This window comes from Salarias fasciatus, chromosome 4 (assembly GCF_902148845.1).
Source record: "Salarias fasciatus chromosome 4, fSalaFa1.1, whole genome shotgun sequence".
Lineage (NCBI taxonomy): Eukaryota > Metazoa > Chordata > Actinopteri > Blenniiformes > Blenniidae > Salarias > Salarias fasciatus.
In genome coordinates this window covers 1,460,444-1,530,232 of record NC_043748.1, presented here as the reverse complement: position 1 = coordinate 1,530,232, position 69,789 = coordinate 1,460,444, and the positions used below count along the sequence as shown (strand labels likewise).

The following is a 69,789-nucleotide window of genomic DNA, read 5'->3' as shown; positions in this document are numbered from 1 at the left end:
TCAGCACCCCTGTCATGGAAGAGGCAAACTCAAGCACTGAACTAGTGGTGGAACAAACATCAGCAGTAGAATCCACTCAGACTCCCCGACCTGCAGTCGAGCAGAGACTCCCAGGCTGCAAATTGAGGGTAAAGTGGCCAGGGGCTGCAGAAAAGAAGCTGTGGGAAACGGTGAGTAGTGATTTGATAGGATCCCTCAAACAACTCCAAGGCACGGTGGAGAAGAAGCTGGAGAATATGGGAAACATCATTTATCAATATGGAGCAGAACGCTTTGGAGTACTACAGCCAAAAGTTGTTAAACAGGCTCCCACTCCACCAGTCTCCAGGAGGCAACAAGAGATCAAGCGCCTCGTTCAAGAACTGAGACATCTTAGGAAAGTTTGGAAGAAGGCTTTGGATGAGGAAAAAGAGGGCATAACCACCCTCCAAGCAGATCTCAAAACACGTCTGGTGTCCCTCTGCAGGGCAGAGATCTTACGGATCCAAAGGAGGAAGAAAGAACAAACAAGAACATGGTTCTACAAAGAGCCCTTCAAATTCGTAAAGACTGTCTTCACTAAGGAGAAAAGTGGAGTTCTAAAAACAACAAAGAACGATCTGGAGGAGCACCTGAGAGCAACCCACTCTGACCCAAGTCGCCATGAACACCTTGCCTTTCCTCCAGACATCCCACCAATTGACTCCCCAGAGCATCAGTTTGAGACCGGTCCTCCAACGTGGAAGAAGGTGGAGAAGTTTGTCCATCGAGCAAGAACAGCTTCAGCCCCTTGGCCAAATGGAGTCCCATACAAGGTGTACAAGAACGCACCAGACGTCTGTAGGTTTCTCTGGAGTCTCATGAGGACGGTATGGCAGAAGAGGTCCATTCCCAAAACATGGCGTAGGGCAGGCGGGATCCTTATCCCGAAGGAGAAAGACGCAGTGAACATCAGTCAATTCTGCCCAATTGCCTTGCTTAATGTGGAGGGTAAGATGTTCTTCAGAGTCACTGCGCAAAGGATGGCTGAGTACCTGCGCAGAAATGAGTACGTGGATACATCCGTTCAGAAGGCAGGAATATCGGGATTCTCTGGGTGCCTAAAACATCCCAGCATGATCTGGCACCAGATCCAATTGGCTAAACGGGAGAAAAGGGACCTCCATGCAATCTTCTTGGATCTTGAAAATGCCTTCGGCTCTGTGCCTCATGAGCTACTCTGGACTTCCTTCAAATTCTTTAACATCCCGGACACCATCATAACCCTGGTCAAAGACTACTTTCAGAACCTACAGTTTTGATTCTCTACGCCTGAATTTACCACCTCGTGGCAACACCTGGAAGTAGGCATCATGGCCGGATGTATCGTATCTCCTTTGGCGTTCACCATGGCAATGGAGGTCATCATCCGAGCCTCAAAATGGGTTGTAGGAGGACAGAGACTTGGCTGGTGCCGCCGCCTCAACCCCCTCAGAGCCTACATAGATGATATCACCACCTTGAAGGGAGTGCTTGCAGACCTGCGGTTCTTCATCGGAGATGATCCAATCCCCACTGTATCTGAGCAACCAATCAAAAGCCTGGGAAGGCACTATGACGCAAGCCTGAAAGATAAGAACCAGGTGAAGCAACTGTGCAACGACATCAATGCAGGCCTACTGGCAATTGACAATACCTAACTGCCTGGGAAATTAAAGTCCTCCACTCGTCCTGACTCCTCCACATCGAGAGGAGCCAACTGAAGTGGCTCGGGCACCTCTTTAGGATGTCTCCTGGACGCCCGGGGGCGGTGTTCAGGGCATGTCCCACCGGAGGAGACCCCAGGGAAAACCTAGGACACGTTGGAGAGACTATGTCTCTCGGCTGGCCTGGGAATGCGTTGGGATCCTCCCAGAAGAGCTGAAGGAAGTGTCTGGGGACAGGAAAGTCTGGGCATCTCTGCTTAGACTGCTCCCCCCGCAACCCGGTCCCGGATAAGCGGTGGAAAATGGATGGAAGGAATCTTAAATAGCCTTCAACAATAAAGGAAGATTAAAGTGTTCCGTTTCGTCATGTTTTAGTGAGGGTTAAAGGGTTAAAAGCCCTCCTCTGGCAACATAAAGAAGGATGAAGCTTGCTTTCTACACAGCAGCTCACATTGTATCTGTGTGACTGTCATTAACATTTTAATTTGTACCTGAACAAAAGCCAGAAAAATTAAAATAAAAACAGTGATAAACTGTTCCATGGCCAAACCTCAGGCTAAGGAACGTGACCATATATTTTTGTCATGATTGAAAAAAATGTTTTCAGAGACAAAGCTTCATTTTTTTGTGAAAGTTCCTAATTATGTTCGTGTTGAATAAGTAAACAGGACAGTTTTTAATTTCCATCAGACTACTTGATTGCCTTGCAATATTACCAAGGTGCAATCAAGTCACCAGAAATGTGTCTTCTTGATTTACAATATGTCATAATTCAACAACAAATTGAATCAACTAAGAGACTATCGGTGCGGTTGTGAATGTGGAGGTGGGAAAGTGTGTCTGCTCCTATATGTTTGGGATATGAGCTCATACTCATGTTCAGAAGCTGGCTTGTCTTTGTCTGTCTGTCTGCTTGCTGCTGACAGTGTGTTGTAATCTCTCCACAGTGGAATTCATTACCCAAAGATGAGCAGAATAAATATTACCTGCAGGCCAAACTGGAGGCAAAGCTCCACAAAGAACAGCACCCAGGATGGTCCACCACCACCATCGAAAACTATGAACTCTGTGATCACGTACAACTCACAAATGTTCACGACATGAGTAAAATTGAAAAAAGTTTTGTTTTTAATCAAGTTGATTAATAATGCATTTTCTGTTTATAGTGGAAAAGCAAAGCATAAAAAAGCTACCAGAGCTGAAGGTAAGACAAGCTTTCTATGAATCACTGTTTAAAAGTGACTAACTGGATCAGATTGTTCAATGTTTATAAAGAAATCAGTGAAAGCCTTTTTTTCACAATCGGATGTGTTCTCCACAACAGGCATCAAGTCAAATGCAAAACAATAATTCTTATTAACTTAGTGCTTAATACATTTTAAGAAAGTTGTGTTTTCCCCACTGCGGAATCACAGCAGCCTGTGACCTTTCAAAATCAACCAATTCAGTTTTTTTCATTTCAACCTATTGTTTTATTGTCTACTTTTACATTGTAATTTGTATTCTACATATTTTTCAGTGGTGGGCAACGCTCATGGTCTGATAGTTTGGATATTTCAGAGTAGAGTTACTTGTTTTCCACAGTATGAACAGTAGCAGAGGCCACCGCCGAGGTTTCAGTGTCAGCTACTCTAAAGCTTCAAATGAACAGTTAGAAGGGCTTCCAAATATCTTCACTGAAATGTTAACTTGCAGTCATAAGAATAATTTAAGTTTGTCAAAAGAGTGTCAGAAGAACCCAAACTGTCACTAACTGAATCACATTTACTTTTACTTGACCTCTTTTTGATAAATGCTTTTTTTTCTTCCATTAAATGAGACTCGTCTGAAGTGATTAAGACCAGCCCTGAGGATGCAGCCTTCCAACCTGACACAACTGATTTTGCATTTTATTATCCTACAACATTAGATTTTGCCCAGCCCGTATTTGAGCTCATGACCTTGCAAGGCAAGAGCACAGCCCTCAATAGAAAATACCTGAATTGTTTCTAAAATGTAACAAAAGACTTGAATTCATGGATTTATGTCCCTATAAGTAAAACAAAGTGAACGTTCCATCTTTGTAGAAACATTAAGTCAAATTTAATATCAATCCTTGTTAGCCTCAGTCTGTCCCAAAACCTGGGAGGACACATCTAACTTATCTTTTAAATGTCAGGTCTTTGGCAGGGAACGTTAATCACAGCCATTCAGACACAGTGAAAATGTCCCGGTGTGCAGGGATTGGTACAGTTCAGTTCTTTAATCTGCAACAGAACATGGGAGCACATTTTAGCCCTGACATGCACACGCTTTCGCTCCAGCTACATTGAGCAATGTGCATTCCCAGGACCCCACAAGACCCCTGCAGGTGCTTTAGCTGCCCCCAAAAGTGCCCGTTTGCTTGAGCCCATCCAGTAAAGCACACAGCCCATTCCTCTGCAGAGCTCTCACTGAGGAACCTTAACTGAAAATCACCATAGCATTGCTGTGGCTCTCACAGAAGGAAGTGCTAGAAACTTTTGAACATCCTGAACAATTTTGGATTTTATGATAATAACAAGAGACATATAATGATTCGGACCAAAGTTTTGTTAACAATCAAAAAGTCAACCTGGAGAAATGCAGAAACTGTTTCACAGTTAAAATCCACAACATGCTCTGCTCTCAACATAAAAAAAAAAAACAAACATTGTATAACTCCAAATGTTTTGCAGAGAGTTACTAATTCTGCCAGATTTTGAAAACAATAATGAAACCACTTTTAAAAGAACACCTAACCTGGGCGCTACAGCAGTAAGTAAGTATATATCCATATTAAATCTTCCATTTCGGGGGAAAAAAATCATTGAAAGGGTTGTTTTTAAATCGATTCAAAGCTTAACGATGCTAAAAAAACAAGCTTTTTAATGAATTTCACTCAAGATTTCTACCACAGCAATGCACAGAGACGTCAAATATTAAAGTTTTAAACAATATACATCTAAATAAATGTGTCTTCTACTTTGTCTCAGTTGGTAATTATAAGTCTAACTGAGCGAAGATCACATGTGGGGTTCCTCAAGGCTCCATTCTCAGACCACTTTTATTCAGTATCTACGTGCTATCTTTTTGCTCCACACTGAGCAAGTGAGATCCCATGCAAGTGATTCCCTCTTAATGGAACTTTAACACGCATGTTCAATTATTAAATTGAATATTATAATACTGAATATATGACTGACAAACAGGAAACACTACATTAATCTAAAACATTCAAATGTTGCTGTGAGATAATATGAGACGAGACACCAGAATTATTGTCCGTTACTCAAAAAAGTAAAGAGTTAGCGTTACTCGTTACTTTTGAAAAAAGTAGTGCCTTACACTACTTGATTACTCCATGGAAATAGTAAAGAAGTTACACTACTCGTTACTGCATAGTGCTCCGCGGAGCTGTGCTCCGGTATATCCTTCGGCGGAGCACTGCGCATGCGCAGGTCTGTGTGTATCAAAACATTATTTTAACTTATTGAAAAGAAAACACTTTAAAATGTTTTATAACCATTCATATTTACTTCACGTGCTAATACGCCGTCCCCTGGACCACTGGAAGGAGGATTTTGTCCACTTTCGTAGTCCGGCTCTGATGATGCTAACAGCTGGGAACCAGAGACACAGGTATGAGCTTGTCTAACTTTGTCAATTTGTTTAGGGAAAGGGCGTGGGTCCCTAATCTTCGGAGTGTTCCTTTAAAAGGGGCATTTACAGTAAGAGGGAGTGCAGTGTTGTCAGTGGGGCACAGATTTATATAAGGCAACCAATTTTACTTTGACGGTTCTATCAGCCCTGACCCGGAAGAGATAGCGAGCAGCTGCTTGTATGGCCACCGTTCCATCTACTGGTTGTAATAAAAAAAACTCCACTTAAATAATATTTTGGTTGCTCTATTTGCAGTCATTGTAAAAGTAACGATCATAGCGTTTCATTTGTAACGCTAGTTTAACTACCAGTCTAGAAGGAGTAGTGCCGTTACACTACTCGTTCCCATCAAAAGTAATTTAACTACTTGTAATGTTCGTTACTTGTCGTTACATACCCAGCTCTGCGAGACACCAATCAAATTTGATTAGTAACTGTAGATAGCATTTCTACATCTGTAAAAGAATAATAAAACGCAATAGATGGATGTCAGTAGTCTACTTCCATTGAAAAGTTGCCTTTGAATGATTAGGGCTCTATCTTCATCATGTCACATGACACCAATTGATTTGCACCAATCCAGTTCCTTCTTTCTGTACACAAACTGTATGCTCTGCATCTGAGGGGGAAAACTAAGATGAAAGGAGAGAATTATAGTAATGGAACTGCACCTCATATTACTGTCTGTAACGGTAATGGTGTTGTAATGCTGGAGAAAGTAATTAGATTACTCATTACTGTAAAGCCGTTTGTAACGCCGTTTATTTTAACACTGTTTCTCTGGAAAGGTCAATTTGACCTAGATATGCAAATGAGCATAAATGCAAATTAATGATGATGTCATTTAGAACTTCACTGACAGCAGTTTGCAACAATGTATCAGTTTAAAGCAACATTGTTTTATTTTCTTCACAAAACACAATTAAGTGCATCTATTTAATTCAATTATTAAGCATTCAATGTAAAGTGTCATTCTTTCACATTATGCACTTTAAATTATTATGTCAATGTATAACACAACTGTATAAATAAAGCTGACACAATATAGCAATAAGCTTTACTTATGCAGTGCTCAGCAGTTCCACAGGAGCAAGCATAAGCAACTGTGGAAATTAACTACAGGAGACAGTGAGAGGACACATACTAGAAAAGAGACACTGGTTAACCAAGTGCGAACTAAAGCTATGGATGATGGTGCTGATGCCACACTGCCTGAGAAGTTTGCCAAAAGTTTTAGGTAGAGACGAAGGAAAAGGAACATAATTGCATCTTGTGCATATTGTATCTCCGACCTTTCGCATAGAAACTGAGAACATGGATTTTCACCAGAATGAAATGAATTTCTTGCAGAAAGATAAGGTTTTCACAATGACACAATAAAATCCATCCATCTTCTTCACCACTTTAATCCTGCGCAGTACATCTTCAAATACACGGAACTGATCTTGCTAAAGTTGGAGGGGAAAATGCACAGCTTGCCAAATGTTCTGTCTTCCCCAACAAAGTGTTAAAATTAGGTATTTTTAAGAGAAATATAGAAAATTCCATTTACCTTCAACACGTTCTAAGTTGGAAAAGTTAATCAATACATTTTCTCCCCTCTCTTCTGTATTTACGTCAGTGCGCCCTCCGGTGGACAGCAGGAGGAACTGCAGCGGAAGCCAGTCTGACCTTTCATAATAACAGAGATGTTGTTTCTCACATTCTCATGTGTTTTTCATTGTGATTTGATTCAAACTCATTCAGACTGATTTATCTTGCTCATGGGTCAAATTAGAGAGTTTTTTTCACACTGTTACTTTTCATTATCAGTGGATCTGTTTGTTTAATTTCACTTGTGTTCTTTAAAAGTTTGAATTGTTTATATATATATATATATATATATATATATATTTTTTTTTTTTTTTTTTTTTTTTTTTTTTTGTTCACTTTTCATTGTTTTACCAAACATTTCTTCGTTGATGGTTAGGGTTCGGGTGAAATTTTTGGGTTAGGGTTAGGTAAAAGTGGCTTGATGAGACTGCGTTGATTTATTTTTTAGCGATATTAATAAAATTGAATTGAATAGGAACAAACGTCTATATTGAAACAAGGAAAACAAGCTGATCCAGCTGATCAGCAAGAGAAAAAACAAGCACATAACAAGGAGACGGCCAGGGGACAGACAGGTTTGACCTTTGCTTTCCATCGTCCTGTCTGTTTTTTACAGCACACATGTTCCACCTGTGCTCTTTATAAGCTCAACAGATGATCAACCACAAACAGTAAAGTAGCTCCAGCCGCCAAGAGAGAAGAGCGACTGGAGTGTGTGACACCCGAGTTCATCCGATGGGGCTGTGCTCGTCTCCAGCTATCTGCTCTTTGCTGCCATTAACTGTGAATGAGAAGAATGCTGTTTTTCATTGTTTTTGTCTGAACACCCGGCCTCCGGTCGGGTGCGTCCCTCGGCAGCAGCATAAAACAGCAGGCGTTGCGACTGCAGGACGCCCGCTGTCAGCTTCCTTATTAATCTGTGCATTGGACAGCAGCGAACTGCCCCTCCTCCTGTTTTTAACAAGCCATCGTAATGTTGTCCACGCACAGGGGATGGTTTAAATCTGCCTCCCGCCGAGTTAAAAGCAGCAACGGTCAGAAAGAAGAATACAAGCAAAGTCCATATTTTCTGACACTTTCGGTTTCTGAATATAAGTCAAAGCAAAACCAGAGATGAAAGACATTTGTCATTTTTTTTTCTGCATTAGGCATCAGTTTTAGAATAGAAATGAAAAAAGTGTCAATGTCCTTTTGAAACCAAGCCTCTGTTTTAGCTTTCTGCTTGAAAAGCAGAAATGATATTCTCATAATCTGTGACATTTCTGGTTTAATTTGTTGTATAGATTGTGTGTGTAGCATAAAGTGGCAGCCCAGCAACACTCGAAATGCAGAATGAGGCTTGATGAAATTATCGTCCATGGATTCTGGCGTTAGGTTGGTGTTGGAGTTGTGTGTGGAGCTGGGAAAAATGAATTATATTTTCATGTAGCGAATGTTCTACTGTTAAAGTCCATTTTAATTTACCTGATCTCAGTGCATTGCTTTGTGCTTTTTGGTGGCAGAGTCCTCTAATCTGTCACCCAGGTCGGGAGGCAGTTGTATATTTTGGCTCAAGCCTGCAGGTGCCCGGCGCTACATATCTAATTATCATGACAGCAAAATGAATCGGCCCTCGCAGCAGCATAAAGTTAGATTATGGTCCAGACTCGAGTCTCTCTCAGATCTCATTATTCAGGCCGAGGCGCTTGTGGTCCGCCTCCTGCCACAGATCCTGACCCTTCCACAAACAGCTAATCAGAGTTTAGACACGTGCACAATACTGACTGATTTCCCCTGAGGAAAACACACATTACCTTTGAGAATATGATATGCACAATCCTATTTGCGGAAAGGAGAAGTCATTACTGTCTCACGTCCCCACGAAAGCCTCTTGTGTAACAACTTGAAGCCAGAGGTGCTATTTTATTCATCTGAGTCACGGGGGCGAGCGCGGCGCGGCGATGATGGGAGCTCAGAGCGGCTCCTCGCTCGTAACGTACGCACACGCACCCATATCCATCACCTAAACAAGCGCACGTGCTGCGGTACTATATGTCAGCAGAGGGAATAAATAAGTGCACATCTTTAACTGTCCTTCAAACATGACTGTGTCTGTGTGGATCCGTGCGTCCACGCAGGAGCGCCGAGCAGAGCGTGGGCCGCGGTCTGCGCCGACAGAGGCCGGCGTGGAGCGCTGCGTCTGAACTCTTCCCCACTCCAGCGTGGGAGTGGGCGAGGAGCAAGGGTGACGCAAGCTCAGGCAGAGGCAAATTCTCATTTCCCTGCTTCAAAAAGCCGGCAGCTCGGCGGCGCTCGGCGTCCTGGCAGCCGAGGCTTTCCCTTTTGCTCGGCTGGTGAACGCAACCTGACCCAGAATCCACTGCGGGGGAGCTGCAGGCGCCGACTGCGGGAATCGCCTTCTGTTCAGTCGCCGCTTTCATGTGGAAGTGAGAGCGTTGTGGGCTTTTGTCTGCGGTGGCGGCTGAGTGGCTGTGGGGTTTCAGTGTGACACTACAAGAATAATTACTGCTACGCAATGATTGGGCAACAAAAGACCTTTTTTTCCCCCACATCTGACTGTTAAACTGCTTTTTAATCTTTTTTTTTCTCACAGCTATTTAGGCTCTCCATCGCTCGCCCTCCTCTGTCCTGCCGACCCGTTGTTCACCATTAAGTACGACCTGACCAGCCTCCAATCAGCTCTAATTGAACAACAGGGCTGTAATTAACGTCGGCCCTTAATCGGCACGTCTTAATGTCCCCACTTGTCAGGCATTTTCCACAGCATGCAATGTTCTTTAGGTGATTAACTCTGCTTTTTCCAGCAGTCCTCAGAGGTTTCCCTCTTAACATGTGTGAACACACTTATTTCTTTTAATCCCCTGTGAACTGCTAAACGTTGCATCTGAGAGCACCTCCTTCAATCACCGACATTAATATTCATCACTGCACATGCTGTTTTACACTTGATCATTCTAACAAGCTATTAATTCTAAAAGATTATGGTTTTTAACATTCAGTTTTTCCTCAGCATGACAATCAGTGGTACAGTATGAGTTGATGTATTGAATGTGTAGAATGTCCTGGGCTTTGGGTTGAGTCTGCATGTTGTTTTTGTTAATTGGTGACTTTAAAATAGTCCTCAGGTGTGAATAACTGGGACTTAGGTCTGTTTCCAGTGTCCACAACCCTAAATAAGAAGATTATTGAACTCCATCAAAACAGTTCAAAACCGACAGACTGATAATAAATACTCAGCTAAACAACCATATGATTTCATTCCTTTGTGTCTTTTAATGCTTAAGTAACTGTTTCATTCCTGCACTGATTGGATTTGTTATTCAAACTACAACTCCTATGCTATTTATGCAAAGAAACCACCAGAAAGCAGACCAATAGCAATTGAATTTCCCCCTGTACAGCCATCCATTCACAGACCGGATTAACCAGGAAGCATCTTATTGTTTCTTTTCTAACAATTCACTGACAAGACATCCTGTCAAAGCTCTGGAAAATCTCTGAAACCACAATATATTTGCTAATCTAAATCGTCAAAGAAGACGTAAGAGAATGTGAATATTTGAATCTGACGTTCAGTCCCAGCTAAAAATGGCCAAAATCGTATTCCATCGTTGTGAGGTGGAAATGCTGACCGCTGCACACTGAACACACTGTGTAACTGTTTCAGTTCCAGGCGCATGTGGCTGTTGGGATTATGCTGGTTATAAATTTCAGTAATCAGAGGAAAGCAGAAAAGTCGTGTTTTAGTCTAAGATCAGAGTCAGATGGAAAAGTTCGTCCACGCTACAGTTGTGATGTAACCTCACAGCTTGGTACGATGGGTTTCACTGACGCTTTTCATCTTTTTGTGAATCTGTGCAAACGTGAGGAATGTGCAATAAAAACTGTGGCATTTTAGCAACTCTTCAATTTTAATACCACTCTACAAACGCTCTCTTCAGCTGATTTGTGACCGGGAGCTCGGAGAGTTCATCGAACAACAGAACCCTGCAGATGAAGTGTGCGTTTTTAACATCTGCTGTGTTGAAGGATTGGATCTGCGCTTCAAGGGGAAGCAGCGAGGCAGCCGGCCTGCGATGAGCGCACGGGAAACGATGAGAGGCTTCACAGCGAGCGATCGATACCAACCTGGGATAGATATGTAGGTGCATGACACGGTACAAAGCATGAGGTTTTTTTTTTTTTCTCCGCTCCCCTCGTGGGCCTGTGTGTGTGTGTGTGTGTGCGTTATCGTGTGTGTGCACGGCGTGACTCATGTGGCCCCGGGTGGCCCTGTCAGCCCTCTTTTCTCGCCGCTGACTGAGCGGTCCTGGTTCTGTAAACATAGACAAATGTGCCCTACAGGAGCGGCTCCCGCCCCGCGGCTTCCCCATGCCTCAAACTAATGAATTTTTAAAGACAGCATCAATCAAACCGCAGGCCCGATCAATAGACCATAGAGTGGATTTCACCAGCGCCGTGGAGGGAGGGTTTCGCTACGAACGTCGCTTCCGCCGGCGCCGCCGCGCCGCCTGCCCTTTCCGCTCCGACCGAGCTTCACGGTTGACGGCGGTTAAAGCCGAGCGCTCGGCTGAGAGCGGGGCCGGGCTGTCCGCAGCAGCATTAAACAGCCTGATTAAAGAGATAATGCGGCGTTTATGGTGACGGCGTGTCCTTTACGCAGCGCTGGCCGGGCACGCACGGCTGATTGGACACCTGACAGTCAGTCCATCAGACCGCCATCCGTCTGGATCACGTTATAAAACCATGAGGTCGCCGGAGACATTATTCACGATGAGAAAGGCAGCGGACACGACCTGCCCGACAGTGACAGCGCACAGCAGCAGACAACTGGTTTTTCAGGAAAGTGACATTCACAAGAGGAAGCACGAGGAGAGACTCGGTTACTTGGTTGGACCATCGCGAGTTTTGTGATGAGAACATAGACAGACAGCAGGAAACAGCTTTGACAGGAAGATGAAGAGAAACCAAACGGCTCAGCAAGTAAATTTAAACACTGAAGGGTCTCTGGTCAAGTTCTAATTAAAAAATGGAAATGCTAATGACTTATTGTTCCTCCATGATATCCGAAATGTCAACAGACTATTAAGCCACCCTCCCTTCCTAAACACTGGACCAGGCTCCTACTTTGTTTTGGAGTTGAACTTTCGAGAACAAGCAGGGTTTGAGTCTGGCTTCTCTGTGTGGAGTTTGCATGTTCTCATGTCATGACCTGTGACCTCTCCTGAGTGTCCCCAGCGGTGGTGAATTCCATGTCTTCATGTCTTCCAAGTGTAAGTGAGGAGAGTGAGTGTGTGTGTGTGTGTGTGTGTGTGTGTCTGTGTGTGTGTGTGTGTGTGTGTGTGTGTGTGTGTGTGTGTGTGTGTGTGTGTGTGTGTGTGTGTGTGTGTGTGTGTGTGTGTGTCTGTGTGTGTGTGTGCGCACACATGAAGGTCTGGCTATGTTTTACTGATTTTTGCTTTTAATACTGTAATGCACTTTGTGTTTTTGTTTTTTTTGTAAATATGAAAAGCGAGTTACGAATAAAGATTGATTGGTTGATGGCTCCTCTCTGTGCTCACAGGGATATATATAAGGAGGTTCAACGGTGTCACTAAATGCACATCATCTGTCCCTGCCATCAATAATCATCCTCCTCTCTGATGGCAATAAATATCACCAGTTGTAGTTGACCACACTGTCTTCAGCATCTCTGCTGTTTTTCCGTAAACAGACATAATTTTTAGAACGTTGCCGTGTAAAACATTAAACTTTTCTGAAATGAAAAACACAAAAACAAAGCATTTTCACCTGAAACGTGGCGTAAATGGGGCCTGAAGCTTCCCTTCAGAGGATCGGTGGCAGGTTCAGCTCAGCTCTCTGCTCTCTGTTAATTCAGTCTGTGTGAGCTTTTCATCTGCTTCAGTCCTCTGTATGATGCTTCAGAGCAGCTGGGGAGCGACCAGTTCACCTTCCACCAAGATTAAAGAGTCAGCTCTCTCACGTCTTCTCTCTCTCACCGGCTATGCTTTCTGGAAGCAAGAAATTGCCTAAAGATGAGCGGTCGAATCTAAGGAATAAGCAATTTCTCAGCTGGATGGCGCTGCGATAAGGAATGGAGAAAAGGGCAATCCCACAAATCAAATTTGATTTAATTGAAATAAATTAGAAATCTCACAGGGAATTTAACTTTGAGGCAACATCATCCAAACTGAGGAGTGGACAGGGAAATAACGCGAGAAAAGCAGAGAGAAAAACGATCGTACTCTGATACCGGTTTCATTTTCATCCATTACTGTTTAGCTGAATAAGAAAATGTCAAGCATTCATAAATAACAGACCTGCTAACTGGTGAACATGTCTTGTCTGTTTGCTAACATAAGAATGGCGCCCTGCCTGTGAGCGAGTTTCCTGATGTGAAGTCAGGAGGGACGGAGGACGGGCTGGAGCTGGACGGTCCCACAGCCCCCGGCTCTGCATGACTCCAGACTTACGCTGATCTGCAGGGTGACTTCGCTTCACAATTTCCTCTGCTTTGAATAAAATATGTGCCGGGTAATCCAGAGCCGGGGAGTCTTGGTTGAGGCTTTGATTTCTGAACCGAATCTGGTCAAACTGTTCGCCGCATGATAACGTTACAGTCCTGAGATAATGTGAAAAAACTTCCTCTGACACATGAATTATGCTTTTTACAAGCTTTATGGATGTGAAGTGAGCTTTAAGCTGGTGGAGGTGAGTCACTGCAGGCTCTGTGTCAGATGACTGAACGTGCGTGGGGGTCAGTGGAACCGTAACCACACGGAATGTTTTATGTAAATACAGACGCCGTTGGATAAAGGGGGTCAACAAGAACATTTAGGTTTTGTTTTTTTTCCTAAATGTTCAAGAACCATATAAAGGAGCATTGAGTTAAATATTTCTTCATTGTTTGAATAAATAAGAAAAGAGGGAAAGAAGAAGTTTTGGCTTTAATGTTCATGATAAAGATACAGTTGCCTCAAAGTGAAACCAAGAATGTAAACGTAAACACAAAAGATGTACTGACTGACGATGCCCATAAAAACATGTGTTTGTGCCACACAATGTGTCAGATGTCCAAAATGCATTGTGTCGTTTGATGAAAAATTCATTCAAATGTCGGATCAGAGTGCTATGATATAAAAAAAGAAAGGAAAAGTAAGTGACACAAATAAAAGAAAATAAGTGCTATTTGCTAAGACACTGGTTGGTAATCAACATTTCAGCACATGATTTTGTATAAAAAGAGCATAGGACCAATAGAAATTCCTTATATACAGAAATATTCCATCTCAATATTAACCATATTATCCTGACCACAGCGATCATTCTAGTAATAATGATTATGAAAGGAGTAAATCTCTGTGAGATGCAAAAGTTCAACATCATGAACCGACATGATTCTGTCCTGGAAGCCGCTGCATGAGATCTGGAACGCCTCCACAAACCACTGTCTGTAAACACAGTTCACATATTAATATGCAAATGTGTTTTTCTGCTGTTTCTACGGACGTTCTATGCATTTGTTCAAGAAGCTGAATAATGTGTCATATCAAATGTGCATTAAAATGAGAATTGGAAAGGTTACAACAGTAGTTTAATCTCAAAGACAACCACATAAGAAATGTAAATATGCTTTATTTCGCATGATTTTATAAGCAGCGCTGGCAGTGAGGACCGTACAGCACGGCAGATGGACTCACGCTGTTATCGTACAGCTGTTTCAATTCATTCATGCATCCTGAAATACTGGATTTTCATCCGCGATCCAACACATGTATGGCTGTAAAAGTTACGCCACTTGTACGTTCAAGCAGAAATTATACCGTTTTAATTCACGCTCCCCACTGTGGTGGAAAAGCCAGCATGCACAACCAGTCCCGCCGCACGCGGTGGAGTCGAACTACACCCTGCGTGTCGTCTGCACACACAGCGGCCTGCACGCTATCCCATAATCTGCAGAGAAAAGAAACAAAGGAGAAAACATTTTCTGTTTTCCTCTGTTCGCCTGCCAAGAGAAGGGATCTCAGCAGCACCGAACAGCGAGGAAGAGCAAAAAAGAAAGAAGCCGAGCGGTTTGGAAACAAGCCTGCTGCATTCTTTCATACTCAAGGACATGAGAGTGTCCCGTCCTCCGCTGAGCCCCGCACCCTTTATCTGCCCCCACCCCGCCCGGCCCCACTGTATCAGGCTCTGCAATTCCAACCGCTTAGAAAATAAAAAGCCATGTAAGCCTTTGGAGCCAGAGGGATTGGAGATCCCCGGGGTGAATCTGAGGAACATTAAAAAAAAAAAAAAGCAGACTCTATGGTTTCTCTTTTGGACTCTTTATTCATAGCCCTGTTCCAAAAGTCAAGAGATTTTTAAGTCCCTCTTCACACAAAATGGGCTTTTTTTTTTTTTTTAGAGAACGTTTAGAGAAGTGTGGGCCTTATAAAGCAGCGTCACTAATGCAAAATATATCACAAGGAGCACTTGGAAGTGGAAATATTCCACGTCCACAGGAAGTGAGCGTTCTCTCTGATCTATTCAGACGCAGCCGTCGACGGCCCGTCGTGGTGATTCAGCCTGATCTTACGTCATAGGCTCAAACGTTCGAGAGCCCTAAAGACATTACCATACAAAACACTTCAGCCCGCTGTGTTGCTGCCTGATGCGAGAAGCTCACAATGAACAAAGCAGTGAATCCATTCACATGCCCCATATAAGACACCCTCTCAGCTGTGGCCGTGAGATATACTGTGTGTAAGAGGCAGGGATGCTCTGCAGCCTCCCTGAACTCCGTCTTTTTGTTTTACTGCATTATAAAAGGGCTGTGGACCCCTCTCTTATCTCTGACTTACCGAAACACCGCCGTGAAGCCGCTGGCAGACGCAGCCGCTTTCTCCAACACACAACAACAGAGAAGCCTGTGAAATAAACGCAATGGGAAACATCTCACTATAAATTCGACAAAGGTTATGGTCGCTTTTGATATGTGCAAATCTGGTTTTGAAGGCTTAAATAACAGACAAATCATCATCAGTAAACCGCCTTGCCAAAGCTTCTGAGGGTTGTAGACAGAAAGGATGAACCTGCAGACCCACTCCTTCATCGGCGTTGTCTTCGCTAATCGCCTCTCATCTCCACCTGTTGTCTGTTCCGATCAAACAGAGAAGATCCGAGAAGCAACACCACCCCCACAAAACACAAAATACAGTCACGGGTTATCCAGTGGGGGGTAAATGAGTTTCGGCAACAAGTCTACCTGCAAACACATGATGAGCATGGTTGGATGAATTTGTAAGATCGTCTTTATCTTCGTTTTTGTAATTTTCCAGTCGTAGCTCTGAACTTACCTCATGCTGGAAAATCACGGTGAGAGACAATAATAAATCAAAACCAAAATGTGGACCAAAACAATCCAACATGTGGCTGTTTATCTTAGAACTGTTGAGACTGAAATGAGAAACGGCCCTGTGAGAAGCTGCCAGTGCTGATTGATTCTCTGCTTTGACGGCCACACCTGCAGGGCTGAGGGAGGCATATTTGTATATCCTGCCACTCCGTCAACAACAGGCGTCAAACACAATGTCTCCCGTCAAGCTGCGGCGGTGAAAACTGCTCCCCGCTGTGTCTGATTAAGAGACAGAGGAACAGATAAATCACCGAGTGCTGCTCCAGATCTGCAGCTTCTCAGAGGCCGCCATCAGCCACCTGCTGCAGAAAACTCTCTTTTCTGCGGGGATCACGGATTTCGTCAAAGGCCAAGGGGACTGTAAACAAAGCCGCGTCCTGTTTCCACACTGATCAGTCAAACGCAGACAGTCTGAAGCATCACTAATGGTTTCCTTTACTGTCACCGGGTCAAGGAGAAAACCACAGACGCACAACCCTTTTTTTTTTGGCATCCACGCAGTGAGGAGCCTGTTTAAGTTGAGACAGTGACAAATAAAATGAATCAGAGCGACCAGAGAACCATCCATCCTTCTCTTCTTCCCGTCGGCTGCAGGACTCACCAGCTGGTGCACCGGTTTGTCAGCGCTGCGCTCAGAAGCAGAAGTTTGTGGAGATTTCTGACGAGACGCGGCCCGCTGGGTCTGATCGGGGACAGTCTGGAACCCGCCGCTTTAAAGGAAGAGTCACGGAGACGATTTGTGATTCATAAAGATTCAGAAACACATAAAACGGCTCTTTACTCATTTGCAAACTACGGTGAACTTACACACCACTGCCATCCATCCGTCCATCAGTCCCCGTTGTCCTGTCAGTCATCAGAATGTCAGTCCGTCAATATATCATCCGTCTATCATCAATTCATCCATAACTTCATCTGAAATCACTTAATCCATCAACCCACCCATCTAATCAGCAAACCAGCCAATCAGCTCAATTATTCCACTGTAAAATAAATCATGCTGCCAAACAAACCAACTAATCAACTAATCAGTCAAGTAATCGATTGATTAATTCACGTTCAATCATTCAGAGTTCAGAGTTTTGGTCTTTTTTTTACACTTTCTACAACCTTGTTTAAATTTCAGGAACGCCGTCACGTATGCAGCATTTGGAGCTGTTCTGAGACGTCTTCATACAGCAGGAGTCTCTCAGTAGTTTAGCTCAGTGTTGTGAAAGACGGTTAATGGCTTAGTGCAGATCAACAGGTCGCTCTCCAGGAGGAATTGATTCTCAGCGGCCGATTCGCTCCGCCGCCGTTCAGCACGGCTCCTGGACTACATCTGTCTGGCGCCGCTTCAAAGTTTGCTGGTGGAGTGTGAACAGCAGCAGTGAGTAAAGTTTCCTCCACTTACCTGAGAGGAAGGATAACTAAACAGCCAGAGGCAGCAGGGTCCAGGCGAGGCCGAGTGTTTGTGTTTCTGTGAGAATCGAATATAAGACGACTACAGGTCAGGACTTCCAGATGAAAAGTATTTTAGAGAAGCTATATTTCTGAACCCCATCCAAAACCAAACACACATACTGAATCCAGTCCAGTCTCTTCAGTCGCAGAGCTGCTCTCATGCTGGGGGAGACTTCAAAGCTGTGTGAGTGTGTAGGAAAGCAGCGCCGACACACCTAATGATGCATGGCTGTGATTGGCAGGCCTGCTCAAACATGAACCGCACTGAGGTACCTCCGCTTTCATGTGGGATCCCGAATTCAGCTGAAGACGGGATAATTACCCCCGCGGATGGCACGGCTCTGCTCCGGCTAAGCGGAACGCGCTGGGGGACGTGGACGCGGGACATTAATATGTGAGGGACGGCAGCAAACTGTAGCATCGGGGAGATGAATTACCTATATCAACAAAGAGGATGCAGCAGCCTCACACTTCACTTTACTGCTTAATACCGAATGACTCCGACCGAGAGAGAAAGAATGAACACACCTCTGCACGTTTGAAAGGGAAGCAGCCTTCAGCATCTCATGAACACATGGACTGACGCTGTGCAGCGCAAACAAGAAGGATTCTCAATGAAACTCTTTGAATAATAGTTAATGACAGAAAACTGTTTGACGCTGACAGAGAAGATTTGACAAATGTTTCGACTGAGAGCGAGATCAGAGTAACAAATACTTGTTCTTTACAAAGGTGGCACCATCAAGAAGGAATATTCTCTGGTGGATGTGGATACAGAGGACGTGTTGAGTAAATCATGCCTTCTTCTTTTCTTTATTAAAGTATAAGAAGAATCTTATTTAAATCATGTCCTTGCCTTCTATGCCGATGACACCCTGCTTTATGATGGACTCCTTGGTCTCATTCGCCATTGTTTCAGCTGTCATTATGAGGTTTACCTTCATCTCTTCAAGGAAAATAAATAGAGGTATTGATTATTTTAGTTATTTGAATTAATTTAAGTCTTCATATAAAATATTGTGCAACATTAAGAAATGAAATGCTGCTTCTAAACACTTCATGCCAATCATAGCCTTTGATTTTTGTTACAAGAAATTCAGCTCTAAAAATCTTTCGTTATATTTCAAATAAACAGTGAAATTCCCAAAAATAAAGACAAAAGGCCTCACCATGAAACCCAGGTTTCGGTCGCTGGTCGTTGCTCAGGCTGTTATCAGCAGTCACATTATTGATGACAACAGATATTTTGGAGTCCTTTTAGGTCCTGTGTGTTTTCGTAAAAGCTGTGTTTTGTTTTGTTTTTACCTGCAAACCACCAATTAACTTTCCAACAAATCACAGGGTTTAACCTGGTTGGGAGAAGTTCAGAATGAGCACTGCTTGATTTTATCCGTTTTCAGGCTCAGTAATGAATATCAGGCCTGCACTTATTTCTTTAAATGCTCCATCAGATGTTTGAGCTATTCTGAGGATGGACATACAGCCTGACAGCTCCCCGCTCCGCCTCCCCGTCAGCTTTGTTGTTCCTGAATCATGTGGACCATCACCGTGTTACCAATAATTACATCAACAATTTTGGCTTTTTCAACAATCGTTCCTGCTCCCGAGCGGCGCTCCAGGACGCGTTTACTTTCCAAACATTTGGATGGAATGAAGCCGATGTCGACTACACCTGCTCCGCCTCTCCCTCCACCCATGAAAGACAAATGGTGAATGCCATTGTTGGAAGGGAGACGAAATTCAAAGCAAATTGGACCAAAAAAATAAGCAAAACAACATGGTGTGCACAACAGGTTCGAGTGGAAAAAAGAGGAGGATTAATAACTTTTGTCTTGATACAATTGGAGTCCAGCAAAATGGTTTTCTTTAAAAATAAATAAATAAATAAATCAGAATCTACATCAAAATACTTTAAAAATTCAGAGGCCCAGTTCAGATCAGGATTACATCCCAGGCTGAATAATGCAGTCTTATAGTAGGTGAAATGAGGGTCGACTTTAAATATTTTTTTATTTTACTATAAGATAGATTCATCTGACGTTGTACAGTAATCTGTAATAATCAATAATTTATCACTTGAGTCATATTTTGGATAGATAATTGGAATATGTAGGTAAACATATAGAATTATATCAAATCAGAAGATAAATGATACAGCTACCAAGCAGAGGCTTAATGCCAGTTTTCCTCATATCTCTCACATTCTAGAGTAGAGTTTGGGATGAAAACTTAAAGTATACATTTTCACAAAATAACTTGAAACATCTGGTTTATAGCCTGCAACTGGTTCAAAGGTGACAACTGTAATTTTGCATATATGTAAGTTTAAATTGAATAATTTTAATTTATCATCAGTACAGTGGTGATGTTTAAATAGATTAATTTATAGTTTTAAAAACTTTTTCTTATAAATTAAATATAAAATTGAAAAGGAAGCCAAAAATGCAGTGCAAAAGCAGATGTGGAAACTGTACAATTTGAAACAATATTAAAATAACCACATTTTGTAAGACTCGACACATTACAATAACTATTCATTTTTGAAGATTTTATTTTATCATTATTATCATTAGTAGCAGTAGTAGTATCAGGACCACTAAATATCCGATGATTTGTGTGAATTGTACAGGAAACACAAGATAATTTTACAAAAATCACACCTTCACATTAACGTGACTGAAATACTTTTATACATTTACTAATTTTTTGTATTTTGTTTTTACTAGTGACAGGCAGTGAGGTTCAAATCACATCAACAAATAGCATAGAAGAATCTCAATTTGCAATTCAGTTAGCAGATTGCCCTCTATTAACTCAAACAGAAGTTTTCAACTAAATTTATGACATTCATGCTGCTCTTACAAGTATTTTTTTCTTTTTTTTTAATATATATTTTATTTATATCAAAAGGGTGCTTAAAAAATACAGACTGGGGTCACTATTGAATGTTGGATTAAAATAATAAATTAAAAAAAAACAATTGGAGGAGTTTTTGGTATCACTTAGAGTAGAAACAACAGCAGAACTCTAAACGTATTTGCGCTGCGCTCCTCACAGGTGTGGACAGTCGCAGGAATCCCTGCTGGTTCTTCATCTACGTGAACAGAAGTGAATCATCTGCTCCTGAACTGCTGTCTGCCTGGAGCAGGAACAGGAAACTGTCTGTGTCCAGGTTAGCTGACGGGTTTGACCTCTGACCGCACGAACACGCTTCATTTTTACATAACACAGAAGCTGAGAGCGGGAGCGCGCTTCGTGCACACGCGCAGGGCTACAGCGGAAAAGCTGCAGGGGGCGCGCTGGAGATGAAACAGAGGGGGGAATGAAATGTTGGCTTCCCACCGTCTCTCACCTACAGCCACGGTTTAGCCCCCATAATGCACCGCGGACACGCTGCTCCTGAGCGCGTTCACGCCGCAGGTTGGGGATGTCGGTGCCGTCTCCGCGCTCCCGGCGGGGGAGAGAAAACTTTTGTCTCCTGAAGAGAAGCGACTAAAAGAACAAAATGTTTAGGTAAGTCTAAGAAACAGTATTGTCTGTTTGATTCTGTTCAGTTCAGAAGTGAAGCAGTTTTAAAACAAACTTTAAATGTGTTTATTCAGCCTCGGATCATTTCTAACTTTGATTTTAATGTGTCTCTGAAATATGGGAAACAAAAGGAAAAAGTTGTGTTTGAATCATTCGATGTGTCTGATGTTTATTTTTGTTTTTAAAGTGCGCTTTTTTAATCGCGCGCATCAGACGCTCCAAACTTTTCTACAAACTTTACCGTTTTGTGGTGGTTCTTAATTATAAAGTCGCTTCAAATCGTCTAGTGACTTTCTATTGAGTGTATGCTGACAGGGAGTATTTCTATTCACATTTTCAACCAAGTGCGTTTTATTTTGAACTTGCAGTCTTTCACTTACTCAAACTGTGATGTTAACTTTTTTTAATGATTTTTATTTTAATGTGGTTATTTATTATGTACTTTTGCGTATAGTTGCTCTCACAGGAGCAAAGGGAGTTGTAAATATTCACTGGCGTAGTAAAAATTCAAAGCATTTGCACTTAAAAGTGTTTGTTGATGTGTATTTGAGTGTATTTTTCATAGTAATGCAGCCATAGAAATGCTCTATCACCCATAAAAACACTAGAATGGTTCTAACACTGCATTTTCTTTTTATACAATCCTTAATAGTCTTAATTTACCTAAAGTTGAAGCCCCCCCTCTCCAGTCCAGCGGAGAGCCAATGTGTTGCTTGTCTTTATCACAGATGACACTGAGGAATGTAGGACAGACTGTGTGGAGGGTTTCTGCACCCTAAAATACCTCTTAATCGCTCTGTTTACCGCTCCCAGAACTTCCTTTTAGCAGCAGGCTTCACTGATTTCGAGGAGGCACCAGCCTGTGAAATGAAAAGCAGTGGGAAAAGCTCTGGGGCAGGAGAAAGCCCCGTACGATACGACGAGTGTAACACAAATTAATCTGATTAAAGAATTACAGCATTCCATTTCAGAGTCCCACCTAATCATCCAGGGAAAAATGCAGGTTTGTGGTGTTGTAATGTCTAAAGTTCAGATGCTTTGTGGTAAAATTATTCTCCTAGGAGCTTAGAAACCTGTATCACTGCTTTCCAAGTGTCATGCAGAATTACAGCTCAGTCTCATCTACATAAAGACAGTAGAGTTATCCATGCAGACGATGCAATTCAAGAAATCTGTCTGCAGATGAAGTACAACTTCTGCTTAAACTGTCCCTTGGATGAGAAAACAACAAATTGACAGCAAAGTGTAAACATTTCTGATGAAAACCATAAAAAGCTCAATCATGTCCATGGTATGGCAGTATGATTTTCACAAAATTATTACTGAAACTGACCACAATGTCAACATAAAGTCAAGTTTAATGAAACCTTCTGGTGCAAAATACAGTGAAATGTCCAAACATCTCTTATAGCTATTGCATTCTGGGTGTTTTACACGAGCTCACCCTGGCAGCATGGCTTTGAGTTTGATAACAACGAGGAAGCTAGCTTTCATGGCGGTAGATTTTTATTTTACTTGCATATTTTAAAACAAGAAAATGGCTAAAATGGCTAAAAAATTGCTAAAACGAAAAACTGTGACGACTCAAAGTACTTTTTAAAAAACTGTTAAAAAAGCTAAAAACAAAAGACAGAAATTTCTTTAAAAGGTAAATAATTCAAATGGCTACAACAATTAAAATGGGGGGAAAAAACAACAAAAATGGCTCTGTATGGATGTGAATATGTGAGGATAACAACCTGTATGTTAGACTCCTGAGCTGTTATCCTCATTTTAGAAGTTTAATATGTTTTGAGGCCACAAACAGTTTTATATTTTGTGTATAGCCTATGTGGTAAAAATGGATTTTTTTAGTCTTACTCAGACTTTGATAACTCTGTAGTGAATGCCAACTGTGGCCTAATTATAAAACTAATACACATCGATTACTTGAATATATGTTTGGGCTCTACAATGTAGGTTACAACTGTGAGCTCCCAGTTCTTTAGCTCAACGAAGAGAGAAATAGGCTACACACACACACACACACACACACACGCACGCCCTGACTATTGACCAGGTGTGGCAGGGCAGGTAAATGAGTGACTACCCCGGGCAGAGGGCAGCTATGCTTCACGCATGCGGAGAGAAGCTAAATGGAGCTAAAACGGAGCTAAATATAATCTGAAAGCTTTCTCCCAGGATCTGAAACATCAGATGGTGACGGCAGGTCAGAGTGTGTGTGAGTTTTGACGTTTTGCTGAGGTTTTGTGGGGTTAAACATTCATATATGGTCCCATGTATCGCAGCAGGACTTCTGAGATCTGTTGTCTTTGTGTGGTCGATCAGTTTTTCCTTTCACTGTAAAGTTAATAAACCGATTATTTAGTAAGTGCCGAACAAGACGCAGCTATTCTGATTAACATTCACACTATTTGTGCTTTGTAAATGTGCTATTTTTAGAAAGAGACAAAGCAGCTCTGATTGTGCTCTCCACTTAACGGGTTTAAAAGGCCGCTGCACTCCAGCAGAAGTAAAAATTCCCGGCCGAAATCCTCTCAAGAGCGCCGGTAATAATGCCGCTCTGCTGTGGCGACACACGATCTGACTGAAGCCACTAATCACGCTCGCCTCTCCTCAGCAGATGAGCGCCGCTCTGTAATTGAGCTCGGACGATCAGCCGCCCCCGACTGGACTCTGCTCCTCTCGACGAGTTGCCGCCCGCAGCCGCCGTGGGAGCCGGCGTCGCCATGGAGACGGTGGTGATCGTGGCCATCGGGGTGCTGGCCACCATCTTCCTGGCCTCGTTCGTGGCCCTGGTGGTGGTGTGCCGACACCGGTACTGCCACCCCCACGACCTGCTGCACCACTTCGACTCCAAGTCAGTTCTCCTGAGTGGCACAGGCTGATTTCACACTCCTGCTGGTTCTTATTCCCTCAAACACACTGCCATTCCGAGATTCTTCCTTTAGTTGGTTTATACCTTTCAGTTCACAGTTTTTCTCCAGATATGAAGAGCAGAACAGTGTGCGGCTGCCGTGACTTTGCTCCTGAGTTGTCTGTATTGCCAGCATGTGTCAGAAAAGTTTCACAAAGTAATGAAATGTAAATAGTTTCAGCTGCAGTTTAAAGATGAATACATCCGCTCCCACTACTGTTTTGTTTAATGTCTGAGAGGGAACTTTAGTCTCCTCTCATATCTCCTGAAATACCCTCCTTTTTCTGATCGAAATCAGTATCACTTTGTAGATTCTTGATATTTTCTCCAATATGGACAAACGCAACAAAATGATTTTCCTACAACTTCAACTGGACATAAGGAAACGCTGACTATGACTGTCCCCAGGCCCACCGTGGACCTGATCGGGGCCATGGAGACCCAGAGCGAGCCGTCGGAGCTGGAGCTGGACGACGTGGTCATCACCAACCCCCACATCGAGGCCATCCTGGAGAATGAGGACTGGATCGAGGACGCCTCGTACGTCTCACTGCTGGCTTTTTAGAACTCCAAAAAAAACCCACTAAAAAAAAAAAAACTTTCTTAAATTTTACATTTTATGCATTTCTATTGATTGCGTCTTTGTATTTTGTTTTCCCCGCAGTGGTTTGGTGTCTCACTGCATCTCCATCCTGAAGGTAACCAAGGCACTTACTTTGTGCATTCATCTATTTTTCCAATCTATTTTTCAGCCACTGACTGCAGGGATGTCGTTTAGCCTGCTAATGTGGGAGTATCGTCCTCCTCGCTCTGTTTGTTTATACTCCAGTCTTCCGAAATGGAGAAGATTGTGTTTGGGTTACATAATACACTCTTCAGAGTTGCCTTGGGTTGTTACCGTGCGCTCCGAGCGTCGAGAGCAACCTGCAGCGCCACCAGAGTGCTTTAAGGTTTCAACTTTGCTAGCTTGGCTCCATTTAACTTCCCCTCGTGCAGATCTGCCACACTCTGACCGAGAAGCTGGTCGCCATGACGATGGGGTCGGGGGCGAAAGTCAAAGCTCCCGCCAGCCTGAGCGACATCATAACGGTGGCCAAACGCATCAGTCCCAGGTAACGGGAAAAAGAATAAAACTGACCAATTCGCCCTGTTAGCATTAAGCTACGAAGGCTAACAGGCAAAACTGGCTGTCCGTCTCACAGGGTGGACGACGTGGTCCGATCCATGTACCCCCCACTGGACCCGATTCTCCTGGACGCCAGGTAACACGTCTGAGGACCGGCTGCAGCAGATCGGAGAATAATAAAAAATAAAAAATGCACTCATTCAGAACCGGTGAACGGGGCTTTGGCGCCTCCGCTCTAAAAGGCGTCCGTTCTTCCTCAGGGCGACGGCTCTCCTGCTGTCCGTCAGCCACCTGGTGCTGGTCACCCGCAACGCCTGTCACATGTCGGGCAGCATGGACTGGATCGACCAGTCACTGCACGCCGCCGAGGATCACATGGTGGTTCTGCGCGAGGCGGCGCTGGCCTCCGAACCGGAGCGAGGCATACCTGGAGCCGAGGCCCAGCGAGAGCACGCGATCTAAACCAAAACACAGCCAACCAGCCATTTTTACAATTTCCACAAAAAAAAAAAGTTTTTACATATATTTTGTCGCAGATCAGAATGTCTCATCCGCTCATGCAGGTGGGGTTTTTAATATATATTTTTGGTATAACGCCGTAAGCAGATCCTCTCAGAATGAAAAGGTCTGTGGAAATTTCTCCTCGAGTGTGCCATCGCCCAGGAGCGGGGCTAAATCCAGGCGAACCAGCACCGCAGTCACATGGAGGCTTAGTCAGCTAATCCATTCAGAGGAAAATAACACCCGTTAGCCACTCGACCCAAACTCAGTGGACCAGGGGAAGATTTTATTTACCCCCCCCCCGGGTCAGCATGACTTGTGGATGTTAAAAGAACATCCTGCAGATGTTCAGAGAGTTATGTTTTGGACACAGTTGTCTGTGAAAGGACATGAAATCCTATGTTTTTGTATTGATACGAATGTTTCTCTTTTCACAAGTTTAGCATTAGCTTCTCCTGGGTACAATATCAAAATTAGCGATGCACCACCTCGGCGCTACGAAGACTTCCAGCATCCATGATTTTTTTGAATTTCCACAGTGTTCCTGTGCGACGGGGAGTAGTCTAGAACAGTGTTGATTGAGCTGAAGCAGAATTGGTGTGTTGCTTTGCACCAGAGGGATGTTATTGGAGCATGTCTACCTGTCCTTTCATGCATAGCTAACAGCGAATCCCCAAGGAGCCCTAATAAGGCATTACCCTGAGCTGCAGTCACACAAAGGCCTCCGATACAATACACAAGAAAAAACACTCATCGGCGTGACGTGACTGTGGAATAAAATATGCTGTCGCACACACTCGCGTCACAGCATGCTCCAGGTTTTTGTTTTGTTAATCGAAAGGAGAAAAAAAAAGCGCAGCTCTGAGTGGACGGATGTCTAGATGAGAAGATATCGATCGAGGAGAAACATGGAAACAGTGGTTAGCCTTCTTTTTTTGCGTTTGTTTACATTGTTTATTAGCATTGATTTTATTTTGAAAGCACTCGTCTTGTCATTCTTTGTTACTGACATCCTGCCTTCACTCCCACCTATCTTCTTTTTGTTTCGTTTTTTTTGTATCTTTTGCTGATTTGTACAGATAAAATTACGTTACATAGGAAAAATGTGGTCTGTTGTTGCTCCGACCTGAACGGTAGCTACAGAGAAATCCATGTCCAATAAAAAGTCCACACACTCGTACTAATTTAACATAAATAAAAGTGATTTTCCTTCTTTTTTTATTGCGTTGTGAGCAGTCCTTGGTGCGTCCCATCGGTCAGTCTCAACACAACAGGCCTTTGCTTTTCTTCAGATCAGTTTGCTTCCAGCTCGGCAGGGAGGCGTATTCATCTCTCTTCATTTCCAAGAGAGTCTGAAACATAATTGCAGTGATTTATTTACAGAGGGAAAGATGCACAAATGATACTGAAGTCCTGGATTTATTCCCCTCACTGCCTGCTGTGGCCTCTCTTTAGTCAAACTCTGGTGAACACTGCCGCCTGCTGGTGGAGCGGCGTCAGTGCAGCGGCGTGAACTGACCTGGAAGTCCTGGTCTGACAGGTAGACCTCCAGGTGGCGGGGGTCCACTCCTTCAGGCAGAGGGCTCCTCAGCAGCTCCTCCAGGGGGTACTGGGTCTTCATGAGCTGGGCCAGGGCGTCCTGCACCAAGGTCAGCTTCTGTCGCCCCGCGTCAGCCTGACAACGTCAAACCAGAGGCGACGACGCCGTAAACGCCACACTCACCGTTTTCAAGAGCTGAGATCACTGCTTTAAAGAGTTACTCAAATATTTTCCACTGGAATGCTGGTAATTGGCGTGGCTCTTGTTATAATATTAAAATCTGACCTGTGACTGACTGCTTGACGCTAAAAAAAAAAGAGGAATATTCTAATTAATTAAGCTTTTTCATTGTAGAACTACATCACCTCCTTATGCAACAGATGTAGCTCCACAAAGTCACTACATTCCTGCAGACTCATTCCTTTTCTAAACTATCCATTTTGTTTTACTCACTCAGCTTCAGCGCCCTGAAATCCTGAGTTTGACAAAGTCACAGTTGACCATGAACATGTGAAAAAACACGAAATCTAAACTGCAACATTTGTTTGGGATCATTTTTCTGAGATATTTTCTTAAAAACCCTAAATCGCCCTAAATGTGCTGTGAGCCGACGAGCCTCTCGATTAACTTCAGAGACAGACGATTCCTCGTGATAGATTAGTCGAGTCATTTCTGAAACAGCAGCTTTAATCTGGAGTGAATTCCCAGGGGACGAATGCCATTTAGAGCACAATTAAACTCCTACATCTTCAGTGATTGCGAGATAGCTTCATAGAAATTTATGAGCCAATAAAGTAAGAGTGAAAGGAAAAGAAACAGTCGTTCCAGATTTTATGGTGTGATTTTATAAAGCTTTTAACACTTTGAGACGTTAATAAAAGACCAGGGGGCTCATTTATCATCAGTGCACAGAAAAGACACAGAAAATTCTCTTATGAATGAAATTTAGAATGTACGCAAGTACAAAAAAACTCCATATTTATAAAACACGCGTACGTGAGACGTAAGTCAGTTTTGATAAATGCCACTGGTTCTTCACCACCAGGCTCCTGCACTTTCTGGATCATTTGCCTTCAGAAACGCCTCCAATGAACCAACAACACACACCTCGTTTTAAACACTCATCTTTTCCTCATTTTTCTCAAACTGAAATCGAGACACTTGTTCGCAAACCAGAAAATATAGTGTGAATGTTTGGAAGACCAACAAAAGGAAAAATGCTGCCCTACTTCCGTACATGAGAAACATCGTCACAGATTCTTTTAAAAGGAAACACAGGATATAATCAGATTGTTGAGCACCTGCTGTGACACTCTTAATGCTTTCTATAGTTGCACTATTCTAAGTTTGGATCATGTGCGTAACATCCTGGCCCACAGAACGTCTGTAGGTCAGGGGAAAGGTCTTTCCCTACGGTGATTTCTTTTTTCCCCAGATAAAAATCATGTTTGGAAAAAATGGACATGAAGAGTGTGAAGCTATTACTGATGATTTTGCAGTCAGCATTTTAGATAAATTCTGAATATGTGCATTTCAATGAAATAAGTGCAAATAACTTGGAACAGTTACAGGTTAATGTATGGACGTATCCACAAAAGAAAGACACAAAAGGCTCCATAGTCACTCAAAAGCAAAACTAACAGCTGCTAACAGTAAAAAATTGAAAAACATTTCTTTCCTTTCAATATACAGTAAATGATAGCATTTGTCTGCAGTTACCTGGCTGGGGTCAGCAGGCTTGTTTAGTTGTGATCATACTGTATTTCCATATTTATGAACAGGTGCATTTATTTTATGTTTTGTTTTTTTGAGATCGTTTCCATTTTTATCATATCTTTTTTTTTTTATCAGGTCTTATTGATCCACACTCTAAACGGCCCTGGTTTTCATTCTCTCTTCCTTTCATGCCACAGAACTGATCCACACTTTGACACATTGTGCGAGTGTGTGTGTGCACCTGTGTGTGGCATCCCGAGCTCCTCTCCCAGCGAGGGAAGACGTTGGTGAAGGTGAGCGGCTCCAGCCCCTCCAGGATGAGGTAGGCCAGCGGAGGCCTCCTCGGGTTCATCTCTGGGTCAAACGATCAAAAACAGCACCAGGGCTCATCAGGTCCCCGCAACACCTGCGTTTCGGGGTGGGAGCGTCTTATGCTCGTGCACGTCGGTACCTTTGCAGTACTGCAGCGCCGTCTGCATGGCGCACCGCCTCTCGTGGTGCCAGAGGCTCCAGGCCGCCGCCGCGCTCTCCGTCTGCTCAGGCTGGCCGCGCTGCCACAGGTACACCTCCAGACGGTTGTCCAGAAGGAACAGGGCTGGAAGGCCGGCGGGCAAGAGGGAGCAGACAGGGATTAGAATCAGACTGGAGACCAAGAAAAAAGACATTTTGACAAACAAGGATGTCATTTATTCATCGTCTAAATGGAGAAACAGGTTAAGATTTTTTGTTCTTCAACAAAAAACTAATGAGCGGACCTGGTTAAAGGAGATTTCCGTGTGTTCTGCGCTCGTTCTCACCTGGCTGCGGCGCAGCGTACAGGCTCTCCTGGACAAAAGGCATCGCCATGACGATCCCCGGCAGCCGCGACGGACTCTGGAGCTCCTCGGCCTGGAAACGTCCAGAAGAGGCACTCAGGTGGAAGAGGCGAGGCGTGAAGTTGTACTTCCCAGGATCTGGAAGAGCCCAGAAGAATGAAGTATGAGTATCAATGAAGGGTCAGTAACACCGAGGTACTGCTGAGCGTCACTCACCCTGCAGCATGCAGTCGTAGGCCTTCCTGTCCATCGTTCCCAGAGCTGTCCAGAAGTCTGCAGGCTCTGCTCCTTCCTCCACCGCCTGCACCTGCAGGGAGCTGCCTTTACCGAGACCCAGCTCCGGAGGACGCCTGACACACACACACACACACACACACACAGAAAGTTACAATAGCAGCGTTAAAACAGTGCTGCAGCCCTTCCGAAGCTTGACCCCGACGATGTGCCTCACGTTTCAGAGAGCCGCTCCACCGCCCTCCTGCTGACTTCTCTGACGCTGCTGTGAGCTTTGCATCCAGTCCACAGGTACAGCGCCCCCTGCTGGCTGTTCAGCAGGACGACGGCGCCCCTTGACCTCAGACCGGCACAGGAGCGCTCCACCTCCAGCAGCTGGGCCTCCTCCGGGAGCTCCCCTCGCACGCAGAACAGACGCCACTCTGACCCCAGAGACACAGAACCACCTCAACCGGGAGTCGAGACAGAAAAACACAGAGAAGAAGAAAAAAAAAAAAGAACTAGATTTTTCTGTACCAGCGTCAGCTGGAGCGGCTTCTCGCTTCCCCCGGTGGATTACCAGGCCTCCCTGGAAGAGCTGCAGGAAGCAGGGCGGCTCCTTCCCCTGAGGGACCACCACCTTCACATACACACACACACACACACACACACACATCACCACAGGACCCAGATTTCACCCGCCATCTTTATATGAACAACAAATCTCCAAGGAGACCTGACCTGTGACTGGTTATGCTTTTCATTTTACATGTGGTGATCGTTCACTTTTCAAAAGACGCCAGGTAAAACCACCCCACACACACACACACACACACCCACCCCCACACACACACACACACACCTTTGTGTTTACCGTCTTATTCGTGAGCCGCTCTCCTGGCTTACCTGCGACTGCTCTTGGTTTTTCATGCCGATGGACAGGAAGGCGGCCGTGTCGCGCCCGCTGACGCTGGAGTGGCGCCCTCGCCACAGGAAGAAGGCCGTGTTCTCCGTCTGTCCAGAGGCTCCGTCACCCTCATCTGAGACTTTCACGTCATCTGGAACACAGAGAAAGGTTCGGCGTTAAGTAATCCGCAGAAAAGTTCAGGTAAATTCAGGTAAGACGATTACAGACAGAATCATTTCACAAAAAATGCTGCTACCCATCCTGCTCAGGGTCTCAACTTAACTCCTTGATATTTAGTAAAGGGTAAACATAAGAATTCATGAAAGTACAGGTTCCTAAAGTAGGACTCTACATCTGCTCAATCAGGACATCAGAGAGTCTCTGACCAGCGGCGTTGACGCTGTACGTCCAGCGGACGACGTACGAGTCCCCCTCGTGGAGCTGTCCCGTGCTCTCCAGCGGGACCTCGCTGTCGTCGAACTCCTGGACGTGCCAGGCGTCCACCGCCGCCGTGCAGACGCCGCGGCCCCGCTCCACATCCACGCCGGCCAGCACGGTGCGCGGGCCGAGGTCCCCCTCCGGCGGGCGGGCCGACACCAGAGCTCTGGCGTCGCACGGACTCAGGGGGTCAGAGGGCGGGGGGGGGGGGGGGGGGGGCCTGAACGGAGGAGGGGAGTTCAGCAAGAAAGTCCTCAGAATACGTGAAATAACTTCAAGCCGCTGAAGTGAGGACGAACCTGCGTTTGCTCCGGCTTTGAAGCAGCTCCCTCGCCGGCTCCGCTCTCCTCCGGCCAGTCCAGGAACTTCTCCCTGAACAGAGCCGTCTCCTGGTGCTGGGCCAGGACCCCCAGCAGGGCCCAGCCGGGCCGGCCCTCCCCCCTCCTGAGGAGGAGGCATCCAACAAGCTCCATGTGAGACTCTCAATCTACTGTTGTGTGTGTGTGTGTGTGTGTGTGTGTGTGTGTGTGTGAGAACTGACGGCCGAGCGCCGGGGTCGCTCCCAGTGGAATCCAGAGGGTTGACTCCACAGTTGCTGTAGTCGTACGCTCCGGCCCACACCTGGCGAGTCAGCTGCAGAGCAACGCTCCTCCTCCTCTGGGGAACATCCTGGCCGTGCCACAGGTACACCTCGCTGCCAAAATCAAACACCAGAACCTGCACGCACACACACACACACACACACAGAGTCACTTTACAAACCGATCGGGCTTTTTAGAAAAAACAAAACCCTCCTAAATCTCGTTTTACAACAGAGTCCCACATTTGAGGACGAGGCAGAACTAGACTGGAGCTCCAGACCTCAGAGGACTGGAGCAGCGCCGCGCTGGGCGTGGAGGCCCAGGCCTGCTCGTGAGGCACCAGCCTGTTCTCCAGCAGCCTGTACACGCAGTTCGACTCCACCACGCCGCTCTCAAACTGCTCATCCTCGTCCGGCACTCCGGCGCCTGCAGAGAGAAGAAACAAGAACAATCCTGCTCAATTTTTTAATGCAAATGATGTGACTCAGATCTTTTAGCTGCACTGGAGGGACAGGCCTGAAGCTCCACCTCTGGCTCTGAGCTGGCTGACCTCTGTACGGCGTTCTCCCTCCCAGCAGACTCCAGAAGTCTGCGGCGGCGCTGGTGTCGGCGCTCCGCCCCTCCTCCAGGTGGACCACCTCCGGGGCCTGGCAGCCCAGATCCCTCCGGCTCTGGATGAACGCAGCCAGCTCCGAGGCCTGAAACACATCCCAGCATTCAAACCCCGCTGTGAGACAGACACATGGCTGCAAGGGAAAGAAACACTGCAGGAGAAACACAAAAAACAATCAATATTCTGCTGTAGAGTTGCTGTCCGTTACACTCGGTTGCAGTTTCAGTGTATTCACAGGTTTCCAACCTGGGATTTTCTGCATCGGTCAAATTGGCTCATCAATAAAAACTACAAAAAGATGAATTAGATTTAGAGCTGAAATGGGAATCGAAAAGTGTGACGGGTCAAATAAGTAGAAGCAACACGGACATTATGATATCGCTGTGAACACATGATCTGCATTACTGTATAGAGGTAGACAAACAGTGAGGTTCCAAGTCTAAACGAGAACATTACATCAAACCAGAAGCCAAGAGAATCACAGGCCTGCACTCCATGCTGCAGGGGCTGCTGTAAAATCACTTAATGCACTGAATCCTCCTGGGGGGTTTAACCGTCATGTTTTATGCATAGCGAAGTCATTTCCATTGTAAATCTCTGCAGAGGAAATCCTCCAGTGGCGACTGGATGAACGGATCCTTTCTAACACATATCTACAGCTCCACATCGCCGTAGCTGCTCCTCACAGCTCAGTGCTGGCGCCAGACGTCCTCGCCGTTACCTTGGCTTTCTCCTGCGGGTTGGCGCGCTCTCCGCTCCACGCGAAGCAGGCGCGCGGCGTGACGAGCAGGAAGCAGTCTCCGCTGTTGAGCGAGCGCGCCGAGGGCTCGGCCAGCCTCACCTGCACCCGCCGCCTGCCTGTCGGCACAGCTCAGCGTAAACAGCCGAACACACACATACACACACACACACACACATCCTCCAGCACACAGCGGGCCTTCTCCCTCCTGACCTTTGATGTGAATGAGCATCAGGCTGCTGAAGGCGGGGAGGGACGGCGGTCTGTCGGCGTCCGGGGAAGGCGTGGAGTCGTCTGACGCCGCGGGGTTTTTACAGTCTGGAGGTAGAAAGACAAAAAAAAAAAAAACACGAGGCGGCTGAGATCTGAGATGAGGAGAGGCTTCCGTTTGCATGTTCTCCCTGTGCACGCCTGAGAGAAACAACCCACTGTTCTCAGCTGGCGCTCTCTCCTCGGCGGCTGCGTTGACCCTCTCTCCCATGAAGTCCTGCCGGATGTCCTCCCTGGCGGCGAGGGCCCTCAGGGGGTTCCTGGATCCCTGGGTCCGGCGGGACGGACGCACCGAGCGCCGGTGCTCCGCGACGGTGGAGGTCAGTCTGCACACACACACACACACACGAGAACAATCCAGAGCTTCTATGAATACTTCTATCAATTCATTTCCAGGAAGAAGCCATGAAGGAAATCAGAGAACAACTTTAACACCAAGAAAACAGTTTTCGTTAAAGCTTTAAACATGGAGCAGACATTTTTACATACTAATCACCAGCAGAGGTCTCTGTTACAGCTGAAAAGTTACATTAGTTAAGTTCATGGTAAAGATTTTATGATCATCCCTGTAAAAATAAACTCTATGAGTTAGTTTTAAAAATAAAAAAATTTTTAAAAAGCAACCAATTTAAAAGCAAAGATGTACTGATTTATTAGTTAAGAGTTCAGGCTCACATGTGTGTGTTGGTCTGACAGAGGACGTCCAGGTCCCGCTCCCTCTCCGGGGCAGAATCCCCTCCGTCAGGCGGAGGCGGGCAGGCGGAGGGAGGCGACCGTTCCAGGAAGAAACCTCCGTCACAGGCACTTGATTGGTTCACGGGCGTCTCGTCCTCCGCTGTGGGCGAGGAGCCGTGAGGAGCTGCAGCAGAGACAGACCGATGAGCCTCTACGTTCTGGAGCCAGCGGAGGATTCATGACGGATTCATACCTTCAGGCTCCTCCACAGGCCGGCTGGACCAGTCTGCAAAGAGAAACCAAGTTCACACACCTGGCAGCAACCCTGAAGAGTGTTTTACTGTGTCGCAGCGCCGACCTTCAGGGGAGCAGCAGAGCGTTTCACCGGCGTCGACAGGAATCTCATTTCGCTCTGCTTCAGGCGAGGAAAGACCTGCAGGAGAAACGGAGTCAGAGAGGAGCGACGCAGGAAGAACCGTGAACCACAGCGAGGTCGCTCACTTCTCCGAGCGCTCTCCTGCTCCGTGCTCTCCTGCAGCTCCTCGGGATCCCCTCCTTTACCCTGCACAGCGAGGAAGCAGGTGAGCTGCTCTGCAGAGAGAAGCACGAGTACTGAACCGTCTCAGTGACTCACCTTCTGTCTCCACTGAGGCTGAGCAGGGCTCTTTGTGGGCGACGACACTTCCTGCGCTTCAAAAGACAAGCTGGTCTGAGGATGAGGGGAGAACGAGAGGAAAGCAAGAGGACTGAGAACCGAGTCCCTGAGAATCAAAACACGCTGCATCAAATCAACACCAAGGACAGCATGTGCACAATCGACATGGAGGACACGTTTACAACACAGAGATCAGAGTACAGTTACCTGTCAGAATACACTCATATCATGAGTGAATCTTCAGACTTTCTCAGTCCTTTAAAAAACTTTTTGCTTTTATGTGTATTTCCAAACGAAAGTCCCATTTATGACAAACGTTTGAAAGCGCCGTGGATGTTTACATTTCTGTCCGTCATGCTGCAGCATGCGAGGATCTCTGATCCGTCCCCGGTTCCCTCTGCAGCATGACAACAACCCAAAACACGCCGTCGGTATCCCTGAGAACTCTCAGCAGCAAGGAGAGCCAGAAAATCAGAACAGACGGCCCGCGGAGGCCGTTCAGACGACTCTTATCAGGTCGTCACCAAAATGCTTCAAACTGAACACATACCTCAGAAAATAAACTACATGAATGCAGACGAATCATTTTCATGAAAAACTGGATTATTTCTTCCTTTTATTTCATTTTCAGTTAACCTCGTCTAATGTGATCCATGACAGCTGCTCTGATCTGATTTAATAACAAAAATAATGCTCAGTCTTACTTCAGAGGAGTTTCAGGTTGATTGATAAAGTTGTCGTTATTGAAGTGTTCCCAATGATTCTTCATTCCTTCTCCACAAAATGTCACACACTAACATTTAAATTATTTCTCTCGCTGCAGCTCTGGATCACAACAGACTGTAAAATTCTACTTTATGAGATGAATATAAACACTTCCTCATTTACATTTCTCATTAAGCCATTACTTTTATATGTGCACGTGATTCCAGAGGCAAACACTCCAGTCAAGTTTAAAACACTGCGGAAAAACACTTTAAACAGTTTACAACAACTTAAATATGACACATATTTCATTTGTGCCACAGAAATAGAAAAATGCACTGAAACACTGTATTTCACCTCAACGTTGTGAACATGCTCATGAAATCTGACAGCTTATTCCAGTTCCTCTTCCCAGCTTTATTTTGTCAAAAACAAGACATCCACCGATGATTTTTTTTTTCCTTATGCGTTGTTGACTTTTGGAAGCTGAAGTCTCTTCTCATTATTTTTGCTCGTCTCGCCGAGTCTCAGTGGAATTCTTCCTCTCGAACACCAAACCGTGAAACGTGGCACCAGCAGAGCCGACAGTCACTAAACTTATATCTCACTCCGTTTCTCTTTCAGTATTGTTCTTTTGTCCAAATGCATTCATCATCATCATGATGTTATTTAGCAACTTTTAGCTAATTTTCTTTAAGCGCCGTTGTTTGAAATATATTTATGAAGCCCGGATTTCATCTTTTCTCGGACAGAAATGCTGTGTTGATGAGAACTGTACTGAAAATGTCCAAACTTCGGCTCGACTGGCTGCACAAGTTAAACTGCACAAGCAGAAATTAGTAAAAGATTAAACTGACGATTAGCCTTTTTTAAAAAGCACAGTGTAAGGCGGGGGTATGGAGCTGGCTTCAGTCCAGGGGGTCACACACAGCCTTGACCTTGAGTGGGCCGCATCATTAACATAATAATCTTTATTTAGTTAAAGAAATTAAACCACCTTTTCTATTTGATTAAATGTCATATGTAGAACATTTTGGGGAATAAACATTGTGCACATTTTTCGAAACGAGTTCTCATGTAAAAATCAACCAAATGTGCACCATTTGTGGCATTTTGCAGTACTGAGGATGCATGTTTTAACAAACTGGCGCCCACCGTCTTGCTTTAATGCTAATTCTACTTCACCAAGAAGCCAGCTCAGGTCTCAGTATTGCTTTATGTAGGCTTCACTGCAATCCCCAGTAAATACACTCAGAGACATCAGTTAGATTTTATGAAAAAATTCCAGTTAATGTCTTATGAGTGAGTCTGAGTCCTGCAGGCTGATTCTGAATGTTTGACACCCCGTTATGAAGGACTGCAAACAAAACAGAAGCAAATCATTTGTTAAAATAAAACGATCGTTGTTGTCTTTAGTCAGCTGTGGATGAGTTTAATGAGTCATTTAGTTTATGTGAGACTGCGTCTGTTAGCTGGAAGGACATGCTCTGAAATCTGGATATTAGCGCAAAGCAGCTAAGATAAAACACCAGTTTTCTACTGGTGTTTTGAGAGAAGCTGATATTGATGAAGCTAAAACAGTTCAACTCGCGAGCAGCACCGAGAGAGACAGCAGCTCTGCAACTAAATTAAAATATAACTGAACAGGATTAGCTAAATATAGAGACATATGTCATTTTATTCTATTGATTGCCTGAAATAAAGCAACAAACCACATCTAACAAAACAATGTTGCAGCTTTTGACCCAAACAAATCATTTGAAACTGTAAATATGTGGAGGGAACTATGACAAACACATGGAAAGCATGCAAAAATACAACGTGTAAAACCAGAGACGTGACACGTGTCGCTTCACACGGACAACAGATCACTCAGCGATACACAGGACCGGATCGTTCAACAGGACCGAAGCTTCACAGGGAACAAGCCAGACCGGAAAGCCACAGAAAGCACAGCCCGCCATGCAGCGTCTCTCGGAGTTACCTGATTAAAACACATGATATATTGGGGCGTATTGCTAGAAAACACTGAGGCAAAGACGGGCTCCTGGGGGAGAAGAGAGAGGGCCAAGCTAAGGCTAAAGACCTGGAAAGATGGACTTTCACTGAAATAATTACAGAAAGGAGATGAATTGCGAATCAGACTCACCCAGCTCTCCAGGTGAGATTCTCCCTGCTGGGAACCATGTCGGAAGAAGAGAGAAGGATGAAAATGAGATGGAGTGAACATTCTGAAGTAGAAATACGAAGGGTCGACATTTAAACAACAATTAATGTGTGTGTGTTTGCATTCCTCAAACACACCCCTCACTGTAAACACCAGCCAGTCTGAGGCTCTTCCTCGGTAACTGGAGCCTGATCCGCACGCATTTCACACATAGCAGGTCCAGAAACGCCATATCTGCTTTCAGCGGGATGAGGAATCTAACCGCAGGCTGGCCGGAGGAGGAGGGGGTGAACTCCGTCACCTCCCAAACGCCAGGTACCGTTTCCTGACTGGCTTCAGGCTATTTTTCAAGAGAGATTAGATAACAACACTGAAAAAAAAAATAAATAAAATAATAAACTTAGCTAAATGATAAGTGTGGACTGCAGCCCCTGGAGGTGCTGCAGGAGGGCAGCGAGAAGGTCAAGCTCAGAAATAAATCAAAAGGTTTATCAAAATGGAATAAATTCAGTTGGTATTTGGAATAAGTTCAGTTGGTATTTTTGGCAAGGTACAAATTTAAATTCTCTTTCAACGACCAAAACGGATAACACAGGGTGATTAAATTCTGCCACTCATTTTTCTATCTCACCTGTCTTTGGTCTTGAAGTTGGTTTTTCATTGGCTAGTGTGGCTCAGCCTGACTTCAAACAACAGTTTGGGTTGAATGTGAAGCCGACTTCCACAACGCTGGACCGCAGGGCTCAGAACCACAGCAGACCATATGAACGTTTTCCCTCATAACTGAGGTGGATACTGTGAGACTATCACCATATCATTACCACGAAGACTTTTCTAATCACTGTAACTCCGTGGATGAGACATTGTGGATATTTATGGACTTCTGCCTTCTACCTTTCACTGATAAATTCTTAAAATTATCACTTACAGCAGAATTATTTCACTGAAAGAATCCAAGTTCATCCATTGTTCATCTGGATGCATAATTAAAATGCACTTTAATGCCATTAGCCCAGGTCCACACTGAATTATTCTAGTTCTGCAATAAATGTTTCAGAGTCGTTGAGATTTTATAGCGGTGTGGTTTTTAGCCGGGCCTTGGCTTCTCTGCCTGTTCCGTTTCTTTATTCTATGGCAAGTCAAAAACTGTTTTCTTGACTCTGGAGCAGCACAGAAATCATCTTATTTTCTTCTGCAGGTCCTGAAGAGGCTCTTTATCTGATCCAGCACCGTTTCAGTCGATCAACCAGGCAGCTGCAGCACAGAACCTTCTCTGCTCTGGACCACGACGGGCTGGCGTCATGTGATTTAGATCATACTATCAGCAAAGTAAGCAGCTGGGAAAAATGTTTTTATTTTAGAGTAAAACTAAGAAAAGAAATTAGTTCAAACTTTTGAAAATGAATAAAAATCTACAGATGAATCTGTTTAATTTGTGAATCGAATATTATTAAGATTTCGGGCACCATGAAGTTTCCCTTCCTGTAACAACCGACATTCAAATAATCCTCTGGAAAGTGAGGAATTCTACTGGCACAGTTTAGAAAATGAGTTTTAGAAAGCAGATATTCAAAAGAGTGCTAAAGTACTTGGATTACAGATTCACTGCTGAGTAACCTTATTAAAGTGTCGAAATCAAGAGCAGACAATGAAGCATTCATTCTGGAAATTGAAAAATAAGACATCTGAAAACAACATATTGAAGCAGTTTTGCCAACGACCAAACATTGTATTTTCTCTGCAAGAGAAACATTTCTATCTTCACATCCATTCTAGAGAGTATTTAGGTTATACTACCTGTAACTTTTATTGTCAAACAGATTATTTGAGGCATATAAACATGTGGAGAAACCTCTGAATCCATTTTCAGCTTTAAAATACAATTTGAGCAATATTCCTCATAGAACGGTCAAATCTCTTTCAGCATCTGCAATGCCTGATTAAAGGAAACCGTTTCCCTACAAATCCTAACATTCTTTTATGTACATCAGATACAGAACAAGTGATTTAATATGACAATAAAGGTATTGTCACAGTAAATAATTGTGGCGTTGATGCTACTCTGTTAATCTCAGACTTGATCTTTTCACTCCTGCTGGACACAAACTGGATTCTTGAAACTGTGTAAAACTTCCCCAACTACAAGAATCTCCTTTGCGAATGAGAGGTTAACCTCCGGCGGGTTTTAAACTCCTCCAGTCAGTTTGAGTTGCTTACTTTCGTCCCGCCGGCCGTTTCCTGCAGGTCAGCCGAGTGATCCGACCGAGTGACCTTCGTCTCATCAGCCCTCCTCGCTCTCTCCTGCTCTTCTCCTCCACTTAAAGACAAACGCAGAACATCAATCCAACGCTAGTATTTGGATCTTTAATTCTAACTGAAGCTACTTACTGGACTCTGTCCGTCAGATCCGAGCTGCAGCCGTTTCCCACAGAGGAAACGGTCTGTTCTTCGCCGTCTTGCCGCAGCGCTCTGGTGGGCGTGCAGGCGATGGTCTCCCTCCTGTTCCGAGTCCTCTGCCTCCAGGGAGCGGCGCTCTGAGCGCCCCCGTCCACGCCGCACTCCTCGCGTCTCTGTCTGCGCGGCGGCGCCGAGATTTCCAGCCTCTCGCTTCCCTCCGTCCGGTCCTGCTGCGCCGGCTCGCCGCGGCCGCCGCCGTTCTGTTGGCGGGCGTCGGCCTGGCCGGCGGAGCGGCTCTTCTTCAGGATCCCCTTCAGACCGGGCTCGGAGCTGCGGCGCTGCGGGACGGGAGGGGGCTCGGGGTCGGGGACGGGGTCGGGGTCGGCGTCCGGGCGCGGTTGAGACAGACGCACTTCGCTGGGTTTCAGGTTGACAGACGAGGCCTGCTGTCTGTCGGACAGGTGGGGGGACAAGGAGAGGGCCGGGAGCTGGACCGGGTCTTTCTGGAGCTGGAGGGGGACGAAAGAGAGGATTTAAAACACGCTTCAAGCAAAACAACCAGCAAACCGAACGGACATCACACACAGGGACGGCAGGTAGAGACAGTGATGAGACACAGCCGGCATCAATCAGGAGGGAAAAGACGTGATCCTGATGCTGGACCGGCTTCGTGTCCCGGAGTGACGGACCGACAGTGTCGTACCAGTTCAGGGCTCCGAACCTTTCTGACCAAGAGAGACATTTTTTGTGTTTTTCCACCAAGTCAAGCTGGTCTGGAGCCAAAAAGCACATTAAACCTTTAAAACGAGGCAAATGCAGCAGAAAAGGTTATGTAGTTTGATGCTCAAACAGAAACTATTTGTTATGATGCACTTATGTTTAACTACAGTTGAGAATAGTCAACATTTTATGACATTTAACCTATTTTTGGACCTAATATTAAAGGGATACTTCAACATTTTGGCAAATTGGCCCATTTAGCGCAATTCCTTAGTCATTTTGAACAGCATACTTACTTTTTTTGTGAGGGCGAGCTGTTGTTTATTCAGAGGTGAGTCGGGGAAGGTTTTCGGGACGGACACAATGGAAGTGAATGGTATTTTTGTTCCCCTCGTCAAACTCATCAAATACAAAATCCAACAACCCCAAAACACTCTGGTGGGCACATTATAATCTGCACATTCACTACGCTGTGAAATATTAATGCAAAATGACCAGATTGAGTTGTTTATGCGAACATTGCTAAGACGGAACTACTTACTAAACATGGCGTCTGGGCGTAGTGATTTCAAAAGAAAAAGTAGTTCCCAGTATTTGCTTCAGTGTCGTAACGCTACAATATTATTTGTTGGTGTTCCGCAGCGTAGTGAATGTGTGGATTATAACGTGTCCACCAAAGTGTTTTGGGGTTGTTGGATTGTGTATTTGATTAGTTTGATGAGGGGAATGAAAAATACCGTTCACCTCCATTGTGTCCGTCCTGAAAACCTTCCCCGACTCACCTCTGAATAAACAACAGCTCGCCCTCACAAAAAAAGTAAGTATGCTGTTATAAATGACTAAGGAATTGCGCTAAATGGGCCAATTTGCCAAAATGTTGAAGTATCCCTTTAACGGTTTCGCTCACTTTTTTTTAAGTGACTTTTTAGCCATTTTAAACATTTTAACCAGTTCTTTTCTGATTTTTTTTCAGCCATATCTCATTTTCTTCTTTTACAAATTCTAGATATTTGGGTTTTTTTTAAGCCATTCTATGATTTTCTCTCCCATTTCTTGTGGTTTTTGCTTTTTTCCCCCTCAATTGTACTTGAACCTTTCTAGGAATCCCTATTGAACCAAGTGTGATTCATAACTTTGAACAGTACTGTGTTTTGTCACTATAATAAAAAGTTAAGTTAATTCACGTTTCATGGAGCCGCTACAGGGGGACGACGGAGCCACAGGCTGCAGATCCCTGGACTAGTTGATCTTCTCTCCTCACAGGAACGATCACCAATTCTCTCAACTGACTTTCGACTCTAAACCCTTGAGAACGTTGATTTGGTGTAAGACTGCGCTCCCCTCACCAGGCTGACCTCCTCCACGGTGATGGGCTGCGTCCGGTACCGGGCCCCCTTCTGCCTCCGCCGCTCGGGAGGCCCGTCGGCGGCGCCTTGTTTCGTAGGCAGCGATAGTTTGTTGAACAGTGCCAGCTTCTCGCTCATGCTCAGCTTGCAGCTCTCGTCGCCGTCCTCCTCGGGCTGGGCCTCGGCCGGCGGCGCCGGTTTCGGGGCGCTGCGGGAGAAAAACAAGCGCAGGTATCCGTGATTCCTTCGGGGCCTCTTGATCGCCGCTGTTCGGAGATAAATCACCGCTCTGGGCTCGATGCTTCATCATTTCAAAACACGCACACACACTTATTTTTAGTCAATCGGACAGACACCATCCTGCTCTGGAAATCCCCTCCGGAGCTCCAAACCTACGTCTGAAAATAGTTTCTTCAACCTGCTGGAGCTGAGGTTTGGTTCTGAACCACTGTATCACTGCAAAAAGCCTAACTGTGCAACAGATTTATATTTCTCCACTTTATTACCTCGATAACCATCCAATTCTCCCACAAATTTATGTAGCAATATCTTCCAGGGGTCATTAAACAGTCCCCAGCTGGAAAGTGGTTCAGCAGAGACGCTCAATTTATTCACATCGGCGTAAAGCTGCAATAAAAACCATCATTCCTTTGTTTTAGGACAGCAGAGTGAGTTTTACTTTATTGAAACAGTGTTTTTCCGTCGGTCGTCGCCCACCTGATGGCCACCATCTCCTCACAGGTGATCGGCTGGGTGAGAAATCGAGGGTCGTTGCCGCGCCGCGCCCTGCGTTCGTGGCCGGCGCCGCCGGAGCGAGGCTTGAGGAAGGCCGAGGCCTCGGGGGCGGCGGACCGCTCCAGCTCCTGCAACAGGCGAGCACGGAGGGGGGGTGTTAGAGTCCCGACACGCGGGTTAAACAGCAGGAGGGTGATGCAGGTGAAAAACGGCAGCCGGAACGCCGCTCCTGGTATATTTGTACGGACACATGCGAGGGGGGGTCGGATCGCTGGTGAATAAAGCGGTGAACTGTACGGTGGAGCGTCTTGGATCACATGCCAGCCCAGCAGGTCACGGTGTAACCGGAGCCCCGCCGGCTTCGGTTACCTCCACAGAGCGGCGCCGCTAATTATAACGCAGCTGCTGCGCTCGTTAGCGGCACGGCGGTATCTGGCACATTTTCACCTGATGCTCCGGGGGCTAAAGCCCAAGAATAGGAGAAACTGTGTTCCGTCGCCTCTGTGAGATAAAAGCACCGGAACGCTCCACCGCCTCCGCTCCGCGCAAATTTAACCCCACATTTTAAAATAACGGACGAACTGCAGCGTCCAGGTCGATTCCAGACCCGGCACCTGTCCGCCCATTCATTCCCCCGGATCTGGGTCAGGTTGTGTCCTGCCCGGTCAGCGCTGCCTCAGGCGGTAAGGTGAGCAGCTGATAAGACTATTGAGGACTAATGAAGCCTACATTTCCCTCCAGCAAGGTCATCGAATCAAGGTTGAATGATCCATTCCAGCTTGGACGACATCTGCAGGTTGTGAAAAGAAGTGTGCAACCAGTTTTTTTTAAACCAGCCTGGAGAGATAAAAGACTTACTTTAAACAAAGACATCTTGGCCGCCACGCTCATTTTGGCTCTGTCATCCGTTTTCACGTCGCCTGAGAGACAGAGACACAAATCACCAGGTCACCAGCCATCAGAAACAAACACGACAACAATCCGTGTCAAGTGTGTAAATCGTCACGCGCTGCAGACAGTCTGCAGCTCTGGAGGAAGGTGCAGGAATGGAAGTTAACACTCCACCATCTAGTGAGAAGATCCTTTACAAAACAGTTCTAGAAACACATGCAGGAAAAGAAACAACTGTGCATCTTAAAAAGCTTCTGAATCTGAAGCTACGACTGATTTTTTAAAGTGGTCATTCAAAAAGTATGATGTTATCACAGTCCCCATGAAATAAAACACATTTCCACAGTATTTCTTCTTGTCTTTGTGGGCTTGCTGTTCTGTTCTCTTTGTGGGTCAAACATGAAAATAAAAGTCACAGAAACGTCTCCGCTGTTCCACCACAGACAGACCCTTAAACCAACAGTCCAAACAGCAATAAAAGCCTCTTGTTTCTACAGCGTCTTTAAAAACGGGTGTAAATTCTCCGTAAGTCAATCTTTGCAGAGACTTGCTAGTAATCTTTTTATGGCGGGGGTCGGGATGGGCCTGACTTAGCGTGGCTCCACTGCACACGTGGTTCTGGGGGCATCAAGCTGTCGTCGCTGAGGAGATTAAACATTGTGGGCCTGCAAATGAAACCTGATTTATTTCTACAGCTATTACAGTCGGATTTATGAAGCCAACTGTGCACGTCAAAGGCAAACGGCAAATATATATTTCTGTAAATGCAGAATCTGACTAACTTTAGGAAGTGTTGTCCCACCCAGATAATCTACCACAAGCACAACAGGTGAGAGTTTTACCTTTACCGTTCTCCTCTTCCTCTGCATCCATCAGCCTGCAAGAGCAAGAAAAACGAAAGACTTCAGGCGAAATCTGAGCAAAGAGCTGCCTTTAACGTTCAGATGCTCTGCGTCGAGACTCATGTGAAAACTGAAGGTCTCTGTTCCTTCAGACGATCCAAGAGTTGCATGCAAGATTTGCATTGCATGTTTGGTGAAGCAGCCCCGTCGAGGCCATTAAAAGCAAACAAAGTCATGCAAACCACACAAGCTTTTGGTTTGTAAATTACAGAACCTGCCACACCTCAGTCCGAAGGATTACTCAAGATCAATTACAAGAAATCTCGAAAAAAAAATTTACCAAAAATCAAAAAAAGACTGTATAGCAATATTACACTGCAGTCTTTTACTTCCAGCTGGAAAATCAAAAGGTTACTAATAAAGACAGTAGCATTCTGGATGTGGGAACATTCAAATGACAAAAGCCAGTCACTAAATAATCTGCAACAAAACAACCAACAACATTTCCACCACTCATAATGCTCAACATGATTTCATGATTGCAGCAGAAACTTCAAGGGCCGTTTTCTGAAAGCTGCTGCAGGTTTAGACTCGCTCCTCTCTGAACCTTCCTGCAGGATCTCTCACCGAGCAAACAGTCATTCGGGATCGAATAGGTTAGCTTTGTTGTTAAACGTCCATTTGTTTCTTGCTCTCTTAACCGAGAGATCCATAATCCGAGTCTGGACCTGCTTCCTGGTAAAACTCTGCTCACTTCACTCGTGGTTCAGACTCAGGTGTTTCTACTGCAGTGACTCCTCAATGAGCTCAGCGCCGTTTCAGGATGCAAGTAAACAAACACACAGCAGAGAACCCGTCTGTTAGTCAGAGCCAAGCCAGGCACACGGCCCCTACCCACTGCTCTCCTGCATCTCATCGGCAGTGATCGGCTGCGTCCTGAAGCGATCGCCCGTCTTGCGGCCGCCGCCCGACCCGGCGGGGAGGTAGCGCCGCGTGCGGCGGCGGCTCGCGTCTGAGCCCGGCTTCACAGCCAGGTCCAGAGAGGACGCGGCCCGGCCACCGTCAGGGCCGCTGGTACCACCACACACAGAGCGGGACAGCGAGGGGGGAGGGGGTGGGAGGGGGGAGAGAAGGTCAGATTCTATCAGGTCTGATGGGGACAGACTGCAGAGCACAACACGGCGGCCGCCCTACACTTTCTCCGGCTCCGTCTGCTGCAGCAGGGCGCTTCTCAGCTGGCCCACCGACACCCGAGTGTGGAGCTGCGGGGCGTCGGGTCCCAGAGGGGCGAGGGGTGCCTCCCCAGAGTCCTGGCAAACCTGCCTGGAGGGGGGAGGGGGGGCACGGAGGTGAGGGGATTTGCTCTGAATATTCAGACCTGAGGAAGGGTTGTGGTCGGTGACGGCGGCAGCGCTCAGACTGCAGGACGCAGAGCGCGTCAGCCCAGTGGAAGACTCAGACTGGCTTTTGAAGCTCCCCGCTGGGCCCACCGATTTAGACGTCTCGGTTTTAATTAGCAACAAAGGCCGGACGGCAACTGCTGGAGTCAAGGATCTGGTGCTGCTGGAAGGTCACTGCTGAGGACCGCAGCCCCGACGAACAATGAGCGCAGGGCGAGCTGCGACCGCCGCGCCGAATACTGCTTCCTGCTCTCCATTGTCAATGTAAATCCATACAGAAGAACACTTCATAAAGGTTTCATACCCTTATCTTAAGCTCTGGCTAACGCTTCAAAGAAACATTGAGACATTGTTGAATGTACAGTTAACCCAGAGTAAAATATACACAAGGAATAAAGTACAATGAAAGGTTATCAGCTGTGGAAATCCACTGACCAAAGAAAACTTTGCTTCAGAAACAAGATTTTTTTTATAAGATAATCTTATCTAATCATACTTGTGGTATGAAGTGTAACTGTCCATGAAGCAGTAGGAGGAAACATTTTGTCAAAATTCTGACAATAATCTGGTGACTCGTCTCTGCTTTAACCTGAAATCAGAAGAATTTGATACAAACCATCAATGGCAAATATATTCTAAGCCATGTTTTTGTTTTATAGTATTGAACCCTCAACATCAAACGTTTTAAGTTGATGCAACAAAAAAAAAAATTCAGTCTCTCAATATAGCTTGAAATAAAAGTTCCTCAGACTACTGTCGGCTCATCTTTTGTTCTTAATAAGCAAAGTTTAAGGAGCCAAAATACACACACAAGCTCCAGATGAACGAGAATACAGTTTTTTTTTTAATATCATTTGAATCCCAGGTGAATCTGATTCAGTTCACAACTCTTTTCGAACCATTTAGAATCGGATGTTGAAGTTAAGGCTCCTTATCTGACGTCTAAAACACTCAACAGTGTCATGATGTACAATACATTACCTATTTCAGTGCCATGTCTGCACATACGAGCAGGATTTACTGACGTCAAAGCAAAAAATAAATAAATGGATGAAACACGTGACGGGCGCCATCAGGACTGGAAGAACCTGCCGTTTTATTTGTGGGTCAACAAATGAGATCCTGAGCAAACCTGCAGATCCAGGCTGCACAGAAGCAAACAGAACGAGTCCCGGCGGTCTGCACAGGCAGACCCAGCAGCGCCGCTTCATGTTGGTTTGGATAAACGCTCCGAGCCGCTCAGCTGTGTGTGACGACCCTGAAGTGTTCAGCGTCTCCAGGAGGTTTGAGGTGTGTTTCCGTGGCCTGAAGACTCTGATCTACGACTCACCTGCTCAGGCAGGGGGGCTCTGCGGGAACGTCTGCCTCCAGTCCGTTAGTCGCCTCCGGCGTTTTGCCGTTGACTCCTTCGCAGAAGGCGTCCGAGTTCAGCGCCCTCCTGTGGGATCTGGCTCCTGGCTCGTGCCCCTCCTCGGCGTCCCTCCGCACCCACTTGGAGGGAAGCTCCTCCGTGTTGCCGTAGCGCTCGGCCAGCTCCCGCCTCCTCTCGGCCTTGTACCGGGCGATCCGCTCCGCCCGGGGCTCCAGGACCGGGTTCTCCATGGCGTCCATGTCCCTCAGAGAGATTCAGACGCTTCGCTGTCCTGCCGATACTCGGACAGCATGTAGGAGCCAAGAGTGGGCGGGCTGTTCTTTCTCCGCTTCTCGGACGAGGCGAAACACGGAGGCCAATCGTTCCTCCAGCAGGATCCGGGTTCCATCGGATGTGAAGAGTTCAGTGACAGATTCCACCTCTCGGTCTGGTGCTCGTCGGGAGAGAGACCGTCCTCCTGGGAGATGGAAGAACAAACACCGGCGGGCTGAAACGGCTCACATGTACAGTAAAGCAAACATTTCACTGATCCCTCCAGAGGCAGAACAGTGTGTTTCTGGATCACACAGATTACAGGCCATCATGTAGATCAGTGCAGAGTCACACACACACACGCTATTCAGACGGACTGGGAATCGAACCGGGGGACTTTTTACATTGTAGTGGGGGTACTAACCACTACACCATTATGCGGCCCTGCTTTCATTGTTGATCCGTCAGCTGATTCCGCTGCCTGATCCCATACTGCGGTCCCTGTAAGACGACCTGCAGCAGCCTGCAGCGCCATGCAGGAATCTCCCCTTGCACTGAAACTCAACACCGCCGCTCGGCCCGGCCCGAGCTCCGGCTCCAGCGCCATGCCTCGACGGCACAGCCGGCAGCCACGCTGGTCGTCACTGGAAAGTCACCGGACAAGCAGCACCGACCGTTCCACTGCTGCACGTCAACAAAGAGCAAATAAACCTTTTTATAATGCTAAAAATCAAACTCTGTGGTTTCAGATTTGTTTAAATTAACATATAGTGACCAACTGGAGTCGTCAGGTTTCCTAGCAACCAAAACACACACAAACTCTGAAAAAGAAGTCCCAGCTGACTGCATGGTTGCCAACAACACCGACACAGCCTGGAGCTGTGCGCCATGTATAAATAGTCCTGATGTGGCACGATTTAAAAACGGCAACTTGGCTCACAAATGTTGGGACAGTATGAGTTTGTGTGTGTGTGTGTGTGTGCTCACAAATATGGACAAACATAAATGTGTGTTTGCATATGCGTCCGTGCGCTTCCTGAAACTGTGCACATCAGCATTCCTGGAGCAGGAAGCACAATGGAGGCCGAACAAAGAGCCGTGAGCCGCAGACTTAGCGGGGCAGATGGATGTGCTGCAGGGCTCAGGGCTGCTGGGGACTTTTACATCCTCTCCCATCACTTCCACCGCCGCTCTCAGACTGCCGGGAAGGAACGCTTTCAAAAACTGGGCATTAGATTGAGCATTACACAGCAAAAGAGAAACCTAGAGTATGCAAAAAAACGCGGCTCAGATCCGTCCGTCACATCATGTTGAATAAAATGAAAGCTGTGTTTGTAAATATCGTGAGCCGGGGGGTACAAATCCTCGATTTCCAACGCAGCAGAGAACTTCAACCAGCTGAACTGACGATGCAGTGATCCCTGCATGAGACGTCGCTTTACAAAGGACGAACATGCGCTTCCAAAAGAAACATTCTGCAAACATGACCCGAGAAAGTCACCTCTGCATGCAGACACTGCAGCAATCTAATCTCACCGCCGCCACGCTTCTTCGTGTTTTGAGTGAGTTAAGTGTGGCCACGCTTGTGCAAAGAGCAGAAGTCACGTGACGAGCTGGAGGACTGTCGATTGGAAGAAGAAATGCCATTGAGGCTCAGCGGGGGATCATGGGCTCCTAATCCTGCGACGCGAGTCGACATTAGCTTGACATAAAGCCGCTGGTTGAACACACAAGACTAATTTTCTGCCTCCTGTCAGGGATCATCAACGCAGCTGGAAAACTGTATTAAAATGAGGAGTCTAGGAGGCTGAACAAAGGGCCACAAACTGATCTCACCAAACGAGTACGTTTCTCTGGAAAATTCAGTTTTACAGTTCAAATGTGGTAAAAGTAAATACTATGCAACTGTGGGGACTTGCTGTCTAGCAGTAGTGCAGTAAACCAGATTACAGACCTGCCAAGAATAAGCCTTCACCCAATTACACCTGTCCTGCCGAGCTACCTGCACTAAAGCCCCCCAGTGATCTCCATAATTCAAGGACAAATTCTCGGAGGCCTTTCCTGCACGCCGCTGACGGAGTTATGTACACAACAAACGATGGACGCGGATAGTTTCACACAGCCTTGCATTTCGTCATCCTGGAGTAAAAGTGTGGCCGTTTTAAATTGAAATCAGCATCTCAAGGCCCTTTAAGCCTGCTGGTGCGTTAGAGACATGTGGCTGCAGGACCTGGGGAGGGGGGGGGGGGGGGGGCTTTGTCAGCCTTGTTGTGCTCCCACCATAATCCACCCATCAGCTGTAAGTGAGATGCGCGTTAACAGATGACGGTTCTATTTTTAAAGGTAAAACTCCATTAATTAATCCAAGACGATTTAAAATACACCTGAGAACTGACATTATTCGTTTGCTCTTGTGCACGTGAACACAAACTCAACCATTAGAAAGTAAAAACCGCCATAGCTGGTCGAATAAATGTTGCTGAAATTATCTGAGGCAAGATAAAACAAAAAAAATAAGTGTTACAGGCGGGTTAGTGATAAATAATTGAAGTGACTTCGTGCGTAATTGGTGCGTAAAAACTCCGGAAAAGAAAATACCAATCAGTTCAGTAAAAAACAACAACTTGACAAGTTTAAATGGCTATTTTTAGTCACTGTGCACGTAAAATACCTGAATCTCAACGAACAGAATATTTCGTGTCCACTGCGCAACCGGAACTGTGCCGGATCCGGCGCAGCAGCAACAGGTGCGCACCCGCAACAAGTTGTTCTCTCAGCAACTGAGAGAATAAGTCACAAGCGTTCACCTTTTTCCAGAGTTCCAGAGGTAAAGTTGTTTCTTTTAACTGAAATGAATGAAAGGACGGGGTATTCTCTGGGTACTTACACGCGGTGCTCGCCGTGTGTCCGGGCCCGGCGGTCCCTCCCTCCCCGCGGAGCTTTCGCTGCCGCGGCTCGCTCCAAATGTAGTCACACACTCGCAGCTGCGGGTGGTTCGCCGTATTAAGGGGGGGAGTGTATAAATAGACGGACAAACCCCTGGCTGGGACGGGACGCGCCCCTGGCAGCAGCGGGTAGAAAGACGCGTCTGCCGCCCAGCTGGTGGTTTTTACGCGCAGCGCCGCTTCACGTCAGCCGGTGATGGACGACTGATTATTAATGATGCAAAGTGGGACCGTTAATTTACACTGCAGGATATCAATTAAACTTAAACTTGTTCATTTTACAAGAACCATTTTAACTATATTCAAACATTTTCATGAAGACTGTTGTAGCCAAAATGTTTAATGTCAGATAAAAACCTAAAATGAATCACTTAAATGCTTTAAAAAAAAAAAAAAAGGAACTAATGCTTCGATTACTTTCCAGAAAAAACATTTTTTGGGTTGTTTTACACCATTAGCAGTGAGTATATTTGAGGCAGTGTCCCTGTAGTTGCACCTAATTTCAAATTTTCGAAGTTTTCGGGTAAGTACATCTACATAGGACCTGACCTCAACACTCAGCAGACTACATTCAGCTTAAATAAAGACTTTTATATTCAAAATTAACATGAAACAACAAAAACTTTATATTTATAAACTCCTACTTTTAATTTAAATCTACTTATAACATTACTGTAAATGATGATATCCATCTGAGATTGTTGTTTAATTGATGAAAATATATTGATGTTATGCTTTGATGTAACTTTCTGTAACTGCATTTGGAGAAAATAATCGCACAATCTATCCATGGTAATTTAAAGGACTTAATATAAGCACTTCCAAAACTATGTAAACAAATGGAACAAAGCTATCTGCTCCCATGAAGAGAAAGTGTTAAAATATAAAGTATTAAAATGATCAGTCCTGCAGTGAAGCACAAATTACAGTTTGAGGGACCTTCTCGGTGCCAAAAATGCCCCAACAGCGCCCCCTGCCCGCCGCTCCGTGGAACAGCAGATGAAATGGTCCTGGCAGCTTTATGAGGCTGTAACTGTTCACACATGCAGTGGACATGCTGCTACATTCAAAAGCAGAGACATATGTTCGACACGCTTATTTATAGAAACACTTCTCAACGGAACAGAGTCACTCCTGTGCAAAAATGTTGCGTGCAAACAAAAAGAAAATCAAAAACATCTTGAATCCAACATTTTTACACAAACTTTTCAACTTCAAGGTGCTCAGTGTTGTTTCTTTTTTCAAGTCCTTCAGAAAAACTCAATCTCAACATTCAAAGGAAACCAACAACGATAACTGCAGGACACTGGAAATACACACTTTTTAAATCAGACACAAACACAACAAAGTTGTTTAACAAACAATAAGGTTTTTGTGCCATACCAGCCGCTCTTTAAGACTGTTTTAGTGATGAGAACATCAAACCTCATGATGGTGGCGACAAGTTCTCAAAGCCAGTCACAAAAAAAGAAAAGAAAAGAAAAGAAAGCGGAGGGAATGTTGTGGTTAACGAGGCTGAGAGCAGGCTGGAGACTCGCAGCAGCGGATTCGTTTTTCTCCTCTTCGATCCTCAGAGCTTCAGGAAGAAGGGATGGGTCAGGGCGTTGGCGGCGGAGATGCGGTGGCTGGGTCTGAACGCCAAGCATTGCTGCAGGTAAAGGAGACGTCGCACTTTGTAAAGAGTTCAGAGGGAGCTGGTGAATTCTTCATTCATACCAGAACCATGGCACTTCTGGACTGGAATTTAGGGAACTATGATGTTTACTAAACTTACTTTACTAAATAATGGCTGAAGTTTGCTCAGTAAAGTATTTAGTATCAGCCATAAACATGAAACCCAGAGTACTAGCGTGCTCACAGACAGCAGGTCGTTCTCGTCTGGCAGCAGGTTGGGCAGCAGGTTGCTGGCCTTCGGCCCCCAGGAGGGCGAGTAGGAGACGGGGCTGTCCCGGGGCCAGTCCTCCTCGCTGGGCAACCCGATCACCCTGGTCAGGAGAGAAAAACCAAAGGAGCGCAGTGAGCAGCAGAGGCAGTCCCGAGAAACCAGACTGCTCTGAACACTCACTCGAAGATCCTCTGCAGCTGCTGGATCTCGGTGTATCCCCGGAACAGCGGCCTGCGGGACGGCGAGGTGGGATCAGTCACGCGTCAGCGCCGTGGTCACATGAACCAGCCTCACCTCAGGAGGAAGAGCTCAGCGAAGATGCAGCCGACGCTCCACATGTCCACCGAGGACGAGTAAACCGAGTTCAGCAGCACCTCCGGGGCCCGGTACCACAGAGTCACCACCTGAGACCAGCAGCAGAGGGGATCAGGACGACGAGTGGAACGGAAGCACACGGGACTCGTTCCTCACCCACCCCTGGGGTGAGAGCGACGTTGAAGCCGTAGATCCGAGCCAGTCCGAAGTCGGCGATCTTGACCTCCCCCCGGCTGCTGACCAGCACGTTCTCGGGCTTCAGGTCGCGGTGCAGCACCAGGTTGGCGTGGAGGAAGTCCAGCCCCCGCAGCAGCTGCAGCGTCACGTCCTGCGGGCACGCCGGCCGGCCGTCACCGCTCCGAGCCGCAGACCCTCAGACCCACCTGCCAGTCCAGCCCCCACCTTGATGGCGTCCCGGCCGAGTCCGGAGGCGGGCGCTTTAGAGATGTAGGCGGACAAGTCCTGGTCGACGTACTCCAGCACCAGGGTGAGGTCCAGAATCCGGCCCAGTTGAACCACGGAGGTGTCCAGCAGTCTGCACGGCACAGGAGGACACGGACGAACGAGACAGGAAATGCTAAGACTGGAGAAAAGGATTCATTCGTCTCTGCAGGGCCCACCTGACGATGTTGGGGTGGTTGAACTCCCGCATCTTGCGCAGCAGCGCCACCTCCCGGAGGACGAAGGGGGGGATCCCGGTCTCGGACGTGTCTCCGCGGATGTTGAACTTCTTCACCGCCAGGAGGCGCTGTTCGCCGCCCACCTCCCGGGCCTTGAACACTTTCCCGTAGCTGCCTTTGCCCACTTCAGCCAGCAGCTCGAAGCCCGGAGGCTCATGGCGGAAGCTCATCGTCCCGGCAGGTGGACTCGCGAGAAATGACACCTGAAACTCTCATTTATTTCATTTCATTTCAATTTAATGAAACAAACCTACGTGCATGATAATTTCCTGCTGTGTCTCTGTATTCAGCATGCCAGGCTAAACAGTCTCCGGCCAGCAGAGCTTTGAGCGTTAGTTACCAGGTAATCCTCACCTGGCGGGGAGAATCTTACCTGGAACCGGACAGCGGCGCCACGTGCCACACCGCAGCTCCGGTCTCGCGCCAGCCGCCAGTCTGGCCGTCTGCTAGTATGTCTTCACATGTCTGCCAGCGTCTGGGGAAATTATGGGAAAATCACACCCCTTTTCATTCGCCAACTAATCAGGAAGCTCAAATGTATATTTTGAAAAAGCCCAGTCTGCGTGCGTGGCCGCCGTGCCTGTCAGTGTCAGCACGTGCTGCGTTCAGGAGCAGACAAAAAAACAAAGACACGTGGTCCAAACAAAACAAAACTGCACTACAAAGGAATCGGACTGATTCTATTTTGTAAATATTTACAAACAGCTTATAATGATTCCAGGAACAAGAAGGCTCTCTAAATGTTGACATTTTTCTGAAATGTAAAGTTTACATTTGCAGAGAATCAACAACAAATAGTGCTAAATGTGCTTTTGTGGCAGTTCAGCCAGTATATTGATAATGAAACAGCAAATTGGTGCAGCCCTAATACTACACAATTGTGCAAACAAATAAGTATGCACGCACAAATCAAGATGTACACAGATCAAATAGAGTCACAAATAAGGCTCGGCCTACAAGGAACAAACTTTTAAACAGGTTTACCTATAAACATGCCACGTCCTGTTCACATGGTTATATATAGCAGTTAGCACTGGCCTGCCATGTTTAACTCCTTTGTGGAGTTAGCATGTTCTGCCTGTGTCTGGGTTTAATCCCACAGTTCAAAAACATACATGTGAGGTTAAGTGGTAACCCTGAAAACTGTCCATAGGTGGGACTGTCTTCGTCCTGCGATGGACTGGGGTTCTGTGCACGCTGCACCCTGACTTCACCCATGGTCGGAATGCCACAAAACCTGAACCTGGAGAAAGCATTACAGATGGAAGGTGGATGAACAAAGTGGAATGTTAATACGTCGATGTTGATTTCACACATTCACTTGTGAATGACTCAGATTCAAGTTATTTTGTTCTAGGCAGTTCAGACATGCTGCATAAAATAAATGCATAATGATGCACTCTGAAGACATACGAGTGTGAAACAGTATTTCGTGTTTTTAAAAAGATAAAAAAAAAGCAACACACGGTAGGGCCGTATTTAGTTCTCAGTGTTTGCAGCCTTTATTTATTCTGATGAAGAGAATGAACTGTGAAAAGCTACAAACCAAACTCTGATCAGGCACAGAGTTAAATGCAAAGGCAGCAATACATAAAGTATCACATCAAAACAAAGTGCATATGAATCCAAACACAGTGGATGAGTTTGAATTAGTAACCAGACAAGTTAACCAAAGTGAAGCAGTCAGTCAGGAATCCTTTATTTTCTGTCTGAATCACTGGACTGTTGGAGACTTTACGTCCAATGGCTCTGCAGTGTCAGTCCTGAATGTTGAGCGGCTACTCTCCTTTTAGTTTATCGTTCATAAACTTCATTCTCTTTGCCAGCGCGATGGCGTCCAGGTGGAGGTTGCGGTTAAGAATGACCGAGCCGCAGGAGAGCGCTCCGGCGAGGGCGCCGGCGAAGCCGCACAGGAACACGTCCTGACCTGCCAGAGGAAAACACAAACACACACGGAGTGTGAGAGGACGACCTCTGCACTCAGACCAGATCCTGATCTGGGCCACACCCACCTGTCAGGTAGAGGTTCTTGAGCGGCGTTTGGGGCCTGACGGTGGCGTTCAGCTCAGGACTGAACCGCGCCAGGCCGTGATCCGCTCCGTAGATCTCGCCTTTGGGGGCACCGATGTAGTGTGTGTTTGTGATGGGGGTGCCAGCGTCGATGTACTCGATCTGCACAAACGACCCAACTGAGCTTCAATGACTTCTCCACAAAACAATATTCAGCTCATGAGCAGTAAAAGTCTTCACCTTGTCTCTGGTGATCTTGGGGAAAACGTCCAGAACCACGTCCAGGGCGGTGTCGATGAACGCCTGCTTCAGCTCTTTGTAGTCGGGCCCTCTGTTGGTCACCTTTCCGTCCTTCCACTCCTCAAACCAGGAGTAATTGGCAAAACTGACCAGGCTCAGAGTGGACTTCCCTGAAGCGAAGGAGAGAGCGGAGATGTTGGAGGAAAAGCCGAACACGAAGCCCGACGTGGAGGCAGAGTGTCTGAGTGGAGCTACCTGGAGCCCTCTCCTCCCAGGTGGGATCTTTGGCCGACGGCGAGGCCACAAACAGCAGAGGGATTTTTTTGGAGGACTCCTCCCTGTCTCCTTTTAAATATTCATCCACCCTTTAAAAGAAAACATGTTCATGGTGAATCAAACACCCCAGAAGGGTTCAATATTTCCCAGAAGATACTGCAAAACTGGACAATGTAATAAAACTCAGATTAGCCATTATCTGATATAAAAATACTGAGATTCAGAACTACACAGCAAAATTAAACAAGTAGTTTTTTTCCCCCAACATGAGTTTGAAGAAGACCACTGTGAAAGATATTGACAAACTTTTGGCATTTTGACCGTTTGTTTCCAAAGAAACAGATTGGGAGTCTCTGCCAACTGGACATTTCGAAATGAAGAGGAAACGGGGGAAAAGGCTGCTTTTCTCAAAAGCAAAGTGCTGCAGATGAGCACTGCAGTCACAGTAGATGATTATTCTGTTCATTTACGACACCGTCACCTGATCAGATGCCGCAGTTACAGACATGAATGGACTTCCAGGAAGACCAAAGGCTTGAAAGTGTAACCCTATTGTTAAGCGACTTAAAAAATGATGCCTGAAGCAGTCCGTCGTTATGTCTGGAATCACAATCGGGCACAAGATGCTGGTAGAAGTGAGAAAACCTACAGCTCGTCGAAGTTGTTCTCAGAGAAGATCCAGTAGTTGTCTGCTTTAAGGCCCAGCTCCTCCTTGGTGCCGTTCAGACCCACGAAGATGCTGAGGCCTCCCTCGCCGTTCTTCATCATCCCCAGCTGCTGCTGGATGGCTGCGAGGCGGGAGAGTCGTGTCAGACCGAACTCACACTCCTGACCGTTTACAGTCAGAACAGTCAGTCAAAACAGTTGGTGATCCTCACCTGGCATGGCCTGGAGCTCTTTGGGCAGCATCTTCTGGTAGGTGTTGAAGATGCCGGCGTTGGAGATGACCATCGGGGCGCGGATGTGGACTTCCTCCTGGCCTTTCATGACGCTAACGCCTGAAACCACGAAAACACAGCCACATCAGACGAAATGCAGCAAATCCTGAACGCTGCAGCATCCGAGGAAACCACACCCACCGCAGGCCTCCTGGGCTTCGTTGAAGAGGATGCGGTTGACGGGGGCTCGCACCAAAACGGCGCCGCCTGCCTGTTCGATGATGGGGATCATGTGGTAGGCGATCTCACTCGCCCCGCCTTTCGGGTACCAGGCGCCGTTCAGGTAATGAGTGACCAGCAGGCTGTGCATGGCGAAGCTGGCGTCTTTTGGCGCATTTCCTGCGGATCGGAGATGAAAACACAACCTGTGATCCTTCTGCAGAATGATACACAGGAGCAGAAGGCAGGCGGTGGCCGGTCCCACCGTAGGTCCCAAAGATGTAGGCGAAGACGGCCCTGAGGTCCTTGTTGTCCGTCAGCTCATTGACGACCTCTGTCAGGCTGCGCGGGGCCATTTTGAAAAAGAAGGACAGGTGCTTGGCGAGTCCGGTGTAGGCCAGGAATTTGGCCAGGGGGACGGGGCAAAGCTTCAACAGAGCCAGGAGCCAAATACCATGTCCAGCTTTCTGAGGAGGAAACAGGAGACACATGTGAAGGCGGCAGAGGACAGACACTTTCACTGTAGTGGAGTAAATGTTGCCGTTTCGTGAATATCAAATTATTTAAAGGAAACTGTGTACAGAGAATGGCAGACCTCAACTCTGAAGGAAATAACTTAGTTCTTATCCACATGTAAAGAAAATAAATGCAGATGACCTAGTTTCTAGTATTGCAGGAGATTTTGAGATATTAAGTCCTGGACTTCTGTACTGTGATGTGAACTGTAACCCAAATTATTTACAAGTGTTAATGTTGTCCTTCAAAAGAGTTCAAATGTTGCATCACACCGCGCTACTTTCAGGGTGCTGTCACACCTACTAGTCCGCTAGAGTGGTTCGGTTCGGACATAAATTATTCATAAACGTCACAGCAGTCAACTAGTTCGGTTCGCATTCACACCACTTGTTTTTGCAGATGAACTATCCACTATGACCCTCCTGCCCCTTGGTGGCGCTGTTCACACAATAATGTGTTTTGGGTGGCGGAAGTGAACCCTGATTGGCCAGCATGTGTGACGTGATGCGCAGCGCGGCTTGCTACGGAAGCCTCCGCCGACCAAAAAGCCTTCTCCACAACAGAGCGGACAGGACCGAGGCCGGTCAACGTTCACACCAGCAGCAGACCGCACCGAGACCGCCTCCTCGAAGAGGTCTCGGTACGGTTCTTTGTCCCGGACCAGAACTAACTGGTCCGCTTTCACACCAGCGCATACGAACCGAACCTGCAGGAGTTGGAGACTCTAGTCCGCTTCAAGCGGACCAAATGCTGTAGGTGTGAAAGCACCCTCACATTCTTGCTAATCAGGATCTTTACATACTGTGCGGGGAAAAGAAAGAGGAATAAATGCAGTCAGGGCACAGATCAAGTGTTGATCCTTTATCTGTGTGATAACGAAAACCTGCTGCTCCAGCGAAGCCTGTCACTCTGACCTTTGACTTGGCAGCCAGTTCTTTAAACAGTGTCAGCGACAATATCGACAGAAATCTGGATAGTGAAGATTATCCGTGCTAAAGTGCAACTGTTTACCACGCCAGACAGGGAGAAAAGGTCTCCATCTGCATTTTGGAACGTGATCACAGCAAGTTGGTGATCAAGGTTTTCAGTGCCACTAAACACTGACCTTGACCAGCCTCATGTATTCGTCGATGGCCTTTTCCTCTCCAGGGAAACACTTCTTCAGCTCCTCGGGGAAGCGAGTCCTGCCGCTGTAGATGGGGTACCGGCGGCGGTTTTCTGGCGGTCCCAGCACCACCTGGTCGAACGGGTTGTCCAGAGGCTCCCACTGCAGCTGCCCGTTGGTCAGCTGGTCCAGCATGCAGCGGAACGGCTTGTGATCCAGCAGGTCGCCAATGTAGTGGATTCCTGCAGGACACACAGAAACACACACAGCAGGAATTCATGTCTGCTAAAACTGACAGAAGCACAAAGAAACGTCACAGAAACCCGTTCAACTCACCAACGTCGAACTCGAAGCCCTTCTCTGTGAACGTGTGGCAGCAACCGCCGGCTCGATCGTGCTGCTCCAGAACCAAAACCTTCTTTCCAACTTTGGCGAGCAGCACGCCGAGCCCGAGACCGCCAATCCCACTGCCGATGATGATGGCGTCCAAGTTTTCTGGCACCTTACTGGCCAGGAAACCTGAAGACACGTCGGACAATCAGAAAAGCAGCACAACACTTACAACATATAAAAAGGACAAAGCTGGAGATCACAGAAAATTACAATTCATTAGCAACTACTCCATGACTCCACCTTCTCCTTGACTTACCGTATATTCATCATGTGATTCATTCAATAATACATTTATGAATTTAAAAAATAGAAAATTATAGTAATAAGTGTATCTAAAAATAAATAATTTTATTAATCCCTGGGGGAAATAGTTTTTTTCTTCTTTTAAACAGAAATACATTTGAAAAGGTTGGTTACTGAACAATATGATCTTAAGAAATTTCAAGCATATCATGAATTAAATAGTTTATTTATGAATTAAATAGTTTGTTTGCAATAAATCCAAATTATGTGGACATTTTGCCTTTTTATTTAAAATATACTCCTCCAAGGTATTTTTTTTTCTTTTTAAGAACAAGTACTTTCCCTGCTGCTTTGTCTTAAACGTTCATTGCATCGTTGCACTATTCAATGTGGTGTGATCATAAAATGTAACTGCAGCTCATTAAACTTAATTCTAATGGACTAGAATAATACATGTCGCCCAGCAACATTATCGCTGTCGCTTGTGAGGTGAGACACACCTGGATTAATAATTAGTTGATACATCAATGCCAGAGAGGACTTACAGGAGTTGCACTGAGCTCAGGAAGCAGCGAAAGCCTCACTTAAAATATTTTCCAGCAGCCGTCACTGAATACACAACATCTATTTGTGTGTTTTGATGTTTGACACATCGTAGCCTGGCAGCTAGCATGAAACGAGTCCGTTGTCTTCAGATAAACAACACAGCTGCATCACTTCACACACTATCGCCTACAAAGTCACTCACTTCATGCACAAACAACACAACAACCTGCAGTTTTGAGCATAATTCAGACTATTTTTCCTGAGAAAAGGAGAAGTTTGACGTGTTAATATGCCAACAGGGTCGTTTCACTCACCTTGCTTCAGCACTTTGTTTTTCTCCTTCTTGTCGAAAACCATCTTCTTCAGCGGTTCACGAGAATCCGTCGCGAAGGGATTCGGTCCGGAGGAGCCGAAGACATGCTTCAATACGACTGCGGCTAAAACCACACCAAAAACTGCCACAATGAGCCACATTGTGTCAGATTTTGTGCTCCAACATGCGAAGAAATGGACGCCTCAGGACAAACGGGAGTCCAACTTCCTTATTTATAAAGCCCCGCCCACACAATGACACAGGGAAAGTGGCCAATCAGAGCCCGCGTTAGATAGTCCTAACTGATTCGACCAATCAGCGTCAAGTTTACTCTGAGAGCGGCACCCTGCAGACAGTCGGAATGTCAAAGTTGTGTAACTCGAGGCGACCTTTCACCTCGTTAATAACTATCTTGAAAGACTATAAATGCATTTTCAACAAAAGAAATTCTAAAATCCTAAAGAAAACTGTTGCAAGTCAGCGTTGTGACCATTTATATAATAATAACCTATTTGAGTCTTTTCAGTCAGGTTTCAGAGCTCATCACAGTACAGGGACAGCTCTGGTAAAAGTCACTAATGATCTTCTCACAGCCTCAGATAGAGGACTGGTCTATGTCCTGGTCCTGTTAGAGCTCAGAGCTGCATTTGATACTTTTGATCATGATATTCTACTGCAGAGACTAGAATATACTATTGGGATTAAAGGTTCAGCATTAAACTGGTTTCAATCATATTTAACAGACAGTTTGTTAATGTTAATGATGATTCTTCAGCTTGGATCAAAGTTAAAGAGGAACTGTCGTTTTTACAATCTGGACCTTATTTCACATTCGTCACAACAACATTTACGCACCCGTTTGACTTTCGTGTGATTAGCAGTTGGTTCGGAGATAATTAGATGCTCCCATATCCATATAACGGCAGCGGGCGGGGCACCGACATGCAGCCGTCACAGACGCTCTTTTCTCTTATGTTTGTTGTGGTGTGGTAGATACATGTAAATTTATTAACTCAGCATCACTTAGCGCTATTGGGAAGTCTGTAAACCGGCTAGATTGAGCTACTCTCCGGGAACTCTGAAGCGATGATGTCATCACACTGCGCCTTGGCGCACATTCATTCTGTTTGTTTCCATGGAAGTAGCGTCTCTGCTCTGCAGTCAGACCACGGCATCTTCATCAGCTTTTTTAGGCAGTCAGAGTTTATTTTCAGCTGCTTGTAACTTTGGTACAATGGTTCCAGTGTGCATATATCCTGGCTGTGAAAGTAAAATGACCAGCTGGACGTCACTGAGCTCACAGGCTCCCACTTCATGACTGGGATTTATTGAAGCTATGGCTAATAGCGCTCAACATGGACCCCAGCATCAAAGTTCAAACTTTACCACATTTGGATTATCGGGTGTGGAGTGCCCACGTCACATCGGAGGACTTCTTCCCAGTTCAGGAAAGAAATGAAGGCCAGAAGATCCAGAGAACCTCAAAAAGAATGCCATTCCAGCGGCTACAGGAGGAGAACAGGTCGAGGTAACTTGATGCTAATGCTATTCATTGTTTTTTCCTAATGTCTAGAGTTGGCTAGAGTGTTATAAACTTGTTCCTACGCCTTTTGAGCAACAGTGTGCATAATATTTTACTGTTTATGCCCAACTCTTGTCATTGACAGATATACTTGTATCATCCTTTGTTGTTGCTCAAATGAACTAAACAGTAAACATCCCAGCCAACTCTAGACTCCGATGTGAAGTGGGCACTACACACCCGATAATCCAAACGTCGTAAAGTTTGAACTTTGATGCTGGGTCCGTGTTGAGCGCTATTAGCCATAGCTTCAATAAATCCCGGTCACGCACTGGGAGCCTGTGAGCTCAGTGACGTCCAGCTGGCCATTTTACTTTCACAGCCAGGATATATGCACACCCAAACCATTGTACCAAAGTTACAAGCAGCTGAAAATAAACTCTGACTGCCTGAAAAAGCCGATCGAGATGCCGTGGACTGACTGCAGAGCAGAGACGCTACTTCCATGTAAACACAGTGCGCCACGGCGCAGTGTGATGACATCATCACTTCAGAGTTCCCGGAGAGTTGCTCAATCTAGCCGGTTTACAGACTTCCCAATAGCGCTGAGTGATGCTGAGTTAATAAATTTACATGTATCTACCACACCACAACAAACATAAGAGAAAAGAGCGTCTGTAACGGCTGCATGTCGGTGCCCCGCCCGCTGCCGTTATATGGATATGGGAGCATCTAATTATCTCCGAACCAACTGCTAATCACACGAAAGTCAAACGGGTGAGTAAATGTTGATGTTATGAATGTGAAATAAGGTCCAGATTGTAAAAACGACCGTTCCCCTTTAAATATGAAGTTCCACAGGGTTCTGTTTTAGGACCTATACTCTTCACATTATACATGCTTCCTGTAGGGAACATAATCAGAAACACTCCATTAACTTCCACTGATACGCAGGTGATACACAGATCTACCTATCCCTGACACCAGATGACACCGATCAACTTGTCTAATTAGACGCTTGTCTTAATGACATAAAAACCTGCATGAGACATAATTTTCTTATCTAAAATTCAGATAAAACAGAATTTATTTTATTTGGCCCAAAACACCTGAGGGTAAAAAATATCAAACACTGACCCTAGATGGTGTTGCTTTAAGTCCCAGTAACACTGTGAGGAACCTGGGAGTGACCTTTGACCAAGACTTATCCTTTAACTCCCACATTAAACAGGTCTTCAGGACCTCCTTCCTTCACCTGCGTAATATTTCTGAAATCAGGAACATGCTGACTCAAAGCCATGCTGAGAAATTAATCCATGCATTTGTTACCTCCAGAGTAGACTACTGTAACTCCTTGTTATCAGGGGGCCCTGATAACTGCCTAAAAAGTCTCCAACTCATTCAAAATGCTGCAGCAAGAGTTCTCACAAGAACCAGTAGGAGAGATCATGTCACCCCAATAAAAGCTTCCCTTCACTGGCTTCCTGTTAAATCTAGAATAGAATTCAAAATCCTCCTCTTAACCTATAAAGCCCTGAACAACCAGGCCCCATCATATCTGAAACAGCTATTAGTCCCAGACTGTCCCAGGAGAACGCTTCGTTCTCAGAGTGCTGGTCTGCTGGAGGTTCCTGGTTCTCTAAAAGTAGAACAGGAGGTAGAGCCTTTAGCTATCAGGCTCCTGTTCTGTGGAACCAGCTCCCAGTGTCTGTAAGGGAGGCTGACTCAGTCTCTGCTTTTCAGACTGGGCTTAAGACCTTTCTATTCAATAGAGCTAACAGCTCGGGCTGGTTCAGGCTTTTGTGTCTTCTCTCTCTTTATGCTTGTCTGTCTCAGGAACTGTTATGTAACTGTTGAAAATGAGTCGTGGATTTATTATGTAAACCTGTGAACCTGTGTCCACTTCAATGTAAATAAAATGATCTCTCCCCCTCTCTCTCTTTCCACTGTGGGAGACTAAAAAGTCAGGACACCAAAACCCTGGACGAAGAGGCTGTCTCTTAGGAGGACGAGAGCCGCGATTGAGGGATCGCAGACAGAACATCAATTGAGGCTGATCTATTGATCTAATGAGACAACCTGGACTCAATGGGTGCCATCAGTTCCTAATTGAGCATCAATCAAAACAGCTGATCCATTGGTTGATTGAGGTAACGCAGACCCAGTGGGTGTAAGCGTTTACTTAACCCCGGGCTCCTGCTATGTGGAACCGGCTCCCAGTTCTGCTCCTTTCTCTCATTTCAATGTAATTTCATTCTATTACTACGTGTCACTGATGATTGTTCCTCTTGTAGCCTATGTACTTTTTGTTTATAGATGAAATGTATGTAGATACAAGAACCTGTCTGTCCTATCTCCTTCTTCTGTCCCCTCACCCCAACTGGAACAGCAGAAAGCCGCCACCTCTGAGCCTGGTTCTGCAAAGGTTTGAAAATGTAAGTTGTAATGTTGGTGTTTGTGTTTGTGTTTGTGTTTGGAAAGAAGCGAAGCGTGTGAGTTGTGGTGACGTCATGATTAAATACGACATTTTTCATATATTCGTCACCTGAGAGGGGATGGTTGTGCGGACACACGCTAGCACTTGAGAACGTGCAGACATAGGTTTGGACCTTAAACTGTGTGAATGTGTGTTCATAGATAGGGCAGCTTTTTTTGTGTTTGGCACTTCAAAAACAAACAAACAAACAACAACAAAAAAACATTAAACCAGCTTTGCATAACCTTCACGTCAAAAATTCTCATTTGCATTTTACAATTTCCATTTTCTCACACAATTATTCACTGCATTGGTGCATGTTTTCAAAATTACATCTTAAAATGTCATCTGCATTTTTTAACATTTCAGTTAAGGATTTACACAGGTGGAAAGTACATTTTTAAAAGACTTACAACTCCACGTGGACTTCAAATCACTCCCTGCTTTCACACACATCTTGTTGATTGTTTTCATTCAAAGTAGCTGTTCACAAAAAAGAAAAAACAAAAAAGCAAACACTTATGTGGATCATCATAGCTATTCAGCATATTTCACAGATTCAGCTCCTGTCCTTTCTCCTCAGTTACCAGACGTGAGTCTCGGCTTCACAACCAGAACCAGAACCAGAACCAGGTGAAAACCTTGTGTAGATTTGGTGCGCGGTGCAGGCAGTGGGCCAGCCACAGGACCAGCAGCCTCGGGACGGAAGTTACTCCAAGTATTATTTCAAAGAGGAGGGAACGACGGAGGCTGCAGGTAAAGTAACCTGTACTTTTTGATTGAAGGTTGCAGGTTGTCTCTGCTCTGCTGTTTGAGTCAATCTGTGCTTTTATCTTCTTCATTTACTCACTTACAGCCACTTTAACAAACCGCCCCAGTCATCCAAACCTACTGCAGCTCAAAATGGCTGAGATTTACCCAGTCAGTGCTCTGAACTGTTCATGGTCGCTGTTTTAAGTCCTCAGTGAGGGTTTCTACTGTATTATTATTATTATACCATTTAAAATGATCAGGTCACTCTTAAGTTTCTGCTTATTGAAACACATGAAAAAAATTCTACTTTATATTATAGAAAAAAACGTCTGGCTCATATCATGAGTTGAACTACTGTTCTCTGCAGTGTGGTTTTATTACAAAAACCAACCAACATCACCCACCAGTGGCTCAACATGAAAACTACATTGTTATCTTCTGAAATCATAATCCAGTCAATAAATCATCCTGCATGAGCAGTATCTCTTATTGACGTCTCGTCCAGTCGCCTCGCCGTCCTGCCAGGAAGACGTCACTGCGGAGGGGGAGCGTGCCTATGTTCCCCGCTTTGTATGGACCGGGGAACATAGAACCCTTTTTCTAAATGAGGGTCCTATGCTTCCCGCTGTGTCCTGAAAGTGTCTGCTTGTACAGCGCAGAACCTGCAGTGGCGCATGGAAGCGCTCACGCGTCACCTCCAGGTATAGAGAATTACTGTAGGCTGCTGTCAGTTTACAACTAAATTATAATAACATAAAATGGTGTGAAAAATAAATAAACTGAAGCAATAAATCAGATGAATATGGCAAAGTTAGACATTTACATGTATTATTTTTTATTTTTGTGATGATTGACGAAATCACGAAGAGCTGTTTTCCTTCATGGTCCTGGGATTTTTTTTGCTTGTAGTTCAGGAATTGTGCCTGAATCTGATGGAAATTCCTGACATTGCCATGCATTGCTCTCTATCTGTTCCAATATGACAGTGAATATGATTTTACTTTTTGCAGGAGCTGTCGACTACATTTGCACCACAGCCTCATGATATAATCTTTATGGTAAACTTTATTTAAAACGGTGTGATTATTGGCTGCAAACCAAAACAAAAAACATTTTTTTAAAGCTCTATTAATTTTGATGCGAAGTTTTATGAAATCCTCTTCTAGTTGGATGAACTTGAATTAATATAAACTCTGTGTGTTTTTAAGTTTTGAGCTCCAATGAAGAAAATCAGATGAGATGAGGGAATTTTCTTGGACTTTACCAGACTTTAATTGAAAGCCACTGTGCAGGTCATATCAGCGTGAAATAATCCGTCGAAAAACCCGGAATGGACGATAATACAGTCACACGAAGTTACTTTATTCATCATGTGGTGAAAATGTCTGGAGCTTATTGGTGTGATCTGAGGAGGAAATTGAGTGATTTTAATTGTAATTTTCCAGGCAAAATGTGAACATTTGACTCAACGGCACGTCGCTAAAACTCATCGGCACGGCGGGCGAGGTGACCTCGGTGACCGTGTCCCCGTTCGTGGAGAACCGGTTCGGCCTGCAGCGCGGCGGCTCGCTGCGGGAGTGGACTTTAACCTTCGTCCCACGTAAGAAAAGCTCCCATCGCAACTCGGCGTTCCTCGGCCTGAACCGCTAACGGGGAAGCCGTTTCTCACCCCGAGGTACCAAGTTCACCAGGATCACAGGCCGGCAGAAGCCTCAGCCCAACCCCACCCATTCCACCAGGGCACAGCTGAAATCATCCACACACACACACACTCCGTCTGCAGTGTGCTGACGGTCCACCTCTCCTCAGGCCTTCCTGGACTCGCTCGGCCCCTCCGACGTGTTCGCCTGTGAGAACGGCACCTTGTTCTTCCACCAGGACAAGCGTTTCTTCCTGGCCCTCGTGAGAACCTGAAGCCGCTTCCTGTTAGTAAACCTGACAATGAAGGTGGTGAACTGACCCGCCTGTGCCTTCAGGACACAGCGTTCGATTCCCGGTCCGGCTGGAGTCCAGGAGTCCCTCCATGCTGCTGCTGTCCTGGCCGGAGAGCCGTCCGGACGCCGCCACCGCCACCGCCGCCGGTGACACGCTGATCCTCTACCACTCTGAGCTGGGCGCCTACAGCCCCCACAGCACCGCCAGCACCACCCTCAGCCACCACCGCTTCTACGCCCTGGGCTCCTGCAGCACATACGTGGCCTGCGTGGAGACGGCGGGCCGCCGCTCCGTCGCCTGCCTCGCCGCCTTAACAGATACAGATGAGCCACTGTCGGTGATTTCACCATGAGGGCGCCGCTCCAGCTGTTTCCTCTCCCAGATCCAGATGTTCCAGAGCACTTCGAGGCAAGCACTCGCTGTTCCTGCTGACGGCGTTCCACCTGAACGGCTCGGACCAGGTGGCGGAGGAGGCGGCCGTGTGGCTGAGCGGCGGCCGGCTGGCCTTCAGCCTGAGCGAGCTGCAGCCCTGCAGCCGGGTCCGCTTCGGCCTGCAGACGGTGTGCCAGGCGGGGACCGAGAACCGCTACAGCCGCATGCCGCTGAGCGACGGCAACTCCTGTGAGTCTCCTGCGAGTTCAGATCAGCCGCCCGGAATCGGTTCCTGAGCCGTTCTCCCTCCGCAGTCCTCTCGGACATCGCCGCCTTGCGCCAGACGTCGTCCGGCCCCGGGAACTACACCCTGAGCTGGGCGGTGGGGAACAGCTCGTCCATCTCCGTGTTCCGGGTGTTCCACCAGGGGGCGCTGCAGGGCACCACCCTCTCCACCAGCTACACCGTGAGGGGGCTGGCGCCCTGCCAGCGCTACTGCGCCTCGGTGGAGGCGAGCAGCAGGACGGCCACAGCGCACACAGGTGACGCACCACCAAGGGTCAGAGGTCAAGTGTAGGGTGGGAGCTTGGTTTGTGGCCACAGCTCGTTTTAGATCTCTGGTCTAAATTCCGAGGAGCCATTAGTGACTTGGAAAGTCAGGTTGTTCGGTTTCAGTCAATATTTGGAAGAATAGCAAAACTCAGAAGTTAAAGTTTGGCACCGTCCCAAAAAATCCACCAAAACGTTCCCTCTTCCCACATGGATAATTCCCCCATAGTCCTCAGCAAATAAAACTGGAGATGTTGGCGTGATCCACCGGCCTGGCCTCCGGTCAGATCCAGAAGAAGGAAAACCTTCGCCCTGAGTCAGCAGGTCTCAGTGTTGACCACAGACAAACCTTCCGCTATGAGCATGTTTAACACTCTGTTAACTCAAATGCTGCAAATCCAATTTCAATAAACGGCCCCGAAGAGGCTGCCAAGTCGGCCCTGTTGCCATGGAAACACAAGTCGGCCGGGGCAGATCTCTTCTACTCGTTCTCTCTCTGTTTCTGTCGTCCTGCTGTGTCCAGGTCCTCGGGCGGTTTCCCAGCTCAGGTACCGCCCGGCTGACTCCACCGCGCTGTGGACCCCCGGAACCCCCCCGAGCCCCGACCTGGCCTTCATCTACCAGCTGTCACTGGAGGGCGGCGCCCCGATCTGGAGCGGCCGACTGGGCGGCGCCGAGCTGCGTCTGCAGGGCCTGGAGGGCGGCCGGACCTCCTACGTCCTGGACATGTGGGAGGAGTGTGGCGGCCGGTTGGAGTCTGCAGCCTCGCAGCTGTGCTTCCAGGCAGCGAACGCCACCACTGGGTGTGGTTCTGGTGTCTCCCTGGTCGCTGCCGGAGGAGCTGCAGGACGCCGCCTCAGAAGAATGGAGCTCAGCTGAAGAAGCTCCTGGAGGAGAAGGTGGGAGGAAGTTGAATATATCTATCGTAGGGCATCGATGAATGGATGAGATAAAGATTCCGTTTCTCTGGCTGAAGCGTCTCTGTCTCTGCTTCCTGCAGCTGCAGGAGCTGCTGAACTTCTCGGACCGTCCGGCCCGGGTGGAGCTGGCCTCCCTCCAGCCTGCGGACCGGCCCAACAGAACCCAGCTCGTCTTCCTGTCCTTTGACGCGTCGGACCGGCCGCTGCCCGTCATGGAGCAGCTGGCTCGCATCCGCTCCCTCAACGGCTCCGCCGTGCGTGTCAAGGACGGACTCGTCCACTGGCAAGGTATCCTCTACGGCCGCCGCCGCGGGACATACGCTTCTGTGCGTCTCCGGGCTGACCCGGTGCCACGCCCACTCCCTGCACATCAACACGCCGGGCAGCTTCTCCTGCGTCTGTCAGTCGGGTTTCTACGACGTGAGCGGCGCCATCGAGCCTCCTGCTGCCTCCGGGCCCGTCTGCAAAGGTACAGAGCCCATTCCACCAGAGGACGGCTCTGAATACTCCTTGAATACTATTATTTATCCATCCTTCCATCTTCTATACAGCCAGTCTGAGACGTATACACAAGAAAACCACAGCTTTACTCGGTTCTGACGCTCTGACCCTGTTTCCCCTCGGAGAAGGGTCTCTTCAGCCAGTGCCTGAACAGGCTGATGACGGGCGGAGTGGCCAAGTCGTACCTCTCCTCCCACATCGGGGGGAAGGTGGAGGTGAAGCTGAAAGACGGCCGCTGCGCCGTGAACCAGAGCGCCTCGCTGTTCTTCTTCCGCACCTCCAGGAGAGCGGCGGCGTGCGGGACGCAGCGGCAGGTGAGAGCGGCCGGACCCGGGACCGGTTCACGGCGGGTTTCGTCTCGCGTCGGTAACGAATCAGGAGC

At 46.3% G+C, this 69,789-nt stretch overlaps 4 protein-coding genes across 8 annotated transcripts; 1 reads left to right on the top strand and 3 right to left on the bottom strand.

Annotated features, from left to right (window-relative positions):
- The first annotated feature begins 21,169 nt into the window (after positions 1–21,169).
- tmem98 (transmembrane protein 98) lies at positions 21,170–26,693 on the top strand. 2 transcript variants are annotated; one of them, XM_030090245.1, is made up of 7 exons: positions 21,170–21,267; positions 23,906–24,142; positions 24,608–24,739; positions 24,864–24,897; positions 25,196–25,311; positions 25,402–25,461; positions 25,586–26,693. In XM_030090245.1, the coding sequence occupies exons 2-7, from the start codon at positions 24,012–24,014 to the stop codon at positions 25,785–25,787; spliced, it is 675 nt and encodes a 224-aa protein (XP_029946105.1). In that variant the 5' UTR covers positions 21,170–21,267; positions 23,906–24,011; the 3' UTR covers positions 25,788–26,693. The 2 variants fall into 2 exon arrangements, with proteins under 2 accessions (XP_029946105.1, XP_029946104.1); XM_030090244.1 differs by having other exon boundaries at positions 21,189–21,267; positions 23,903–24,142.
- Positions 26,694–26,793: 100 nt separating this feature from the next.
- Positions 26,794–50,834, bottom strand: LOC115387510 (supervillin-like). 4 transcript variants are annotated; one of them, XM_030090239.1, is made up of 34 exons: positions 50,703–50,834; positions 47,522–48,020; positions 45,986–46,114; positions 45,686–45,862; positions 44,792–44,826; positions 43,917–43,978; positions 43,041–43,186; positions 42,324–42,531; positions 40,249–40,766; positions 40,078–40,177; positions 37,843–37,869; positions 37,678–37,740; positions 34,968–35,042; positions 34,835–34,895; positions 34,692–34,766; positions 34,587–34,619; positions 34,334–34,517; positions 33,818–33,984; positions 33,602–33,706; positions 33,371–33,507; positions 32,587–32,734; positions 32,317–32,462; positions 31,997–32,172; positions 31,754–31,899; positions 31,404–31,673; positions 31,017–31,168; positions 30,648–30,750; positions 30,349–30,553; positions 30,114–30,247; positions 29,880–30,035; positions 29,534–29,677; positions 29,324–29,436; positions 27,346–27,501; positions 26,794–27,178 (listed from the first exon to the last, which is right to left on the bottom strand). In XM_030090239.1, exons 2-34 carry the CDS (start codon positions 47,800–47,802, stop codon positions 27,089–27,091), a joined length of 4,722 nt encoding a protein of 1,573 aa, XP_029946099.1. In that variant the 5' UTR covers positions 47,803–48,020; positions 50,703–50,834; the 3' UTR covers positions 26,794–27,088. The 4 variants fall into 4 exon arrangements, with proteins under 4 accessions (XP_029946099.1, XP_029946101.1, XP_029946102.1 ...); XM_030090241.1 differs by having other exon boundaries at positions 42,333–42,531; XM_030090242.1 differs by lacking the exon at positions 37,678–37,740.
- Positions 50,835–51,981: 1,147 nt separating this feature from the next.
- On the bottom strand, positions 51,982–54,858 carry cdk21 (cyclin-dependent kinase 21). Its single transcript, XM_030089058.1, has 9 exons — positions 54,776–54,858; positions 54,014–54,083; positions 53,581–53,777; positions 53,363–53,495; positions 53,121–53,288; positions 52,940–53,049; positions 52,826–52,876; positions 52,619–52,745; positions 51,982–52,408 (listed from the first exon to the last, which is right to left on the bottom strand). Exons 1-9 carry the CDS (start codon positions 54,856–54,858, stop codon positions 52,331–52,333), a joined length of 1,017 nt encoding a protein of 338 aa, XP_029944918.1. The 3' UTR covers positions 51,982–52,330.
- Positions 54,859–55,118: 260 nt separating this feature from the next.
- On the bottom strand, positions 55,119–60,540 carry retsat.2 (retinol saturase, tandem duplicate 2). Its single transcript, XM_030088620.1, has 11 exons — positions 60,381–60,540; positions 59,221–59,403; positions 58,885–59,126; positions 57,529–57,730; positions 57,246–57,443; positions 57,045–57,164; positions 56,816–56,954; positions 56,146–56,255; positions 55,891–56,060; positions 55,653–55,812; positions 55,119–55,567 (listed from the first exon to the last, which is right to left on the bottom strand). The coding sequence occupies exons 1-11, from the start codon at positions 60,538–60,540 to the stop codon at positions 55,419–55,421; spliced, it is 1,833 nt and encodes a 610-aa protein (XP_029944480.1). The 3' UTR covers positions 55,119–55,418.
- Positions 60,541–69,789: the final 9,249 nt, after the last annotated feature.

Excerpts from the sequence above, each read along its gene's own strand:
- tmem98 (XM_030090245.1), top strand. The coding sequence starts at position 24,012 with ATGGAGACGGTGGTGATCGTGGCCATCGGGGTGCTGGCCACCATCTTC. Across the intron at positions 24,143-24,607 it reads CTGCACCACTTCGACTCCAA|GCCCACCGTGGACCTGATCG; the intron begins GTCAGTTCTCCT and ends GACTGTCCCCAG. Across the intron at positions 25,462-25,585 it reads CCGATTCTCCTGGACGCCAG|GGCGACGGCTCTCCTGCTGT; the intron begins GTAACACGTCTG and ends GTTCTTCCTCAG.
- LOC115387510 (XM_030090239.1), bottom strand. The coding sequence starts at position 47,802 with ATGGACGCCATGGAGAACCCGGTCCTGGAGCCCCGGGCGGAGCGGATC. Across the intron at positions 30,554-30,647 it reads AGCCGCTCCAGCTGACGCTG|AGTGGCGTCTGTTCTGCGTG; the intron begins GTACAGAAAAAT and ends CTCTGGGGTCAG. Across the intron at positions 29,437-29,533 it reads GGCGCTGCAGTACTGCAAAG|AGATGAACCCGAGGAGGCCT; the intron begins GTACCGACGTGC and ends CGTTTGACCCAG.
- cdk21 (XM_030089058.1), bottom strand. The coding sequence starts at position 54,858 with ATGGGTGAAGTCAGGGTGCAGCGTGCACAGAACCCCAGTCCATCGCAG. Across the intron at positions 53,778-54,013 it reads GCGCCGCTGTCCGGTTCCAG|CTGCTGGCTGAAGTGGGCAA; the intron begins GTAAGATTCTCC and ends CCGGGCTTCGAG. Across the intron at positions 53,050-53,120 it reads ACGTCGCTCTCACCCCAGGG|GTGGTGACTCTGTGGTACCG; the intron begins GTGGGTGAGGAA and ends TGCTGGTCTCAG.
- retsat.2 (XM_030088620.1), bottom strand. The coding sequence starts at position 60,540 with ATGTGGCTCATTGTGGCAGTTTTTGGTGTGGTTTTAGCCGCAGTCGTA. Across the intron at positions 57,444-57,528 it reads CTACATCTTTGGGACCTACG|GAAATGCGCCAAAAGACGCC; the intron begins GTGGGACCGGCC and ends TCCGATCCGCAG. Across the intron at positions 57,165-57,245 it reads CGAAGCCCAGGAGGCCTGCG|GCGTTAGCGTCATGAAAGGC; the intron begins GTGGGTGTGGTT and ends TCGTGGTTTCAG.